This window comes from Cynocephalus volans, chromosome 15, assembly GCF_027409185.1.
Source record: "Cynocephalus volans isolate mCynVol1 chromosome 15, mCynVol1.pri, whole genome shotgun sequence".
In the NCBI taxonomy this organism is placed as follows: domain Eukaryota; kingdom Metazoa; phylum Chordata; class Mammalia; order Dermoptera; family Cynocephalidae; genus Cynocephalus; species Cynocephalus volans.
In genome coordinates, this window is record NC_084474.1 from 12,171,527 (window position 1) to 12,243,615 (window position 72,089).

The following is a 72,089-nucleotide window of genomic DNA, read 5'->3' on the forward strand; positions in this document are numbered from 1 at the left end:
GAATAGTTTTGGTCTGTGAAAGACCCTATTAAGAGATGAAAAGACAAGATACATACAGGGAGAAGATATTTGCAAACCACATATATGACGAAAGACTCATATCTAGAATCCTCAACACTCAACAGTAAAAACGCAATCCAGTTAGAAAATGGGCTAAAGACATAAAGAGAAGTCTCATCAAAGATTATACATAGATGGGAAATAAGCACGTAAAAACATGTTCAACATCATTAAGATCATTAATCATTAGGGAAATGCAAATTAAGGCCACATGGGATATTACTGCACACTTACAACCGTTAAGAAAAAGTAGTGATAATATCAAATGCTGGTGAAGATGCAGAGAATTGGAGTTCTCATATATTGCTCATGGAATAAAAATTGATAGAGCCACTCTGAAAAACAGTTTGGCAGTTTCTTAAAAAATTGAGCATATACTTACCACACAATCCAACAATTGCACTATTAAGTATCCCAGAGAAATAAAAACTTATGTCAACACAAAAACCTATACACAATTGTTTATAGGAGCTTTTTTCCATAGTAGCTAAAAATTAGAACTAACAAAACGTCGCTCAGTAAGCAAATGGTTAGGCAGACTGTGTACATCCACACCACAGAATAGCACTCAGCAATAGAAAGGAACCAACTATCAATACACAAAACTTAAATGTATTTCAAAGACATTATGCTGCTTTTTTTTAAAAGAAGCCAGTCTAAAAGATCATATAAGGTACAATTCCATCACAGAGATGGAAAACAAATGAGTGGCTGTCAGGTGTTAGGCTTGATGGGGGGAAGAGGTGGTTGTACTTATAAAGCAGTAGCATGACGGAGATCTTGAATGGAATGGAAGTGGATGGAATAGTTCAGTGTCTTGATCATGGTAGCTGTCACACTAATCTATGATGTGACAAAATAATATAACAGTATACACATACATTTTACCAGTGTCAAATTCCTGGCTTTGATATTGTACAATAATTATGGAAGATGAAACTATGAGGGGAAACGGGGTGTAGGGTACTTGCAACCTTGCTATGGCACCTTTGCAAATTCTCGTGAATCTACAATTATTTTAAAATAAAAAGTTTTTAAAAATTTAAGGACAAAGATATTTTTAAAAACTTAAAGCAAAACCAAACATATGAACTTAACTGTGTGGCACAACCGCATGTAGAGATATTATTTCAAGAAACTTTACAAACAGTAATTTAACTATCCTTATTCTTAGATGGATATATCCTAAAGAAAAAAAGATTACCCAAAGAAAATCTTCAACTGTTTCCAATAACTACATTGTTGCTGACAGTGTTATTATTTTTCTAAGACAGTTTTGTGTGTATTGTGAAACAAAAGCAAATGAGTAATTGAATTGATGTCACTGGGAATTGATATTTTAGGCATGGGAGAAGTAAGATAGACATTTAAGATCCACAAGTTTGAATAAAAACCCGTAGTTCTAAATCTGAGTTGGAAATATCAGTATAAACTCGAGATATATTTTATCTTTGACATTATGTCCTATAAAAAGGCATAGAAACAATGGGCGTGACAGTAGCAGTGATCATCTGTTAGGATGCAGACTGTGCTTTCTAAACATCTTTTGCCCACACTAAAAAACAAGGTTCCTTATAGAAGTGGAACATGTTAATATACCTGGTAAATGCACACACAAAAACACATAAACACGCAAACACACACACACAGTCATGTGTCACTTAACAATGGGGATGTGTTCTGAGAAATGCATCAGCAGTTTTGCCACCGTGTGAACATCACAGAGTGTACTTGCCCAAACCCAGATGGTGTAGACTACCACACACCTAGGCTGTATGGTACAGCCTATTGCTCTGACCACCGTCGTATACGTGGTTCATTATTGACCAGAACATGGTTACGTGCCACATGACTGTGTATGTGTGTGTGTGTCTGTGTATGTATATATGGTAAGTATAGATATACATGATAAATCTGGAATATCTTCACACCAGAGGCAAGAAATCTATCAAGGACTATTGGGGTCATGTCAAAAGGACTCAGAAGTGGCTCTGAGTGGCAAAAATAGGACAATTTAAGCCTTGACGATAATGTTGATGGTGGTGGTGGTGGTGGTGGTGGTGATGATGATGATGATAATGATGACGACGATGACTGCAAAGAATTGAAACACATCAAAAATCTGCAAATCTATGAATTGGTAATAATACTAGTAAAAATTCATTCCTCATCTTTGGTGAATACTAAGAAAGCAATTCATTTTTCTAAACTGGTAAGTAAAAAGAAGGAATTTAACATTTCTCTTGCATTTTCTTTATAATTTTACCTCAGAGTAATCAAATAATTAGTCAAATATAGTTTTTCATTATAGAATTACCATAGCTGTTAATAAAGAACAATAGAATTAAAATATCACCATTTTGGGCCGAGCCCGTGGCGCACTCGGTAGAGTGCTGCGCTAGGAGCGCGGCGACGCTCCCGCCGCGGGTTCGGATCCTATATAGGAATGACCGGTGCACTCACTGGCTGAGTGCCGGTCACGGAAAAAAAAAAAAAAAAAAATCACCATTTTGCACCCCTTATAAAGAAATAATGAAACCTGGTAATTAATGATTGTCAGTGGGCATTGCAATAAAAGAGACAACCAGATGAAACCACATACCACCACCTCGGAAGTATTCTTCAGGGTGGAAATCTGAGTAATTATAAGTACAGGGGACTAACAACTATCTTTACTTCGGGATGTAATCAGCAAAATTCACACTGATGGAATTGTTACAGGACAAACTCATTGATTAGCAACAAAAGAATTGGAGGGGAAAAGTGAGGAAGTAGAATGTGTAGAATCAGGAAACTTGTGAAACACGTGAACCAGTTACAATGCACAGACTTTTTTGGATTCAGATTCGAACAATCTACAGAAATTATTTATATTTGAACAACAACTGAATACTTGATGTTATAGAGTATTATAAAATTACTGTTGATTTTTGTATGACAATGCTATTAAGGTTATGAATTTTTAAAGTGCCCTCTCTTTTGGAGATACACCTTTACTTGTTTGTGGATGAAATGATACAATTTCTGAGATTTACCTCAAACGATTGCAGAGGAATGAAGGGTACAGCGTAGAAGAGGTATAGAAGAAACAGGATTGACCACAAATTACTGATTGCTAAAGCTCAGTTCTGGGTACATAAGGACTTATTATGCTATTTTTCCTACTCTTACATTCATTTTTAAATTTTCTATGCTAAAACCATTAAAAATAAGTTGCGTCCATTTTAAACTATCTGCTAATAATAGTACACATAATACCCAGTTACAGCAAAAATCAGGAAGGTGAGTTTGACACAACAGGTTTGGAAAACTTCTACAGACAAAGTCATAATGGAACTGTTTATTCGTTACTTTTGACCACTAAGGCAGTTTGGAAACAGAATTTGTCTTGGCGCTGATTTGTATTTACAGAGCAACTTTCTTCCACAGACCTCATCTCATTAGTCTTCCTCACATTCCCACAGGGCAGGTGGGCTATCTCATCCCCATCCACAATGATATATAAAATTTCAGGTTCTACCAAGTCACTGCTTTAAAATGCAACCAGTGACTGTGTGATCCAAACTCATCAAGAACCTGGGGAGCATGGAAGGTGGTGACTGGTGAGTCTCAGCCCCCAACTAGAGGCTTGGGAAATGACAACAGTGATCTGGCAGGACCACCATGGCAACATGGAAAAAGATAGCAAGTGAGAGCAGTGCGCCTTCTTTTTGCATCTGTTGACATCTTCCAGAACTCAGGTCATGCTCCAGGGTGTTTAGTTCACCTTGACTCTGAACAGAACTAACAGTTCTTCCTAATTCCATTCATTACTTTTCAGCTCAACTGACCCCTTGGCCCACCACCACCAATTTTTCAAACACAACAACATCACCCCCACCTTTGCACACTGTCTTAGTGTTTCCAAAGATGCATCTGTTTCTCTAGGAGCTCAAGTTTTCTCCAGATGCAGGCAAATTTACTGCAGGACACAATACTGATAAAACCTTGGAGCTCACCTGAGGACACATTTTGACAATATTAATATATTATAAACACCTTACTCATGTACAGCATTCATAATTTTCAACGTACTTGTCTCATTGAATAAATTGATCAAATACTATTATTACTATGATTATGGCATATGCACACACAAATGTATTTATATATAGTGACACTATTAAATTCTTAATAATATAAACCAGAAACTTGCCATCTCTTCTACTATGTAGAAGAGTCTAAACCACCAACTCACATTGAGTCATTCATTCATCCACCACATCATTGATTAAGCATGTACTTGAGGCAAAAGGAAACACCAGTGCATAGACCCACAAAGTCCCTGCTCTCCTATATCACGTACTCTGGTAATAAGAATAGACAATTACGTTAAACTCCATATTGGCAAAACACAGTTTGATAACTTAATGAGTATGAACCTTAATTCACAAATTAAAGTGTGCAAGAAATATTACACAAACTTTTTCATTTCAATAAATGCACTTAGTTTCTATATTGAGGCCACATTCCCATCAAACAGGCAAAAGAAATTAACCTCAGTCATGTGGGGTGTTTCCTCCCATCCTTCTGTAGGCTCATGTCAGAGTTGGGGCAATGAGGTGCCAGGCCATTGCAGGGGCCACCTCAGTTCACCTGGGTTCATCCACCCACTAAGTCACTACTGGAATGCACACTGTCCTGTTTATATGCCCCGAAAGATCAATTCCATCTCAGCTGCTGCAGCCTTGGGACACTGAAATCTGTCATTCTATCTGCAGTCTTGCCCGGACATGCTGCTCCAACAGACTGTTCCAAGCACCTGGTCTAAGCCCACTGCTCCAGGACCCACAGTCCAGGGCTCACTTCCTCTCTTCTCACCTCATCTGAGCCTAAAACAATCTCTCAAGTCTAGGCAAACCTTCACGTTTTGTCTAAGCCACTTAGTCTTTACCATGGAACTCTCTCCAATGTCCTTTACTTCCTTTGCAATCACTCCACACTCACATCAAGAGTTTGATGGATCTTGGATGCGACTGGCGCCACTGTGCACACAATAAGCCCAAAATAGCCACCAGCCTTGTCTTCCACTCCAGCACCAAACCCCTCCCGCTTCCCTTTACAAGAATCCTCATGACTTCTGAAAAACAGAAACCCTTATGCTGCTGCAAGGGCGCAGATCTCCACCCTGGTCTCATAGCTTCTGCTTTAGCATAATGCCCCTCCTTGATTGTATCAGCCAACATTTGGAACCCTATATAAGCTCTCTGACCCCCCACATCTGGTGCTCTCCTCCATTTTGAGGGCAGCCCCAGGTTGCCCTCCACTTTGAGCACAGCCCGACAGATTCTTTTCCTTTAATAAAGCTTGATCAGTATCGGCATCTCCGCTCACTTTCCTTCAATTTAAGGTTTTGCACAATAAATGACAGAGGGCCTTGCAGGTTACTTCTGATTTTCAAACTGTTCCACATAACTTCCCTCAGGCAACAAAGTACAGAATCATCTGCCTGCTTAACTCCAGAGAAAGGAATTAAGAAAATAATAGGAGAAAAAAATAATATGCAAAAACAGTGTCCTTACAGACTCTTCTACTAAGAAATCTTTGCCTCCCTGCTAAGAAACACTACTTCTAATGCAGGTCTATTCCCAGTTAAAGGACTTTGAATCTGATGTTTTAGCATAAGAATCACCATGCCCTTATTTAAAATTTTGATGTGTTCTTCATCGTGGATTTCCTTTCATTGATTTTTTTTTAAAATACTGCATTAAAATAGGATTTATCTAGATGACTTAGTTTTAGGTACTGTGTCCCCAGTTGTCCAAAGCAATGATCAGTCTTTTGTGTCCTGTGGAAATGGAAGTAGTTCAAAGTCATAAGCAGTCAGCTGTGGATGACAATTTTTTTCACTCCCGATGAATAGCTGACTCTCCAATTAACTTTATCCAGAAAATGCTTTTTTTCCAACTAAGCTAACAGGACTTTCCAACAAGCAGTAAGATGTTACTGTCCATCAGCTACCACACAGACACTCAAGGTTCTTGTTACTTGAAATTTACATTTTAAAAGGCTCTTGGTGGGGAAGGGGGAACCATTCAAAAAGCATTTAAACCATCAAATGTGTTGAAGCCCAAGAGTTCACTGCATTTTAATTATTCAGGAAACTGTTTTGCATATTAAAAACTTTTAAAATTTAAAAAATAAACAAGGAAAGAGAATGAGCAACATTCTGCCTAAATAGTTGAAACTTAAAAAACACACTTTAAGAGAAGACATTTTTTAAAACTGTATACTTCAAAGAAGAAAAAAATCTTAATGAATCAAGCTTTTTTTCTCCAAGAGACTTTGGGAAGAACACTCAAAAAACCACAAATCCCTCTTTCAGGGATATAAATATTCTTAGCAGCAATCACATGTGGCTACACAAATAAAATGAGGTTCAGAAATATAAGAAATAAGACTGTTTGAGGAATGATATCACCAAGATGGCGGAATAGATGATTCCTAACATCATACCTTCCCAAAGTAACCAATTTCCAACTACTAAAAAGCGAACACTGCCAACCTGGAACTACTGGAGCTGGAGGAGGAGAAGAAACCTGCAGAGCTCATGAAGGAACAAGAGGCCAAGCAAGAGGGTATAGGGACGGTGCCTATTATTCTCAGCCAACCCTGTACAAAGGTGGGGACTAGCTGTTTCACACAGATCAAAGCCAGAAAAAGCCACAGCAGCACTCTTCACATAAACCTGCCTGGAGTCTTTGGGGAGAGCAGGGCTTCAGAGGACACCATTCCAACCTGCAGTCCACCAGCAGGATTCCTCTGGGCCCTCACAGAAGCAAGCAGCCACAAATGACTGGAGCTGCCAAGGGGCTGGTGAGTTATCAAGAGGGAGGTGTGCATGGCCTGCCCCACAGGAAGTGGTTGGAAGGCAAGGGAAAGGCTGCTCACCAAGGGAAACACTGGGCACAGCGTGAGCTGGTGCTCTGAGTGTAAATCTGTCGGGACAATAGAACTTCAGGGGGAACAATCTGCAAGAAAGACTGTCCTAGGCCATAATTTTCACAAAGCCAAGACCTGGAAGTGGTTAATGATCTGCACAAAAAGCCTTCTATAGAGAATCAGCAGCAAATAGCAGTCTCTTCAAATGCCTAGACATCATCATAATGACACAGAGATCAAGAAAGAACAGAGAAATATGTCACTGCTAAATGACATGAAGGACCAGCAATGGATACAGAGAATCAGCAGATCTATGAAATGTCCCCAGTAATCAAAATGCAGTGAACTCTTGGGCTTCAACACATTTGATGGGCTAAATGCTTTTTGAATAATTTCCCCCCTTGAGACTTTTAAAATGTAAATTTTAAGTAACAAGAACCCTAAGTGTCTGCACAGGAGCTGGTGGGTACTAGCATCTTTACTGCTTATTGCAAAGTCCTATTAGCCTGGTTGGGGAGCAAACAGAGAATTCAGAATAACCCTCTTAAGGATGTTCAGGGAGTCACAAGAAAATACAGATAGAAGATGAAATGATATCTGGAAAATAATTCAGGAGCAGAATGAGAAATTGGACCAAAGAACAGAATCAATTAAAACAATAAAAATTCTAGAAATAAAAAATACATTCTCTGAATTGAAAAACTTAACTGAAAGCTCCAACAGTAGACTAAATCAGAGGAAAAAATCAGTGAGCTCAAAGATAAAAAACATGAAATTATCCAATCAGAGGAGCCAATCAGAAAAAAGAATAAGAAGAAATGAAACAGAAATACAGCAATTATGGGACTGCCTCAAGTGAAATAACCTTCACATAATTGGCTTATCCAAAGGAAAGGAAAAAGGAAGAGATATAGAAAGCATAGTCAGTAAAATAACAGCAACAAATTTTCCAACTGTGACAAAGATGACAAACATCCATGTACAGGAAGCTCAGAGATCACCAAATCAAATTCAGTTCACGGAAGAACACACCAAAGCATATCATGATCAAATTTTCAAAAACCAAAGACAAAGAGAGAATACTGAAAGCAGCAAGAGAAAAGAAACACATAACACTCAAGAGAGCCCCAATACATCTCTCAGAGGATTTCTCAGTATGAACCCTATGGGACAGAAGAGAATGGGATGATATATTCAGAGTGCTGAAGGAAAAAGAATTCTGTATCCAGCAAAACTAACCATCAAATATGAAGGAGAAATAAAGTCTTTCACAGACAAACAAAAGCTAAGGGAATTCATCAACACTAGATCTGTCTTACATGAAGTCCTAAAGGGAGTTTCTCAGTCTCAAAGAAGATGATGCTAAGAAACAGCAAGAAAACAATTGAAGGTACATAGCTCATCAGTAAAGTAAGTTCACAGACAACTTCAGAATTCTCACTGTCATAAGGGAAGTGAATAAAGCACTTACATCCTTAGGATGAAGACTAAAGGACAAGCCTAACAAGACACTAATATATACAACCATATAAAAGAAAGGCAATGTTAAAAGATGTATCTTCAAACAACAAATTGTGAAAAAGGGCAGGGGGAATGATGCCAAAGCAGACAGTTGGCTTAGGCTTTTTTCTTTTTTCTTAGATATCAAAGTTATGTTGTTATTAGTCTAAAATAATGTATCATAATTATAACATTTTTTTGTAAGCCTCATGGTAAGCATAACAGAAAAACTTATAAGAGACATACTAAAAATAAATAGCGAGAAAACAAAATGTAATGCTAGAGAAAACTGCTCAACCACAAGGGAGGACAGTAAGACAGAGAAAAAGGATCCACAAAACAACGAGGAAAAAATAGCAAAATGGAAGTAATGTCTCCCTATATATAAATAACAACCCTAAGTGTAAATGGATTAAATGCTCCAATTAAAAAACAGAGTGGCTAAATGGATTATAAAACAAGAACCGACAATATGCTGCCTATAAGAAACTCACTTAACTGATAAAGACACACACTGCTGAAAGTGAAGGGATGGAAGAAGAGATTTCATGCAAATGGAAATCAAAAAAAGAACAAGAGTAGCTGTACTTATATCAGATAAAACAGACTGCAAGCCAAGTAAAATTTTTAAAAAATAAGGAATGTCACTGTAGAATAATAAAAGAATCAACTCAACAAGAGGAAATAACAATTCAAAATATATACACACCCAACTTCAGAACACCCAGTTATATATAAAGCAATTACTATTGGACCTAACAGGAGAGATGAATCGAACCAATAATAGTTGGAGATTTGCATACCCAACTTTCACCAAACAACAAATAATTCAGGCAGAAAATTAACCAGAAAACATCAGAATTAATATCTACAAAAAGCTGACTTAACCTACTGGATAGTTATAGAACATTTCATCCAACAGCTGCAGAATATATTCTTCTCAGCAGCACATGGAACATTCTCTAGAACAGACTGTATGTTAGGACCCAAAATAAGTCTCAAAAATTTTGAAAAAATTGAAATCAAGTCAACTACCTTATCTGACCACAATTCAATAAAACTAAAAATCAGCAACAAAAGGGACCCTAGAAAACATAAAAATACATGGAAATTAAACAATATGCTTCTAAATAATGAATGGGTCAATGAAGAAATTGAGAAGAAAATTTAAAAATGCCTGGAAACAAATGAAAATGAAAACACAACATACCAGAACCTATGGGATTCAGCACAGCAGTTCTAACAGGGAACTTCATAGCAATAAATGCCTACATCAAAAACAAAATAAAGATTCCAAATAAAGAGCCTAACATTATATTTCAACAATCTGAAAAAACAAGAACAAACCAAACCGAGAACCAGCAGGACAGAAATAACAAAGATCAGAGCAGAAATAAATAAATTAGAGGTTTAAAAACAAAGCAAAAGATTAAAACAAAGAGTTGGTTTTTTGAACAGGTAAACAAATTCAATAAACCTTTACTTAGACTAACAAAGAAAAAAAGAAAGAAGACTCAAATTTTAAAAATCATAAATGAAAATGGAGACACTACAACTGATACTACAGAAATACAAAGGACCTTAAGGGACTACTACAAACAGCTATATACGAACAAACTGGAAAACCCAGAAGAAACAGATAAATTCCTGGACACACACAACTTACTGAAGCTGAATCATGAAGAACTAGAAAACCTAAACAGACCAGTAATGAGTAACAAGATTGAAGCAGTAATAAAAACTCTTCCAACAAAGAAAACCCCAGAACCAGAGGGCTTCACTACAGAATTCTACCGAACATTTAAAGAACTAATACCGATTCTTCCCAAACCTTTCCAAAAATTGAAGAGGAGGGAATGCTTCAAACTCATTCTATGAGGCCTCATACAAAGCCAGAAAAAGACACAACAACAAAAAAACTACACACCAATATCTCTAATGAACACAGACATGAAGATCCTGAACAAAATACCAGCAAACAGAATCCAGCAACACATCTAAAAGATCATACACCACAATCAAGAGGGATTCATCGCAGTGATGCAAGGATGGTTCAACATACACAAATCTATATACATGATACATCACATCAACAGAATGAACGTGAAAAAACCATATGATCACTTCAATAGATGCAGAAAAAGCATTAGACAAAATCCAACACTCTTTCATGATAAAAACTCAACAAATTAGGTATAGAAGAAATACAGCTCAACATGATAAAGGCCATATACCATAAACCCACAGTTAATATCAAACTGAAGGGATAAAAATTGGAGGCTTTTCCTCTAAGACCTGGAACAAAACAAGGATGCCCACTTTCCCCACTCTTCTTCAATGTAGTACTACAAGTTCTATCCTGTGCAATAAGGCAAGAATAATTAATAAAGGGCATTCGAATTGAAAAGGGGGAAGTCAAGCTCTTTGCAGATGACATATTCCTATAATAGAAAACCCAAAAGACTCCACCAAAAAATTACTAGAACTAATAAATGAATTCAGTAAAGTGGCAGGATACAAAACTAACACACAAAAACCAACAGCATTTCCTATATGCCAACAACAAAATAGCAGAAAAAGAAATCAAGAAAGTAATCCTATTCACAATAGCTCCCAAAAAAAAAAAAAAATCAAAATACTTGGGAGTAAATTTAATGAGGGCGTGGAAGACCTCTACAATGAAAACTATGAAACATTAGTGAAAATAATTAAAGAGGACACTAATGAAGGAAAGATATCCCACACTCATGTGTCAGAAGGATTAACATCATCAAAATGTCCTTATTACCCCAAGAAATCTACACATTCAACACAATCCCTATCAAAATACCAATGACATTATTCACAGAAATTTTAAGAAAAGATCTTCAGATTTATATGGAACCACAAAAGACCCTGTATAGGTAAATCAATCTTGAACAAAAAGAATAAAGTTAGAGGCATCACACTTCCTGACTTCAAAATAGACTATGAAACTATCATAACTAAAACAGCATGATACTGGCATAAAAACAAATTGACCAATGGAATAGAATAGAGAGCCTCAAAATAAACCCACACACATAGTTAGCTGATTTTTGACAAAGGTGCCAAAAATATGCAATGGGGAAAGGACAAATTGTGCTGGGAAAACCAGATATCCCACAGGCAGAAGATTGAAACTAGACACTTAACTCTCACCATACAAAAAAACATCAACTCAAAATGGATCAAAGACCTAAATTTAAGATCCAAAACTATGAAACTACTGAAGAAAACATAGGGGAAACACTGCATGAAATGGGAGTGGGCAGGGCTTTTTTTGGCTTAGACTACAAAGGCACAGACAGCTAAAGCAAAAATATATAATTGGACTACATCGAAGTAAAAAGCTTCTGCACAGCAAGGGACTGTCAACAAAATGAAGAGACAACCTACCAAATGGGAGAAAGTGTTTGCAAACTACACATCAGACAAGGGGCTAATATCCAGAAGATATGAGGAGATCAAACAACCCTTCTGCAAAAAAACCAAAAAACCCAATTTAAAAATAGGCAAAGGACCTGAACAGACATCTCTCAACAGAAGACATACAATCGGCTAACAGGCACATGAAAAAATGCTCAACATCACTAATCATCAGGGGAATGCAAATTATATACACAACAAGATATCACCTCACTCCAGTTAGAATGGCTACTATCAACTAGACAAAAAGTAACAAGTGCTGGTGAGGATGTGGAGAAAAATGAAACCCTTCTGTATTGCTTGTGGGAGTGTAAATTGGTATAGACATTGTGGAATACAGTATGGAGGCTCCTTAGAGAACTGAAAATACATCTACCCTATGACTCACCTATCTCAGTACCAGGTATACACCCAAAGGAAATGAAATTAATATGTCGAAAAGAAACAGGACTGTGTTTAAGTACAGAGGTGAGGTGATCCACCACAACACTGTGATCTCACCTATTTTAAATGCATTCCTTGCCTTGTCCCAGAATGGATTTAACATCACCTAAAATGACATATAAAATCCAGCCGGATAATCAAATCAAAACGGGAGACAAAAAGAAAAGAAAAACAGTGTCCCTGACATAATATGGCACCAGAAAGAAAGCTAAACTATGCCCCCAGAATAACTAATCATGAACAAAATCATGTCTATTATGCTCTGGCTTCACCACTGAAAGGGAAATTTAGAAAGACGCTTATGCGATGTCTGTTACTAAATCCTCACAATAGAAATGGAAACCCAGAGAAAGGCATGCAGGTTCCCCAGCCGGGTAGATGTCGTCTTCTTTCCCTCTAGCCCCGCACCCCACCTGCTTTTGTTGCTTCAACCTGAGACCTCCTGTCTCCCTTTCCCTCTGGGTGAATCCCCCAGTGGACAACCCCTGAGGAGGAACAAGAGGATAGAGACCTACGGGCAACGTACTGCTAAGTATTGACAGAAGCTGGTTAATAATCAGTGAAGACACAAATATGCCAAACCCCAGTTGCTCACTGTCACTGTGCTGTTCACTGGCTGACAGGGAAGCAACACGGATGAGCAAGACGTGGGCGCAAGCACCAGGCATATCCTCCCTCTGCTGCTAATTCCTATCACATCAAAAGACAAAGATTTCTAAATCTTTACAGATCTACTGGTGATTTTTAAGGGCTGTAAAATTTTTCTTCTATATCTGTTTATGGAAGCAATAACCAGCTAGAAAAAATAGTCCCACTGTTGCCATGCTGATCATAAATTATCAAGCTGTTCCACCAGAAATCTCATTCACTTGAAAACTAAAGTCCCCAAGTGACAATAAGCTGAGAAAACGGTAATATCAGTTAGATAAAGAGGAAGCTGTCGTCTAAGACACAGCAAGGCACGTGGACAAGGAGTGAGGGCCTGGATTGACCTCACATGGAGGTACGGGTCGGGGGACACACTCACAGGAACCTAGTGCTAGAGATCAGATAACTTCTATGTCTGAAAAACATATCTGCTGCTTAAAAAAGAAAAAACATATGCCTTTAACAAAGTGATGAAAAGAAAAACACATGCCAGGAAGACAATGAAGTTTGTCTTCCACAGAATTGACCTGCTTCGTCAAGTGGTGTTACCTCAAAAAGTGACTTAGCTGTGTGTAATACTGATCTAAACACTTACTGGCTCCAAAACGAGAGGCAGGTGCTATCATTTAGTTGGTCATCGTGGACCACGTGAACAGTGCTCCCTGGAGGTCTCCTCCAGAGTGCGGCCAGTTCCCTCCTGGATGTTGGTATCAGGTGACTCCCACTTCCTCGGCCGTCAACGAGTGCTGTGACCGAGGTGACAATGTCAGCGTTGCCATATGGCAGGACAGTGGCCACCTCCCACCCATCGAGTCAAGTGAGCAGCAGCGAAGGTCATCTGCAGCGAGAGAATTCTGAAACAGAACAGAGAGAGAAGCAGGTAGAGATGGAGAGCGCACCATGACTCCCAACACCTCCCAGTTCCTGATCTGGTCTTTCCTGAGGCCCAGCTGGGTTCTTGCCCTCAGGTCTGTAAGTCATCCCCATATTCTTATAGTCAGTTCCCTTTTTCATTTACAGTAAGTGACACTTAGAATAAAATCAGCTTAAATAACCAATTCCAGCCACCCAGAGATAAGGAAAGTCCTTCAGCCCTTGCCAACTATCTCTCGTGAAAATGTCACCATCTCTTCTTCCTTCTCCCTTTGTCCTTAGAGAAGTTCCAAGGACAATGGCATTTTCTATTGCCTGGATTCAAGTCTGATGCTGTCTGCCCGACAGAACAACAGAACATATGACATTTCCCCTGGTGTCAGGCTGGCTGCCTGGTTTAAGCTTTGTTAGTGGCTGGCTGCCCACACCGACTCACTAATATTTCTCAGTTAAAAAAAAATCCCTTTTGTTTTTATTTGAGCATTTACTATGTGCCACAAACTGTTCCAAGTACTTTATAATCATTAATTTATTCATTTAATTAGTCCTCATAAACGCACTATTGGAAAGGTACTGTAATATACCCATTTTACAGCCAGGGAAAGCGAGGAAGTGAGTGGTGAAGCCATTTTCCCAACCTCACATCTCAAGTAAGTAGTGGAACAAGCATTTGATTCCAGCAGTCTGGTTCCAGAGCCCAAGCCCACAACCACCAGCCAACACAGCCTCCCTGGTAGACTCAAGTCCACGTGTGCACTGCAAGGCCACTGGCAACACTATCCAGGACAGGCTACATTTTGAAGTGTTCCTGGCTTTTGGAGTGGAACTGCTTACACACACACACAATACCCACACACAAATATACAAAGTGACACACACACACACACACATGCAAACATGCAATACACACATAAACACACACACACACAATATACACAGAAACATACAAAGACATACACACACAAAATACACATATAAATATACAAACACACACAAATATACAAAGACATACACACACACACACACACTTGCAAACAGCCAAACATACAAAGACAAACAAGCACAAACACACAATACACATATATACAAACACATACATACATGCAAACACACACACACCTCTCGACTCATGGCCAAAATTGCACTGAAAGATTACATACACTTGAGGAAGCTGTTAAAGCTCAGACTGAAGACAAAGACGATCACAATCTGGGACAAAGTATGACACAAAACCACAGCATCAGCGGAAAGCACAATAGTCCCAGGCTTTTTACCTCAACCACCTATAGTTGAACCACTTTCTACAGCACTAATGAATAGGCTAGACCATGAAGGATTGATAGGACTTTCAGGGTTTTTTGTTCTACTTTGCTTTTTGTGTTTAACAAAGGACCAAGTCTACCTGTGGTGGTTAATTTCAGGTGTCAACTTGACTAGATTAAGGAATACCTAGAAACCTGGTAAAGCATTATTAGTGGGTGTGTTTGTGAGGGTGTTTCCAGAGGAGATTAGCATGTGGGCCTGAGTGGACTGGGTGGGAAAGAGCCATCCTCAATGTGGGCGGGAACCATCTAATCCACTGGAGGCCCAGAGAGAACAAAACTGGAGTCTCACTCTATTTCCACTGGAGCTGGGATACACTCTTCTCTCCTGACTGTGGCATCTGAGCTCGAGATTCTTTAGCCTTTGGGTTCTGGGATTTACACCACTGGCACTCCCAGCTCTCAGGGTTTTGGCTTCAGACTGAGAACCACACCGTCATCTTCCCTGATTCTGAGGCTCTGGACTCAGACTGAGCCACGCTACCAGCATTCAGTTTGCAGACGGCCTATCTTGGGACTCCTCAGCCTTCATAAGTGCATGAGCCAATTCTCCTAATAAATCCCCTTCATGTTTATATACATGTCCTACTGGTTCAGTCTCTCTGGAGAAACCTGACTAATACACTACTCCAGAAAAGCCTCTGGCTTCCAGATCACAATTGCCAGTATTAAACTTCATGTCCACAGGAGATAAAGGTAGCCTCTAGTAACTGCACGTGTGGGTGCACGTATGTGAATGTGCCCACAAAAGCAGTGCATCTAACTACAACTCACAAGTTAGTGTAGTAGGTTTCAGATACACCAGGTGTATGGAAATTGTAGGCTCATACAGAAAAAACATGGTTCGCAACAAGAAATGTAAAATATGTTGGAGGAAAATTGAGCTCTTGACAGAGAAGTGAAACATGTTCTGCTTAAAATTATTAGAAACAAATGGCTTCCCATCTAATGTTGCCCTCTCTGAAGAGAAATGCCTCCAATTTCTCTTTTATGATAAAGCTGTTGACATGCTAATTTTCATATCTTGTACAATCTTGAAAACAAGAACAAAATATTTACCATTCACAAAATTATCTAATCTTCTTGGCTTTATATACAGAGAGTTAAAGATATAAATACAAGTCGTTACTCATCTTCTACTCTATTGTTTCTAACTTACAAATATTAAAGTATTTAAGAGACAACAAAGCAATACTGTAGGAAGAGTTTGGACTGAGAGTACAGAAATTTGGACTTTGGTTTTCACTCCAACATTTAAAATTGTTGTGAATTAGAAAGTAATTTTTACCACCTGTGCCTCAGTTTCCCATGTATGGAGTAAAAGCCCTGGATTCAATCATCTCAAACATTTCCCAGCACTGGAAGTCAGTGATTCTCTCCCAAGATGTTAACTTGAACTTTCTTGTGAGCGAGAAAGGCCATGGGGCTTGGAGCTCCAGACTGGCTGTGAATTCTAACCCTCCTGCCCACCAGCTTTGTTACCTTGAGCTCCTCAGCCTTCATTTCTGGCTCTATAAATGTGGATAACAACGTACACAATGAATAGATGCTGCGAGTCAAGGCGCGGAAGATGGTGAAGCATCTATGGCAACGCCGGGCCACTGGTTGTCACCAAGCAAAAGTGAAGAAAGTGTGATAAGCAGTGTTTCAAAAGATACGTTCTGCAGTGAAGGGGGGCAGGGGGAGTGGTGGCACATGGAATGAAGGCCGGAGGGCTGGGTGAGGGACAGCAGAGTGGCAAAGGAAGAGGTCGGGAGCAGCACAGAGTGGAATCAGCAACCTGACCCAGACTTGGCTGAGCTCACTTCAGAACTGTACTAACATTTGTTATTATCTAAGACATCTGAGGAGTGGAGAATTTGAATACCTCATTCAGTAGAACCCATAATAAAAAGCTGTTCTAGACAATCTGGAAACCCCCACACCACAAGCTGCTGCCCTGTGTCGAGACACTTGGCACACTGCTCTCCAGAGCTGGTTCCCTGGGCTGGCCTGCAGAACACTGCGCTGCAGGAGCAACGTGCATCTGTTCAACATGCAGAATCCCAGGGGCCACCCAGACCTCCCAGTTCAGCCTTTCTAGGGTGGGCTCGGGACTGTGCATTTTAAATAAGTTTCCTAAGTGATTCTTGTGCGCAGTCTACTTTGGGAACCAGTGCAGGACAGGATTCATGAGCCCTGCAAAGATTTCCAGTAGGCCTTGCTGCCCTCACTGCCTGGACCTTTGCATACAGTAGCAGCCAAGGATGTCCCCAGAGTAACTTGCTTCACCATCTTTTCCTAAGCATACTATGTCACTAAAGTTTCCTATCTCTGAGGTTTTACCTGTGAGCTTGTCCGAGAATTTAAAGTTTTCTAGACCTTTAAAGTCAAGTTTGCCCTTTTTCTCCCAGATTAATGAATGTGAGCATTTAAGAGTAAAATAGTTAACAGAAAATCCAAAAACACTTAACAACAGGGAAATTTTTCTTTAAATTAATTCAAAATGCATGAAAACAGAGATTCCTACAACTCTGCTGTCTTCTGCACATTGTGTGGGTTTTACAGATCACCACACACAGAATTTTCGGTGGATACCCAAAGAGATACTCATAGATCATAGCCCATATTTCCATCTCTGTGATCACGACTGAAAGTTGATGTTGCCCAGCAGATGGCACAGGAAGCACCAGTCTCCAGAGAATGGTGCATAATCTCTGTCTGAGAAGAGGCTGACAGCAACCACTCTCAATGGCTAACTGAGATTTACGAGCACTCACCATTTGCCTGTTCTCTGAATGCTGATGCCGGAAGATGTGCATCAGCGATGATGTGCAGCTGTTGTGTTTCCTAGACGGCTGAAGAAAGGTCAAAATATTTATGGCAGAAAAAATAGCTCTGGAATGGAGCCAACTTTGAAATTACAAATTGTCCTCTGACGCTCTTTCCCTTTAGGCAGATGAACACTCCTAGAGTTTGGAGACAGATATGATTTCACCTGGATTCTTTTTCTAAGCCCCAGTCAATAATATTTTGTAGCCTTCAAAGGGCCTTGGGAAAATTATTCAAATTATCTATCAAGTGATTTCCCCAAAGAGTGAATGGGAGTTCATTCTGGAAGAACCACAGAAGGGAGTTTCCCAAAATTTAAGGTGGGCTTAGAAGATAAGTTACTGAAAAACAGTACCTGACACTTTTCTAATCATTCACAGTAGACAAATAATAACAGGTTGCAAAACCATCCAGATGAGAGGTTGATGTGTTTATCTTCCATACAGTACTTGCATGCATCAAATTCACACAGTCTTCTTATGTGTAGAAAGGATCTGAACTAGTCACCTTCCCACTATATTTTACATCTCATCAATGTAATTTTCTCTACAAGTTGTAAGATGAAAAACCGGCCCAGATCACCAAGTCATTTCAAGTTCACCAATCCCAAAACTCCAGATAAATGCTTCTTAGAGAAGAATAAAACTCTGGTTAATTTTTGATGAGAAATACGTTATTAGAAATCATCATCGTAATTGTTTTAAATCTATCTTAAAGGCTTAAAGATCCTCATTCATTATGTAATTCCATACTTTATCCTAATTTTATAGAAGAAAAAAATAAATAAAACATTAATTTTCAGGTATAAAGTGATTTCAAATCAATTCTCAATATCCAACTAACAGGATATAGATAACGCTTAGAAAAGCCAAAATAGCAGATAACTTTTTAAAATCTATTTACCTTTGTATTTCATTAGGATTATTTTTTTTAATCAGTACATATAATGCATAAAATATAATAAAACTATTTAGGTTATATCTTAAGTCCCTTATCAGCTAGTTAGTAAGAGAACATGAATAAATGGAGAAGGAAAAAAGTTTTCTTAACTTGGAAGGAAATGACATTAGATGCTCTTCATTTTATTATCCAAAACTGAGTATGAAGAGCTATTGCAGACTTTTGGAGAGACTGCCTACTAAACCACAACCCAACAGCTATTAGGAAACATTCTGGCACCAGTTCCAGAATTACCACATATATTTACGTGTGTATATATAAACAAGAGTACTTTAGAAAGTCATGGAAAGATTCCTGTATCTTTTAATTCTATTTCTCCACTTATTTTTTGAAATACCCTCATGTGCATCTGTGTGTATGCTAACATTTCTAAAGCAAATGTATTTCACAGGGCCTAGTTTCCAAAGCCCTGTAGTTTCAGGTTTAACCTAACTTTTTAAAATTACATATACAAATGTTAAGCTTGCAAAAGACAGGAAACTTTCCCCAGTTTAAAGTCTCTGTTGTGAATATAGAATTGTAACACAGCAAAGTTGCTGGCTCAAGGACAGACAAGTTACTTGATTGTTATGTAAACATACTAAGGAAACTGCTGTAGAGAAAAAAAATGTTTGCTAAGAACAAGCTTTTGTTGGTGGATCAACTTAACCTTTTGCAAAGTGCATTACGGAATGTCACTTTGTTATTTCACTGATGTTACCAACCTCTATTGTTAAACTATGCTTAGCCATAACTCCACTTATGTTCCTTTTCTGTACCTTCCTGGTCTGGAGAATAAATACAGAGAAAGAATCCCAGTTTGTGGTTAATTTCCCGAATGGAAGGAATGTCTCTCTTTTGAGGGTTCCGGGAGGTTAACCCCTTCGGGGTGTCTCACTGCTCAGAAGAGATGGGCTTTGAGTAATCCTTTGCACCTCCGTCACCCAGGAGAGAGAGGTGACAAATCCGTGTGAGGAGAGAGAGAAAGAACTGTTGCTTTGCCTCCCATGGTTTCGTCACCCCTTTTCCCCTGGGTGATGGAGCCCCTGTTGTTTATCTTACAACAGAGATTTTATAGCCTGGGGAAAATTTCCTGTCCTTTGCAAGGTCAATATTTGAAACTGCAAGGCTTTGGAAAACCAGGCCCTGTGAAGTACGTTTGCTTTATGCTTACTCCACATCACTTTTCTCTGTTTCTTTCTTTGGTGCCCCTTTGCCTCCCTTACCCATAAGTGCTCACATTCCCCAGAATTTCATCCTAGGGGCTCTTCTCTCTCTTCTCCACTGTCTAATGCTCCTGGATTTGTCTAGACAGTTCCGTGTGTTAGAATGACAGTTGACAGTTAGAATGTAACTGTCAGCAAGACACATGTACCCTAACTGCCTAGAGCAGTATGAGGCACAAAGGAGGAGCTTAGTATTTGTTAACTAAATAATAACTCAAATACTTATCTCTCCATCTCAGACCTCTCTCAATGGATGGAGACCATACATCCTATCTCTCCATCCTTATCTCTCCATCTCAGACCTCTCTCAATGGATGGAGACCATACATCCTACCTCTTGCAGGCTTCTCAGCCCAGGGGACCACAGCCACAAGGGGCAGCGGCTTCGTGAGCCTGCATTAAGACCTCTCAGCTTCCCTCAGTCTCAGCTGCAGCTTCAGTGACCAGTTCCCTGCACACCGACGGCATCCCCCTCCCCGTTTCCAGTCCAAGCTGCAGAGTCCCTCTGCTTTTCTACTCCAAGATTTCTCCAAAGCCTTCAAAGCAAGCCTGGGGGAGCCCATGCCCCCAGGAAAAACTCTCAGTTCTAGGGTAAATGCCTTAACCTGGAACCTCTGGAGGGCTAATTCTGACAGGATACCAGGAGGATTGGACTTTAGTTGCCCTCAACAATAAAGCTTGATAATGAAGACTTTATTGAACTTAAAGCCTTCCCTGCCTCAGTCTCCCTGCCCCTCATGCCTTCTTTCCAGGATGGGTTCCTGAGTTAAACTGAAGTAGATCCAGAAAGCAGAACTCCACTTGGGCTTCTAGAACCGGACCACTCTCTAGTCAGAGGGCAACAAGGCCCCTGACACCAGCAGTAAGTGAGTCTGTCCCACTGTGTTTGACAACTCTCAGCATCCTGCAGCACCACAGTGACTGGGAGTCTCACCTGACAGAATTGGTGGGGAGGAGCAGGTGGAAAGGGAACCATTGGTCGAGGCAGCTGCTGTAACACTTGAGTGCTATGGGGTGATTGGATATGTCATGGAATTGACTATCTTTTGCTACCTGCTTGAAGGTTGGGATTCCGGAGACGCAACCTCAGAAATTAAGTTGACACCAAATAACTCAGTAATCAAAATAAAAAACATTTTAATACACTCTAATTCCTCAATTTCAAATTTTGAAATTTTGTTCATTCTGTTTATATTCATTTCAAATTTTAGAACATTGCATAGAAATATTATTTACCTTGGTTACTGAGTTTTTTGGCTCCCACAAAAATTCTATACCTGAGGTGAGGCTCCTCTATTGCCTTACCCTGACCCCAGCCCTGCCTAGCCTAGAGCCCTGAAGAAAGGCTCGAGTCCACCAACTGTCAGTCACAGCACTCTGTGACAGCTACAAGGCCCCATGGCACCATCCAAAGAGGCCTTTGCACCCTACAGTCCAAGGGTGGATCTTACTGAAAAGTGGACTTAAGATTTGGCCACAGGGTGGCAGAACTGCAAAAGAGAATAAACAAGCAGCATCCTATCTTAAAGTCGAGGACCTGATAAAGAAGGGATGGAACCTTCTTGGCATGGGGATAGGTATCTAAGGATCTTGAAGCCTCAGTTTCCCTGAAGCCTCCAGGTCAGCTGAGGCCACCCTTTTCCTTTGCTAGAGAAGAGCCCAGAGAACAGCCTCTCCTGCCGAGGGACACACAAAGACCTCACATGCAGCAGCTGTAAAATGATGCTTGCCTACCTCCTGTTCTCCTCACTACCTCCAAAATAATAATGAGGGTCAGCTCTCAGCATCATAACCTGAGCAAACAGGAAATAGACAATGCACCAAGAAGTGCCAAATCTCACTAAATTCCTACTTGGAGGATGAGGAGAGAAAGTAAGGCCTCTGGTCTTGTGGGTGTTAGAGGGATGGGGGGAATGAGGCTGCACAGAGAGAGTCAATTCACACAGGAGTGTTCTCTGTGGGTTCAGGATTTAATATTCTGGCAAAGGTGGCTGGAGCTCGTCTTATGGAGCTGGTGGCATGGCTCCTTGAATCCCAGACCTTATGATGACCTACAATGAACGAGATGGAGATGCCAGAGCTGCCTTGGCAAAGTATTGGGAAAGGGTGTGAAGGTTCAAGAAAGAGAGCATGTTAGAATAGCTTTGTCATATGAGATCATCAAAGCATCAAAACTTGGCTCTGTGCTTTCCAATATTTGACCACTAGAGGTTACAAAATTATTTAAATTTTATTATATGAAAATTAACCTCAATTACTCTGATGTGACTAAATAGAAATGAAAGAATAATATTTTTGTTTTACTTGGAAACACTCTGTAAATCTGATATTTGTGGCTGGCCAGGTCCAATTATTGGAACGAGCTTAATGTGCCAATGGAGAGGCCGTTTGTGCACATTTTAAAAAATATTACTCCACATGACCCAAAAAAGGAGTTTTTTAAGAAAGTAAGATATGATTTCATTCTCCCTTTAATGTGAATGTCTGTATGCTTCTCAAAATCTGAAAATCAGAAGTTTTCTTTCTGTAAAATTATTATGTACAACTGCCCAGGTTACTTTTATTATAAATGACTAATGAATATTTTAGGAATTGGTTTACTTAGATGGGTTTCCTGTTAAACTCTGTAGAACCTATTATGCCCTCAACAAGGAATCTAATAAAACAATACCTAAATTCTACACTGCTTTTTCCAATATATTTCAACTTTTAGTGGACCCACCCCCAGCTCTGTCCCCTCAGAAGCTCAGACAACACTCCCTTCACTTAGTGAGGGGAGGCCCGCCCTTGAGAAGCTCAGTGTCTTCCATAGTCCAGATTGTCATGAGTGGGTTAACTAGTGTCAGAGGGAATGGTAGGAGTCCCAATTTAGAAAGGCCAGGAGACAGCATTTAATGTGGCGAAGGTAGACATAATTACTGTAACAGGTGTTGAGGCCAGAGTTGCAAACAAGACACTTTGATCTGCAGGGATCTGTGCAAAGCTAATAGACCCCAGAGGTTCTAGATGTAACATGGATGGACAGCTGACCAGGGTATTAGTCGACTTGTACAGCCAGGAAAAAGCTGGTGAGCAGCAGGCTGGTGTCAACTGCTGCAACAGAAAATCATGATCCCTCACCAAGACTCTAGACACGAGCCATTTCCCAGGCCCTGACCATCAATCGAAGGAGAGGCTGAAGCTCCTAAGAGCCCTGCCGAGCCACCACAAGTACATGCAGTGAGAATTTCCCAAGCATTCTCCAAAGGGATCAGGGGCTATTTATCAGAGTTACCATACTGGGAGGAAAGGTAACGTGCAGATCTTTTAAAGCTTTTGGATTAGGTTTAAGTGTTTAGGGTACACCAATTCCAAAGCACGCATAGTGACATGCCAGATAGGCCCAAGTACATCTCAGAGTGGATTTAACAGTCTATGGACCCACCTAGGGATCATGTCTCTGGCCCTCAAGTGCATAATTAAGATGGACATATTTAGCACCTGGCAGAACCTTCACAATGCTTTTCTGGCAGGCAGAGTAAACTATTACAATAGCAAGTGCCAAGCAGAGGCCAGTGAAACTACTCCTCTCGGCCAAGATAGTAAATCAGAAGCAGTGCTATGTACTTTTCAACTCACAACAGCACTGCCCCTGCAAAAGCCACAAAAAGTGAGGTGGAGGATGGCATGTATCTCAGCGCATTTGTGCTGCTGTAAGAAAATGCCTGAGACCGGGTAACTTATAAAGACCAGAAATTTATTTCTCATAGTTCAGGAGGCTGGAAGTCCAAGATCAAGATGCCAGCAGTTCTGGTGTCTGGCAAGGGCCCAGACTCTACTTCCAGGATGGCACCCTGTGCATGTTGCTACATTCTCCAGAGGGTACAAACCCTGTGTCCTCACATGGTTGAAGAACAGAAGGGTGAAAGGGGCCTAGCTAGTTCCTTCCAGGCCTTTTGTAAGACATCATTCCCCTCCCTCATGGCCTAATCACCTCCTAAAGGCCCCACTTCTTAATACAGGTTGAGTATTCCTAATCCAAAAAACCAAAATCTGAGATGCTCCAAAATCTGAAACTTGTTGAGCACCAACATGATGCTGAAAGGAAATGCTCTTTGGTGCATTTCAAATTTCAGATTTTTGAATTAGGATGCTGAACTGATAAGTGTATTGCAAATGTTCCAAAATCTGAAAAAATCCAAAATCTAAAAACTGCAATCCCCATCAAAATCCAAACGACATTTTTCTCTGAAATGGAAAAAAAAACTATCCTAACATTTATATGGAATAACAAAAGACCATGAATAGCCAAAGTAATTCTGTTCTGAACAAAAAAAGTAAAGCTGGAGATATAACACTACCTGACTTTGAACTATACTACAAAGCTATAATAACCAAAACAGCATGATACTGCCATAAAAACAGACACATGGATCAATGGAATAGAATAGAGAGTCCAGAAATGAACCCATATACCTACAGCCATCTGATCTTTGACAAAGGCACCAAGTCCACACATGAGGAAGAGACTGCCTCTTCAGCAAATGGTGCTGGGAAAACTGGATATTCATATGCAGGAGAATGAAACTAGACCCATACCTCTCAGCATATACCAAAATCAACTCAAAATGGATTAAAGAGTTAAATATACACCCTCAAACAATAAAATTCCTTAAAGAAAACATAGGGGGAATACTCCAGGAAGTAAGATCAGGTACAGACTTCATGAATATGACCCCAAATGCACAGGCAGCTAAAGGAAAAATAAACAAATGGGATTCTATCAAACTAAAAAGCTTCAGCACAGCAAAAGAAACAATCAACAGAGTGAAAAGACAACCAACAGAGTGGGAGAAAATATTTGCAAAATATACATCTGACAAAGGATTAATATCCAGAATATACATGGAACTCAAAAAACTTTACACCAAAAAAACAAGTAACCAAATTAAAAAATGGGCAAAGGAGCTGAATAGGCATTTCTCAAAGGAAGACATACAAATGGCCAACAGACACATGAAAAAATGCTCAACATCACTCAGCATTCAGGAAATGCAAATCAAAACCACACTGAGATACCATCTCACTCCAGTTAGGATGGCTAATATCCAAAAGACTGAGAATGATTAATGCTGGCGAGGTTGCAGAGAAAATGGAACCTTCAAACACTCCTGGTGGGACTGCAAATGGTGCAGCCTTTATGGAAAATGGTATGGAGGTTCCTCAAACAATTACAGATAGATCTGTCATATGACTCAGCTATTCCACTGCTGGGAATATACACAGAGGAATGGAAATCATCATGTCGAAGGGATACCTGTACTCCAATGTTTATTGCAGCACTGTTTATAATAGCCAAGAGCTGGAACCAGCCCAAACGTCCATCATTAGATGAGTGGATAAATAAAAAGTGGTATATATACACAACGGAATACTTCTCTCCTATAAAAAAAGAATGAAATACTACCATTCACAGCAACATGGATGGACTTAGAAAAAATTATATTAAGTGAAATAAGTCAGGCACAGAAAGAGAAATACCACGTTCTCACTTATTTGTGGGAGCTAAAAACAAATAAATAAATAAATACACAAACAAATGCGGGGCAGGGAAGAAGACACAACAATCACAACAATTCTTTGAATTTGTTAAGACAAGTGAACAGATATGGCGTTGATGGGGGGGAGGAGGGGGAGGGAGGCAGGAAAGAGGAATTGGTAAAGAGACACGAAAATCAACTACATTGTATATTGATAAATTTTTTTTAAAAATCCAGAAACACTTCTGGTCCCTAGCATTTTGAATACAGAATACTCAGCCTGTACTGCTGCACTAGAGATTGTCTCATCATGAACTGTGAGGGAACAGAAACATTCAAAACTTATCCACACACCACCACGAATTAACCAACAGCCCTTGTCACTGCTGCTGGGCCAGATGTGGTGCATTTTCTTGAACAAATCACAAGGCTCTGGCAGTTGGTACACAACTATTGTTGGGACATATACATTCTTTCCAATTCTCATCACTAAAGAAGACCAAAGGCCATTGGCATTTATGAGAATAAGACCAGGACACACCCACTCTCTTGCCTCAGGTCAGATGAGCTCTCCTGGTGCTCCCTAAAATAGTTCATAGGGACCTGGATCACCTGAGAGTCCCATAGCTTCCCAGGGTCCACACACTGGTTTTATCATACTTTACTATACCTGGTGCACAGGAGCAGCAAAGACTATAAGTGCAATGATAATAAACATGCATTCCAGGGCCGAGCCCGTGGCGCACTCGGGACAGTGCGGCGCTGGGAGCGCGGCGACGCTCCCGCCGCGGTTGGGATCCTATATGGGAATGGCCGGTGCACTCACTGGCTGAGTGCCGGCCACGAAAAAGACAAAAAAAAATAAAAATAAAAAATAACATGCATTCCATAGCAGGAGCAATAAACCCTGAAAAGAGTGATGGGCATGCTACATCAGCGACTCTTTCAGGGGTCCAGCGGTCTGGGAGGAAGTTCAAAAACAAATCACTCCATCCCCCGCCACCAACACCACCACTGAGAAAGAGGCATGGCACTTGATTTCAAGTTTGGAGGTAGCCTATACTGCACTTGAGAATTCAACTTCAGTGTCTGTGTCAGAAGCTGCCAGGGCATGCAAGAGTTCTGCAGCAGGTCCAGGCTCCAAGGCAACATTCCAAAGCAAGCCATGACCTGGCAGATCAAAAAGGGCTTGAGGCCTCCATGGTAGGTTAGGAGCACGTGGAATCTCTGGCAAGCCCCAGTAGGAGAATTGCAGCACAGACTGCTAGGTATCTGGAATGAGGCTGTGCAGAAGACTAACTCACCCTTTGAAAATGAGCTCTGTGCCTCACTGGGCCCTTGTAAAGAGTGAGCACCTACTCACACATCCAGCTGGAACTGCCCATCATGGCTAGGTATTGCTGATCCACAATGTTTCATCTGTCTACTGCTGTGTAACAAACTCCCCCAAAAGTAAGTAACTTAAAAGAACAATTTTATTTCTTCACAATTTTGTGGGTCAGAGTACTTGATTGTTTTACACAGAGGCTCAGGGTTCCCAAAAGTACAAAAGTGGAAGCTATTAGGCCTGCTAAAAACTCTAATGATCCACGTTGCCAATAAACGTCCCCCTCCCCATGTACCTAAAAGTTTTGTTCCATTACAAAATTAGTCTCAGTCTCAAGGTCCATAACCTTATCATCTAAATCAGGCCCAGGTGCAGAGGAGCTTCTCTGGGAGCAGCTCCTGTTGATTGGAAGACCTGTGAAGTGAACTCAAGAAACAAGGTATCCACCCCATATCCACCCAAAATACATTGGCAAGGCCAGGAGAGGAAAACGACAACAAATATTCTCAAACCAAAAGAAAGAAAATGGAGGACACAGAGCGGTGCCTGGTCTATATCCATCTAAACCCAGCTGGGCACACTATCCTTGACCAGAGCCTAGTTCTGGAAGTATGAGCATGAGCTCATGTAAGGACTGCAGGGCACACGTGTGGGTCTTCGTGTCTCTCATCAATGCCCATCAGAGAGCATGTGCCTCCGGAGAAGACAATGAGGTAGACAGAATAACTCATCCAGATGCTGGCTTCTGCCCTCGCCCACCCAACGCTTGGCCCACAGTGCGTGGCCTCCACTCATTTAAGCTGATCCAGATACCCAGTCCACCAGCAGTAGAGTCCGTGAGCAGACCAGCCAGCTGCTATTAGGTTAAGGATGCTGTCTGTCGTCTACCCTGGAGGGAGCAGCACTCCACCCTCGCAACGCTGACTCCAGGTACTGCTTAGCTTTCCCTGCATGCTGTAGTGCTGCCAGCACCTTTACTTGAAGACTTATAAGTGCAATATGGGATCCTGCACAATGGGACTAAAGACTAAGGGACTAAACTTATAGCGAAGGACATATAACAAAGATCACATGACGCATCGCTCTCTGGCACTCGACTGGACCTACCTCCTCACTTTCATTTATCTTCTATACGCCTGCAGTATTTTTTCCTAAAAAAAATCTGATACTTCACTTCCCAGACTAAAACCCTTTGACGATTCCCTGAAGCCTGCAGGATACAGACCCAGCCGCTCAGGACAAGGGCACATTTATAATCTCATACCAGCCCCTTCTCTAGCCCCATCTCCTGCTGCTCCCCTCACCTTCCACAGAAAGTCATGCTGAACTCGCCCTGTTTTCGGAAAGTGAATCTGCTACTCCTTCTGGAATATCCTTGGTTTAACTCTCCTCTCAGAGCCCTCCCCAACTCTTTAAGACCTGTACTAGCAGCCTATAGCTGTGTAACAAATTATCACAAATCTAGCAGCTTGCAAGTGCACCCATGTGTAGCTCCCAGTGTCCATGGAACAGGAGTCCAGCTATGTCTTAGCTGCAACCTCTGCATTGGGGTCCCTCGCAGGCTGCAATCAAGGTGTCTGCTGGGGCTGCAGGCTCACCCCAAGGCCCAGCCAGGGAAGGATCTGCTCCAAGCTGTGTAGATTCAGTTCCTCATAGGCTGTTGGAAGAGGGGCTCTCCAACAGCCTGGCAATCAGCTAGAAGCCACCCTCAACTCCCAGCATTTGGGCCTCTCCATAGGGCATCTCACAGCATGGCAGCTCACTTCATAACCCAGCAAGGCAGAGTCTGCTAGCAAGATGAACGTCACACTCTTATGTGACATGATCACAGAAGTGACATCCATCTCCTTCACCATACTCTATTGGTTAGAGCAAGTCACAGTCTCGCCCACACTGAAGGGGAGGGTTTCACAGGGGCATCAACACCAGGAGCCGGGGTTACCAGCCACAGCACCTAATTCCACCACCACTGGGGTTTCCTGAGCCCACTCTGTCCTATGTTTCCACAGCAGCCCATGTCTCAGATGCAGCCCTGTCACGAGCTATCACAGCACGCCCCGTAAAATCCCTCGGCATGGCATCTTCTGCTCACCGTGGACTTCCTCCACAGCAGCTCTTCATGCTGGCATCCCCAGGGCTGCCACAGTGCTCCACACACAAGGGAGGTTACAACCACCCCCTCCCGGTCATGGCTTCTCATTCCAGAGCAGGAGGAGATGGGAGGTTTGCAAAGTCAGATTTCTATAAATTTACTCTCTTTACAGCTTTCTGCTTCTCATAAGGAAATGCTTGTAGATTTGACAACCCAATCAAACAGTTATTCTGTTTAAAACTGAAATCAAGGCTCAGTTTTATCAGTACCTGGTATCTGCCTAGGGTAACTTACACGCTAAAACAATGTTAGCCATTGTTGCTACTGATGTTTTTAGCCAAGAGAAAAAAAAGTATTGAGTTGACGTGCACAACACTTCAAATCCTCGAGAACTCCCTGTAGAAGCAGCATATTGCCTCCAGTCCACACGCGAGGAAACAGAGGCTCAGTTGAAGTGGGTTGCTCTTCATAGAACCAGAACTCATGTTTTGGTCTGGCTGCCGTCCTCATTCCCCCCACCACTCACATGCAGCCCTGGACAGGGAGGGAGCTCCCAGTTGGCTCTTATTCCACAGCCAGACAGACACACAGGCTCACAGCTTTCAGCTCCAGAAGGTTCTCCCTGGGAGCTGCGGCCCCCCATCTGGGGGGCAGGGGGTGATCTCAGGCCAAGCAGCGTAGGGCAGAAAGGACACAGCAAGCAGAAGCCAGGAGAACTGTCACCTGATCAGAGCTCTGAGGACTTATGAGGACCCAGAAGATTCTCTGATATACTAGCCACTAGATCAATTTTAAAACTCTCACCAAAAGAAAATCCATTTGAAAGTGTGTGTTAGCTTCATTCATGACTCCTCGGCAATTTTCCCATTTTGCCTCAAAGGCATCTCTTTCCTCAGAGATGCCCTAATATGTGCAAAATCTCAGCAACTACTGATGTACTCCATTCAGAACCCTCCTCTGGGCAACCCCAAATCTAACAGTCAACTCTGCTTCATCTGAGTCCAGCAGGGGAGGCAGCACGTGGGGCCTCATCTCCTTCAGGGGATACGACTGCCGGCTCTTGGTGAGGCCCTGCTGGGTGGGATCATCCTGGGAACAGAGCATGAAAGGAAGCCCACGACAGTAACGTGATTGACCCAGCCTCTGTGGGTATTACCACAGATCTGTCCGTAAGTTATCCACATAGAACTGAGTGGTTCACCATGGAAGGAAAATCTTGTTTCATGCAAAATGCCCTCAGGTGCATTCATCTGTTAATTAATTTTTTTTTTTAAAGCATTTACTGTATGCCTACTTTGTCCTTGGCTCTCTTCTGATCACAGTCTTAGGTCTTCTTCAGGTTCTCTCCCTAATAAAGTGGTGTGACTTACTAGAAAGTGCCGCAAACCACTCTTCACAGTCCCCACTAACAAGCTGCATGACTCTAAATTGCTTATTTCATTCCTCCTGGCCTCAGTGAAATGAGAGGCTGGAGAGAGAACAGATGGTCCCAGGAGCTGCCTGAGAGCAACGGAATTGAATAATCTGTTTAATCAGCTCATTTTACCATTGTTAAATATGACTATTACCAACCTGCAGTGGATTAACTCCCTCCAGGCAGGTACTTGAAAAAACAAGCTTGAGAAAAAAGCCAGCTTATGCTTTCTTCAGAAATGCCATGTCATTAGGATAACTGCAATCGCTCTCTCTCAAGAATTAATAAAACAGATTTGTATGAACTCAAAGAGAGGGTTGGGTTTGACAGACTCTGGACTCAAACTCTCTCCAGAGCACCAGGCACAGTACAGTGCCAAGCCCATCCCACAGAGGGGACTCCATGAGGCAGGTGGGGCAGCATGAGAGATCACCTGGCATAGCCCTCAGCACCTGCATGACATTCACAAAACTTCGTCCCATGAGAGACCCTGGCATCACCTACATGAGTAAGTCGCTGTTTTGCTCTCTAGGGAGAGCCCAGAGTCATAGAGAGAACCCCAAGCTCCCACTGAGCTGGGAGGAGACCTACATCCTGAATCTTCAAACCCCAGAAACTACAGCTCTGGAAATGTTCATGTAAAAAAAGAGGAGGCTCCCAAGACTCAACCCTGCAAGGCCTGGCGAGCCTGGTACGTGGTGCATGAAGAACTACTGACTGGCTACCACTGACACCAAGAGGCATTGAACTCATCCACAGCCAAGGCCGCCCACCCGCAGCAGCTGGAGCACGGAGGAGGCCCAGAGGGTCAGGAGGGATGTCCCTAGGCCCATGAGGACTTGAGTTTTTGAGAGCAGCAGGAGAGAGTCTCAGTATCACAGCAAGAAGCCTCTCAGGCCTCTCACCCAAAAGATGAGGGAAATCGCCACAGCCCCAGCTCTGGGGGGCACCTAGGGACCTGGCCAGGCTTCCTGGCTTTGTCACTTACTAACTGCAGACGTTAAGAAAGTGCTTTAAGTCTGTGCCTCGGCTTCCGCATCTCTAAAATGGGAATCATAACGATGTGACTGTTGAGAGAGTTAAATAACTGAATACATGTAAAGTGCTTGGAACAGAGTCTGGAACATAGACGGTGCTCAATGGCTACTCACTGGTGCTTGGTGGAGCTGTCCAGGGGAACCTCCAAGAAGGATTCATCTCTGGGCACTGCTGAGAATAGCAGAAACAGATAGTGTCCACTCCATGCAGTGATTTCATCTTACCCCATTCCTACGAAAAAAGTCAGCCATCAGGAATGTGCCCCAAACTCCCTTGGGGGAGTTAAAATTGCTCCTAGCCATTAATTCTAAAATTTCAGATAAAGAAACAGAACCAACATCCATATACCCAGGCCCAATGCCAAAACCAGTCTTAGAACCCAGGGAATCTGTGATCCAAAGTTCTCTGACTAAGCAAGAGTTTCACACACTTGTGTCTAGCCGTGGGTCTTGATATCGTATTTACTAAGCCAAATGACTAATCAGTTGTAGTGGGGGACTGAAGCTTGAATTGAGTCCCCCACGTTTTATGTATTAGAAACTTGGCCCCCATTGTGACTGCTAAGGGGGTGGGAAATCCTATTATGGTAATTGAAAGGTAGAGCCTTCAAGAGGTGATTAGATTATAGCACTGTGCAGTAGTGAATGGATTAAAAGTGGTGGTCAGGGGCGTGGTTCTGAGGGCTTTAAAAGAAGGGAGAGGAGAGTCTGTCTCTCTTCTCTCTCTGCTTCCACCATCTTGCAATGGGACACCCCTGGGTCACTGTTGCCACCACCAAGGCCTTCAATAAATATGGTCCCTAGACTTTGGATTTCCTAGTCTCCAAAACTGTAAGCAATAAATTTCAGTTTCTTACAAATCACCCAGTTCCATGTATTTTGTTATAAGCAACAGAAACAGACTAATACATCAGTTTATTTCCTTAATAACATAGTGAACAATCAAGAAATATTTATTAACCAGATCAAATAAACGAAATCAATGAATATTCAGTGGTTTTGCTAGATATTTGGAGGGAATGAAATTTAAGAACATAGAAATAATATAGATTCTCTCTGAAAAATAAAATTAAAAAACAACCAGAGGTTATATGTGGAAAGACCCTTGAGGCTCATAATTTAATCTACCTCTTCCCTCCACATTAGTTTTTAATTTATTTTAAAGATATAATCATGTTCAAAACCACATAAACATAGTTGGCCTTTGGACTGAGATGCAAGTTGGTGTGTGGGCACACACAGCAGGGACATACTAGGCACAGAAGCTACAGGTTTGTTGAACTCCAGAAATGGAAACAGGCAGAGGCAGCCAGGCATCAGTCTCTGCAGAGGCAGCCAGAACCAGAAGAGTTCCCTGCATGACAGGGCCAGAGCCAGTTCCTCCCAAGAAACCAAGGGCTGACACAAGAACCCAGCCCTATGAAAGGACAACAGAATACCCACAGTAATTGCTATTTACGGCTGTGCCTGAACAAGCTGTTTTCTGGGATGGCAAGAAGGTACAGAGAGCCAAGCCCCTGGAAGATGGGCCAAACCCACTTCCCAATCCATGCTCTCTCCCATGTCACCCCCAGACAAGGACCCCAGAGCTACCAGTGCAAGGGCCGGTTCTAGAAGAGGCTCCCAGGGGATGAGAGGAAGCAAGCACATGACAGCTTCTTAGGGACAGCATGGTAAATGAACAAAATTTCCCACTCACGATGTCTGCAAATCAAAACTCCAAAGCACAGGAGAGAAAGTTTGATAAGAAAGACAGCCAATAAAGGTCAAGGGTTTGGTTCCCCATACTGGCCAGCCACCAAAAAAAAAAAAGAAAAAAGGAAAAGAAAGACCAGCTAATAAATCAACAGTCAAAATTTAAATTTACTGCTGACAAAATAAGTATAACAACCCAAAAATGACTTTAAATAGGTATATTTAATATTATCAAGTAAGTAATATTAACAAACATGAATAAAATGTATGTTCTCAATGGCTAGAAGAGAGGAGCTCAAACTCAAATGTTCTCATCACAAAGAAATGCTAAATTTTTATTAGCATGATGAATTTGCTAGCTACCCTGATTTGATCATTATAAATTATATAAGTATATTAAAATATAACTCTGTACCCCATAAATATGTACAATCAATACGTTCAATTAAAAAATAAATTCCTGCAGAGGAGGACTAACAGGTACAAAACTATGCTATCTACACTAAGTGAATCATTGTGCAGTATATACATATATGCACTGAAACAATACACTGTACCCAACAAATGTGTACAAGTTAAAATAAATAAATGTTAAAATAAATGAACGTTAAAATAAATAAATAGTAAATAAATATATGTCAAAAAAGATTAAAATAAGATTAAAAGAACTGATGGATATGAAAAATATCAAATTAGAAATTCTGGAAATAAAAATTAGAATCATTAAAATGAGTAAATAGCTCAATAGGTAAGAATATCTAGACTGGAGTCAATAAAATACAGAGATAAAATTTATACAAAAGCAACATACAATCCAGTGCTAGATTAAGTGATACTGACTAGAAAGATTATCAGAACCCAGATAAGAGCTTTCTGTGGGTTAAAGTAGTTTCCAGTAGAAGTTACTTGAACCAGTTCCGGTGCCCCTACAAGAAAGCCACCTATAACTGAATGAATTGCAGGTGTATGTTCCAGAATGCTAGAATGTTGCCCATCCCCACCCCCCCAAACCCCCCCCCATGGTTTTGCAACAAAATCCTCTAAGTTCAAAAAGCAATAAAAATAATTTTAAAAACTTTAAAAAATAAGACGTACAGAGGATGGGGAGATATTGGAACCCTCACGCACTGCTGGCAGAATGTAAAACGATGCAGCTGCTGTGGAAAACAGAATGGCAGTTCCTCAAAAAAATTAAACACAGAATTACCATGTGACCCCAGCAATCCCGCTTTTGGCCATAAACCCAAAAGAATTTTAAGCAGGGACTTAAGCAGATATTTATATGCCAATGTTCACAGCAGCATTATTCACAATAGCCTAAAGGTGGAAATAACCCAAATGTCCATCAACAGATGAATGGATAAACAAAATGTTGTATATACATACAACAGAATTTTCCTTCAAAAGGAAGGAAATTCTGACACATGATAAACATGGATGAACCTTGAACACATTATGTTAAGTGAAAAAACACAAACACACACACACACAAAAGGACAAATACTTCACTTACATAAGGTACACAGAGTAGTCAAATTCATGGAGACAGAAAGCAGAACAGCGGTTCGCAGAGGCTGGGGGGAGACAGGAATCGGGAGTTATTGTTTAGTGGGTATAGAGTTTCATTTCAGGAGGATGAAAAAGTTCTAGAGATGGAAGGTGGTGATGGTTTCACAACAATGTGAATGTACTTCATGCCACTGAACTATACACATAAAAATGGTTAAAACAGTAAATTTTATGTTATGTATATTTTCCACAATTACAGAAAAAAAGAGAAAGAAAACAGAAGATACACACTAAAGATTGCTGGACCACAAATAATCATACTAAGCCAGCTCCCTCACTCACCTCAGCAGTCTTACATTCACAGACCTGTCTTGCACTTCACTCTGAGCCAGCATCAGTGAGAAGTTTGCTGTTACAATAAATGTCAAAGGAGGCCACACATGAAAAGGGCTCTGCTATAGTGTGGAATCTTAACAGCTATAAGGCAACAGGCAGAATCTTAAAATCCAATATGATGTTAAACATTGTATAGATTTTTATTACATATACGTGTACATATTTATACCCCATCTCTTGTACATACATATTCTAAAATAAAATATAATATTTTTGAGCAGAAATATAAAAATAGATGTGTTAGATACCATATGTAAAAGATCATTTTTAAAAATTCCAGCCAGAGCAACTGTAGCACACTGAGCAGGATTGTCTGAGAGCTCACCCTAGACCACAGCCAGGGGGGACCGGGACTCTCCTTTCTTCCAGACAGAGGGCACTGCAGTCAAGCTTAGATTCCTGCATGCTATGGACTGGACACTGGTGCCCCCCAAAATTCGTATGCTGAAACCCTAACCCTTGTGTGTTGGTGTTGGAGGTGGGGCCCTTGGGAAGTGACTAGGTCATGAGGGTGGAACCCTGCTAACGGGATTAGTGCCCTTACAAGAGGCCAGAGTGCTATTCTGTCCAGCTGCCTAGCTGTCTCAGCTGTCTCCACCACCTGAGGATACAATGAGAAGGCGGCCATCTGTGAACCGGGAAGAGGCCCTCACTAGAACCCAACCCCACTGGCACCCTGACTGCTGACTTCTGACCTCCAGAACTGTGAGAAATAAATGTTGTTTGAATACCACCCAGTCTACAGCATTCTGTTACAGCAGCCAGAACTGGCCATAGCACCACAGAACCAGTGGTCTCCTCTGGCCAGCAGGAGGGTCTGCTCATGCCAGGGACCTCAAGGATCCTGGACTCTGGAGAGCTAGTAATCCTGACAGCCCTGCAAGTAGCAGTGCCCCAGCCTGTCAGTGGTGAGACACGCATAACTCACACTTGCCACATAAATAGATAGAATAAAAGAGCAAAGCCCCTCCACTGACACAAAAACCCAGTCTGGAATGCCTCCCTTAGCCAATATATCAGATACCCATGGAAGCAAGTTAAGTATTTCCTAAACAATTTTCAGACTCACTGTCATATGACCCACTGAATCGGTTATAAATTATAGACATGAACTTTGGCTAATTTAGAAAAAATTTCTCAAAAGATATTAAGATAGTCAAAGCATCTCTTGGGTCCTGGAAAACCAGCAGCTGGAGTCACACAGCCAAGCACAAAGTCCAAAATTATGCCATGAGCAGGCCCCTAGGGAGATCTCCTGGCTGCTGTGCCTTCTGGCTGCCATCCTTAAAACAAGGCTCTGGACCCTCCACTAGAGCCCCCATGCCTATCCCTGCTGCCACCCTCACCAGGGAGAGGTCCTGCAGCTCGTTTCTTTGGGACACCAGCTCCTGAGCCAAAGGCCGGCCCAGGTGCTTCTGATGGAGCAAACATAGGTCACTGTGATGGTTCATTCATGTGTTAGCTTTGCTAGGCTATAGTACCCAGTTATTTGGTCAAACGCCACTCTAGATGTTGCTCTGAAGGTATTTCTTAGGTGTGATTAACATTTAAATTAGTAGAGTTTGAGGAAAGCAGATTATCCTCTATAATGTCATGAGCCTCATCCAAACAGTTAAAGGCCTTAAAAGCAAAGAGTAAGGTTCTATGAATAGGAAGAAATTCTGCCTCCATACTGCAACAGAAAGTCTGCCAGATTTTCCAGCTTTCATCCTCTAGACTGCAACCTCAACTCTTACCAGAATTTATAGCCTGCTTATGGATTTCACATTTGTACTTGCCAGCGCCTATAATCACGTGAGCCAATTCCTTGAAACCTCTCTCTCTCTCTCTCTCATCTCTATCTCTCTATCTTTGTCTATATCTTTATCTATCTGTATGACCTGTTGGTTCTGTTTCTCTGGAGAACCGTGTCTAACATAGTCACTTACCTGCATGTAGGTGCAAGGAGAGTCGGCTGCTCTCAGGTGAGGAAGCCAGCCTCTCACCAATATTCTGAAGAGAGGAATCCTAGGCAGCTGGACAGAATAGCAAATAAACTAATGGTCTTTTACTTTGTAAGGTTTGCAGCTACTGCTATTAACAAAGTTTCTGGAGTGTCCAAATTGAAGAATTCCATCTGCCTGGAAGAGTGGATTTGAGGCTGTAGGACTCGCTCAGCTGGTGAGAGCCTGGGCCTGGCCAGCAGCACACATGACACTGGTCCATTGCTGTGCAGGAATCTCCAGACTCAGTGACTCTTGTGAAGGAGGTCTGGTTTCCCTATGAAATGGCCTCCAAAAGAAAGTCAACTTTTAGGCTGTTGAAGGTAAAAACAAAAATGGGGCTTTTAATAATCTAATTTTGGGGCTGGATAAGGGCTCAATTATGTTGTTTAGATATTAAAAGGGAAAGTGATTCCCAAGGGCCAGAGAGTTCAAGGACAGAGATACCAAGGTACACGGAATGATCAAGTTTTTAGGGAGAAGGTTAATAATGGTAGTAATTAAATGATGATAACCAGCTCTTAAGAATAAAAGACTAAAGTCTAAACATATTTTCAGTTGAGTGAATGAGAAATGAGATTTTTTTAAATTGAATTTTCTCTAAAGTGATAATACTATGCCAAAATTCACTGCAATAACAAAATTCCCGTAAGTTATTGCTTTATTAAAGTATAATGTATATCCCTGAAGAACTCTACAAAGAGATTACAACTAAAATCCCTATTTAGCTCTCATTTTCATTTAGCATTAATGACTAAAGCAATGAGATATATACACTATAACTTGAAAAGATTATGATTAGTACTTCTCAGTTGTTTTATTAGCATGTCGAGATGTTATGTGCAAATACAAAATTAATTGGCTTTTTGTCTTATCTTTTCTCAACTCAGAATCACCCAAGGCCCAGGGCCTTGGACTTGGAGAGGATTATTTAAATGACGGGTACTTCACGCACTGTCCTTTGAAAGTGGGAGGCACAGTGGTTTCTAAAACACAAAAAAGAGAGAGAGAAAAAGAAGCGATTACAGGAAACTGCGCATTTCTGGAGGGCATCATGAATGCCTGAGTAAACAGATAAATGTCCACTGCATTGTTCCCATGCAATCATTGAAAACCTCCATGTGGCTGTTAGAAATGTAATAGATCTTCATCTGGAAAGGCCTTTGAGATGAGGACATACAAAGGTACCAGGGCACGAGTGATCTCACATTTCAAATGAGAGATGACACTACACAGCTCTTCCCGTTTGCTGCTGAGCACTTCTTCACATTGTCTCCAAGGCTCCTGGCTGCCTTGCTTCTCTGGCTTGATCCCTACCCTGTAAACAGGTGTACATAGTCAGGATCCCTTTGTCCACAACCTTGCTTAAAATAGCCCTCCAAAACCAGCTCTTCAGATCACCAAGACCCCTTCCTCAACATAGATATTTCTTAATATCCCACTTCCTCATTGTGACAGCCAACACTGAAGACAGAAGCACAAGGGGCCCCCAGACCACATAGTGCCTTGGGAGTGTCTAGATGGCTTCCATGTGCCACCTCCTGATCTGCCCCATGATCTATAGATCATGGTTTAACTTCAGCTCCTACTCACTTGCTAAGAGCTCACACTAGGACTGCCTGCACCAGCTGTAAGCTACTAGTGAGTGGTCTCTATTTATACAGGCTTTTTACATAAGAGGGTTTAACCCAGCTTTGACATGATTCCTTTAACTCTTAGATACTGAAAGAAACATGGAGCTGGATATCACCTACAAGGTCATCTCCGTGAGTGTATTTTGAGCTTTTTAAACCTGTGATTCCTTTAATGAACATAAATATTTCACACACACTTCCTCTTACCTCTCCTGGTTAGAAATCACTGTATGTTGCTGGAATAATGTAGTTCTGAAAACTAAAAGGACAACTGAAAGCACCCAATTGGCTGGCCTATGAATGCCCACTTGTATCCTAGGTTCCCTGTATCCCACACCCCCTCAGAATGCCAGTTTGCAGATGGCCACCTGCAGAGGAAGAGTGAGGGACAATTGCTTGCACGGTAAGGGAAAAGGGCAAAGAGTGTCACATTTTAAATGCCATCTCATCCATGCTGTGCCTTCCTTGTAAGTTTGGAACCACTTCACAGATGTAATTGGCAATGTTCATTGAGTCTTCTGAGTGGCCGGCAAAAACAAAATCCTAACCCCAAATTATGCTGGCATAAGTCTTACGAGCAGCCTCTCCTGTTCTTGGTTATATGGTTCCCAAATTCAATCGTCTCTTGGTGGATTTTCATTTCTTTTTTTGCCCTTCTCAAGATACCGCCTACATAGAAAAACAGGCATTCAAACACAGTTCCAAAGAAGCCTGAGTTAGTCTCACTGGATGCCCAAACATAAGCGCTTGCAAAGCACACCTGCTTCTTAGCTAGAGTTGAAGCCACAGATCTTCCAATTTTCTTTTCTATCATGAGGAAGGTAAACAAAGTAGAGGACTGATTACATCACATGTATGAGTAAATGCCACTACAGGAAACACTTACATTTCATCTGTATTGAGCTAGTCCACGTTGGCAAAGTTGGAAAGAAGGTAAAATAAATAAGACAGATTTGGAAAAATTGAGAGCACAAAGCCTTTGACATTAAAAAAAAAGACCTCACTAGTTTACAATGTGGAAAAATGTATTACTGATTTTTTACATAAGCATGGCCATCCCTGAGCAAACAGCTTAATTTAAATGTTTCAATAAGCTAGGAAATGCTGGAAAGGAAACAGGAAGGATTTTAATGCATTCTAATAGGTTCATTTTAAACCTAATAAGCAATTAAATGGTGCCATTTTGTGGATGAGTGCTTTCCAGTAGAAATATAATATAGCCACATGTCATTTTAAGTTTTCTAGTAGCCACATTAAAAAAAGGAAAAAGAAACATGAAATTATTTTAATAATATTTTTAAATTAATCCTATATAATAGAAATATCATTTCAATATGAACAAAATTATAAGATATTTTTCACTTTTTTTCCACAGTGCATCTTTGGAATTGGTACATACTCTACATTTATAACACATCTCAGTTGGAACCAGCCATAACTCCATCACTCCATAGCCACATGCAGCCAGAGACTACCTATGGGACAGTGAAGTTCTAGGTGATTAAAACATTCAGTAAGATAATATAGACTCCATAAGTGCTCAGTTCTTAACTACAGCTGTTAACTACCTTAATTACAGAGATATGTTGCTTTTGTTAAAAACAGACAAAAATAATTCCTGAAACTGCTATTTTCCAAACTATAATATGCATCTGCTTTGAGAATATTCAGTTCTATCAGATGAATAAACTTGTAGCTTGTCAAACACAGGCAAAACATTTTAAATAGACAAGAAGATAGGAAGCAAAAAGTTTGTTGAACCAAAACAGATCTCACAGAATATGTTAAGCATAAGATAAATAGTAAGTAGACCCTGTGTGTTAAATGTAGGAAGGACCAAGATATATCCAATGTTCATGAGGCACTTGGGTGCTAAATATGCATAATATAATAAATATATGAGGCACATCTATATTCAGGATACACTAAATATACATGAGTGCTTGATACATATTTGCAAGGTCATCATTTGGTGACAGGTGACATGAACATTGAGTACCAAAGATTCAGAGAGCAGTCCTTCCATCTCTCCTCATCCTAAGTCTGTTAACTTGCCTTTCTCTTTTCTCTTGCTTCTCACTGTATGATTTCAACTGATTGGATAAACCATGTGATTTGAGCATTTTAATTGAGTCTGAGCCCTCTGTTCTGTGACCTTGGGCCAGCCTGACTGGTAGGTAGCTGGGTGATTTCCCACATGCCACAAGTGGTACTCACCCAGCCAACAGAGGCTGGGAATGAACACACACCATCACCTTTAATTTCTACTACTCAATAAGAAAATGGTAAGGAATCGATTTGGGATTATGGTGTCACTGCCACTGACTCGAGAAATAAATTAGTCGTCTTCATGAAGTATACTGATCAAATATTGTGGGCACTGAGTAAGTCTGAAGATTTACAACAATTTGAAAGCCCATACACAAATGAATCCCAGCCAACATTCAATTAAAAATTGGGGACAGCCTATATGAACAACAAATCTTGTGTCTTCTTGTCCTCTTATCTCATCTTCTTCCTAAACCTTCGCCTGGCAGGATGTACATGGCCTGTGCATGTGGAAGGTGGTATACAGCATTGGCATCTTTACTTTTGTTGGCAAGCACTGTGATCCTGAGAAAAATCCCTAACCTTCCTAAGCCTCAGTTCTTAGGTGTGAAATGAAAGCAAAGATAGTAAGTACCTCACAGAATCGTTGTACAGGTTAAATAACAACATATGTGTACATTTGTGGTACTTCAGTAAGCGCATTCCTATATAACACACAATTAGGCAATTAACATGTTATCTCCATTTATTGAAGTCTTACTTAATGTATTTCAATAAAGTTTTAAAACTTTACCAATAAAAAGTAAATCAGAAAAGACGGCTTCTTCAGCATGCTCACTCGAATCATACAAATTTAAGAGATACGTGACTGTGTATCAAGGGAAGATTTTTTAAAAACAGAATCCATACACTGTTGGAGGAAGTATAAATTGGTACAACTATTTTGGAAATAATTTGGCAATTTTTTTAAGTTGAACATAAACATACCCTACAACACAGAAGTCCTATTTCTAAGTTTATACCCTACAGCAGTGGTTCTCAAAGTGTGTTCCATGGGACTATGGGGATACCTAGAGACACTGTCGAGTGGTCTTCCAGGTCAAAACTAGGACATTATTTGCCTTTTACACTGTGTTGACATTTGCACTGATGGTACAAAAGCAGCAATGGGTAAACTGCTGGCACCTGGCACAAATCAAGGCAGTGGTGCCAAACCACACTAGGAGTCATTGTAGTCATCATCAAGTGCTCACAGCTTTTTTAAAAAGCCAGCTTCAGGCCGACCCTGTGGCTCACTCAGGAGAGTGCGGCGCTGGGAACACAGCAGCGCTGGGAGCGCCGAGGCCATGGGTTCGGATCCTATATAGGAATGACCAGTGCGCTCACTGGCTGAGCGTGGTGTGGGTGACACCACGCCAAGGGTTACAATCCCCTTACTGGTCACACACACACACAAAAGCCAGCTTCACTTAAACATTTCACTGCATGAATGAAGTAGTAAAAACTACTAATTTTACAAATCTCAGGCCTTGAATACTATTTTTAATATTCTGTGTGGCTAAATGGGAAGTGTATAACACTTATGCTGTGCACAATGGTTGTCTCGAGGGGAAGTCTTTGTGCAACTGTTTGAGCTGTGAACTGAACAATCATGTTTTCATGGAACACCAATTTTACTTAACAACTGGCATTCAAAAATCACACAGTGCACCGATCACCTAAAAAAAAGTTTTAAAAAAAGGTCAATATTTGTTATAACTGATAAAATTTGAGCTTTGAAGCAAAAATTAGAACTATACAAAATGTGCATCTACAATCATGAGGCTCATGGCTCCCCAAGACTTAAAGACTTTTCTAATGAGATTGGAGGTGACATTAATTAACGTGCTTTTTTTTTTTTTGGTATTGTTAATGAGATATGTCAACATTTGGAAGATCTACATAGCTCAGTGAACTATATTTTCCAATTGACCAAATCACAAGATTTATTCAAAGTACAATGGATTTTAATGTAATAAAATAATGAATACAAAATGAGATAGAAGGTGCTCAGTTTCCCTGGGCTTGGGTTTCAGGCCACTCCCCTAGGTCTCAAACCCTTAGGACTCAAGCCCCTCCTCTGGGACCTGAGCTACTGTTGCTTGTTGCACCTATTTTCAGCACCAACACATGGAGTTTGAGAGCTCAGGAGGCAGACTTATGTAATTGCAGTGGCGGAGCATTCTGAGTAAAAGAAAGTTTATCCTTGAATGACCTTCCACTAGAGACGCTAGAGAGCACTAAATGTATTTTGAGTAATTTCCAGGGTATATATTGGAATTTGACCAATCAGCATACTCCAAAGAGACCAAATGAGCATGCATGAGGCTATGTTACATAACCAGTAACATAATCGGGAACCATCCCCCTAAGCTAAATATCATTAGATAGCATGAATATGTATCGACAGCCAAACTATAAAGGTAGAACCCAGGAAGAAGGCGAGGCTGCTGCTGTCTGTGAAGCCAGCCTGCACTTTGCCTGTGAGGTGTGTATTTCTTACATTTTGTGTTAAACCTACATTAAGGGGGCTGCTGCTCACTCTACAGAGCCAGACAGCATTTCCCTGTGAAGTATTTCTTATTCTTTACATTAAAGCAGTTTTTGCTTTCTACTCCAACTCTGCTCTTGATTCTTTCCTGTGGCAAAGTCAAGAACCTGGTAGAGGACGGGGTAGGTTGAGGTTGGCTCCCTGACCTCCTCAGACTCTCTCCTCCAGTGACAAAAAGTTCACTGAAATGTTTCAGATCCCTCATTACAATGAACCTTCAAGAAACAACCTTTTTTCTAGTTTTGGTATAGTGTCAAGAAATACCGAAAATCCTCTAAAAAGGTTATTAAGACATTTCTCCCTTTTCTGACTACATATCTATATGAAGCTAGACTTTCTTCTTATATTTCAAAGCAACAAATTACAGCAGATGAAACGCAGAAATTGACATGAGAATCCAGCTGCCTTCTATTAAGACATTCAAAAGATTTACAAAAATGTAAAACAATGCCACTCTTCTATTTTTTGTTTTTAAAAAAGTTATCTTTATTAAAGTGTTATTTATGTTAACATGTAATAGGTGTATTGTTATTTTAAATAAATACATATTTTAAAATCACTCACAGTTAATTTTTGATATGGTAAATATCAATAGGTGTAACCCACATTAAAAAAGCCCTTTTGTCAACAACTTTTAAGAGCACCAAAGGGTCCTGAGATCAAAAATTTGAGAACTATTGTTCTCAAACTGTTGTTGCCCTAGGCACAGGAGTTCTATTCGTATGTCCACGGCCACACTGGCCATAGGAGCAAGAAAATGGAGCCAAACCTAATAACCTTCAACGGGACAAGGGATAAGTATATTCTGTCTACTTGTTCCATGAATTACTATAGAGTTGAGGTTGCAAAAGAAGGAATTCAGCTACAACCATCAACATGGATAAATTTTTTGGAAAATGATGTTGATATTTTGAAAAACATGTTCCAGTAGAATACTTAAAGTGTGATTCTATTTATTAAAATTTAAAAGTACGCAAAACTGAGTAATATATTGATTTGGAATAAGCCTGAAGTAAATCATAAAGAAAAGCAAAAAATGATGAACACAAAATTCAGGACACTGGTTACCTGGAAGATGAGGGAGGTATAGGAATTAGAGAGAGGCCGGGGAGCCTTGAAGGGCCTGGTAATGAGCATTTCCTTAAACAGGTGGGGCAAGAGAGAGGTGTCCAGGTGTCGGTGTTTGGTGATGATAATGACAATATTATTTATATCTTTACACCAGACCCCACGCTGGTGGGGGAGGGGGTCGCACGGGCTTCACGGAATGCCTGCAATTGGCTGCGGGGGAGGCAGACAGAACACAGCAAACTCCAAGCACATGGTGAGCACGCACCCTCGGGTGGCTCCGGGTGGAGGCCGCCTCCGTGCTTCTGAGGAAGCAGATCGGAGAACAGCCTCGAGCACCCGGCCTCTGCAAGGGCGGAGCGCGCGGGCCTGGACAGCGGTGCAGAATCGATGCGGAGCAGACACGAAATGGGCGGCGTGCAGCATCTATTTGAGTTGCGGCCACAACAGTTCCAGGGTTGAAAACGGTTTCCACAAACTCATCAAATGACCCTATATGTCAGCTTCTTCCAGGCAAATTCCAGGCACTTCTAGGCCCAGGGCCACAACTGCGCGCCACCTGCCTTCCCTCCCTCCCGCTCACACCTCGGCCTGGGTAAGGAAAGGGGATGCGCAGAGAAGGTGCAGCTGAGGCAGCCCCCTGCTAGGGTGACAGGGTGACAGGGCGACGGCGCACCCGCGGGGCTGCCTGTGTGTCTGGCTCTCTCCCTCTCCCTTGTCATTCGTCGGCGGTTCCAAGGGAGCTGCTTTTACTGAGCTGGACAGAGTAAAGCAGAATTCAAAAGGAAAAAGAGGAAGTGTTCAGTGAGTGTTGCTTAGCAGCACAGACTCAAAAGAAGCTGATACAATTAGAACAAATTACCATAGGAGGAGGCGGAGGATCATTCCCCTGAGGTCATTGAGACAAATTTCGGGTTTGAAATGGGTTAGAAGCAGCTGGGCTTGAAAGCAGGGAACGGAATGAAATGGCTGATGGAAACACAGCCCTGGATTCTGGGGCCCTGTGGAAAAAGAACAAGCTTTATCTCCCAGTAAACTCAGATTTTCAGCCCAGGGCTCTCACATTTCTTCCATGCTGGAAGTGTCAGCTGTTATTGATGACGGTTATACTTCACACAATCCAAAAACCAGCAGGTCCACCAGGCTCTAATGGATGGGATTTGTTTAACACTTCTACAGTTCATTGTGTGTCCAGCTGTATTCCACGGACATACAGATATTAACTCAGTGTTCCTAATGACAGCCCTATGAGGTAGGTACTCTTGTTATCACCATTTTACAGAAGCTGAAACACTGGCACAGAGAGCTTAAGTCATTCTGTGATCCAAGGTCACAGAGCTAGTGAGTGAGGGGCAGAGCCAGGACCTGTGCCCAGGCTCTCACCATGCCACTCCAGCAAAACACAAAAAGCGTGACAGTGCACAGTGAGAGGGAAGGAGAGCCGGAAGGGACAAGTGGGCAGAACCAGTGGAGTATGCGTTGGTACAAACACAAATCCGGGGCACCCACAGGGCCATGAGTCACTGGACACTGGGATGCCTTGGGATGCCCACAACCTCACGTCACTCTCGTGAATGCTTCTGCATGTGCCTCGGAGGGGTTCCAGTGAGGAAACCCTTGCACAAAACAAGCAAAGCATATCTAGCCAAGTCTCACTTGGCTGCCCGGAAGGACTGATCCTGAGCATACAGAGTTGTTGCCTCCCAGCTGTTGTGAACTGTGTGGGACCCTTGGCCCCATCCTGGCCCTTTGAGCACAGCCATCCCACTCACCCACCTCCCCACCAGTGCCCCATCCCATGTGTGCTTTCTCTCCTCTCTGATTCTCAGCCTCTTGGCTTCACAAGCTGAATTTTCTGTACATGTCTTCCTGGCCCTTTATTTTGGAGGTCTACTTAGACTCCTTTCCTTGGTTTTTGTGATCTCTGTTTGTTGTTCCCCCTGCACACACACACCCAACTTTACCCAATCCCTTGATTACTGTGGTACCTGGAACTGGGCAGGACATTCCCTGTCCTCACCACCAACTCTCCCCACTGCTGGCCTGGGGTCCTCCACGCCTGCTCAAAGACACCAGAGATGCTCCATAAATACTCCACGGTGCCAAGAACAGATGTACTGAGCTCAATTTTATTTTGATATTAGAAATTATTAACAAAATATGTGTGCTTACCTATAATCTGTCTTTATGGGTTGTTTGCTTATTTGTGAAACTGATAACCCAGGAGTTATAAGACCATTAGCCAAGAATCTCAACCACAGTGAGTGATTCAGCTGAGAGCCTGCCATCTTTACCACCACTTTTGTCTGTCTTCATGTCTTTCACATGAAAATCTAAAGGGAGAAAAGACATGATTCAACCACACCATGTTCTTTCGTCTGTTTGCCCGTTTTACACCTGTGCTGCTAGTAGTGTTCCTGCCTCCACTGTGAGGACTGACTTGACAATTCAAAATATGTTTATCTTCAATGCACCTTTGAAAATTGTAAGAAAGTGCTGCTTTCCACTCTTTCAATTTGTCCAGATGTGCACATAAAAGCAACAAGGGCACAAAGTGTTATTTTCATTGTCTCTTTCACTGAAAAGAAGAGCAAAGACTTCACCTGTGGGTCAGGGTTCTAGAAAATATAAACTTGCTATTGGAAATGGCATTTCACGACATCCACCCACAAATCAGTAACCGAAACAAGGCCATGATATTCAACTCCAGAAACCCAACTGCATTAATGGAAAATGTAAAAAGAATCCATCTCTCTTTTGTTCACCTAAATTAGTGTAGCAATGATAATTGCTGAGTGGTATTCAAAAAGTAGCTATTGGCAGGTAATAACCAGGAAAACAAGCACTCAGCTTGAAAATTTAGGTCATGAGAAAGTATAGACTATTACAGACCATGAGTGCTTCAAAATTATGGCTCCCAAATTTGATTCTAACCTGAACTATAGAGCATACTTGTAGAGTGCCATCCAATCTTGGGAAGCCTCTCTCTTAGAAGATGATCCAACAGAACTTGTTTCTGGTTACTGGAAGAAGTAACCGAGCGCCAACTATGAGTCAAGATCTAGTATAAGCTGCTGGCTATAAAACACATGCTCTCATCTCATCTTCATAACAAAGCTGTCAAATAGGCATTATTACACCATTTTATGGTGGAAAACCATAGCCCCAAAAAGTATTTCACCCTACAAACAACAGCTTCAGTAAAAATTACCATCCTTTATCAGGAAACATCCCACCAGCCCATCTCCCGGCTTGCCACACACCCTCTGACCGTGTACGCTGTTGAAGAAATCGAGCAACTCATTTCCTACCTCTTTGCTGCTTAAAAAAGAGGCTGAGTAAGTCCAAAAGTGCCCCGTATTTTCTGCTGCTCAACCTCCCTGACTTCAGCAGCTGAACAGTGTCTGTTCTTCTAGAGAGCCCAGGGCCTGTGGGCTGCAGAGGGCACAGCCCGCCCTTCACCTTCCCGTGCTACAGCACGCCCTTCTCTGTGGAAACCTGAGGCATGGACTCTCTTTAATTAGTTGGCTTCCCTCTGACCACAGAATTAATTCTCATTACAGAAAAACTGGATAATATATAAATGTATAAATACAAATTTAAAATCACCCCTGATCCAACCCATTGGGGATAAATGTAGTTGAACATGATCATCCATTCCTCACTAGGGTTTGTTTACTGTACACTATTCCATTCCTGTGTAAGTTGTTCCCACACACATTGAGCATCTACTATTTACCAGGCACTGTGGGAGGAGCTGGGTGACAGGCAGTGAGTCAGACATCCTCTGCTCTCAAGGAGCTCACAGCCTGGGAAATACCCTCCAAAGCAAACATCCCACAATAAAAACATTATAAGCTGTCATCAAGTTACTGAAGGAAAAGCAGAGATTGCTGTGAACAGGAATAACAAGGGAATGCCAGTCACACTGGGAGTCAGGGAGGAAGTAAGTAGACTTCGAGGCTCCAGTACTCAGGGGGGTGATAAGCAGGGGTCCAAAGGAGAGGAGTCAGCGGCAACAGCACTTGGGGAGGAGCCCAGCCAGCAAGAAGGTGGCGCTCCCCAGCCTTGGGACTGGACCCTGGGGGAGCAGGCACCATGCAGTGGCAGGCAGGGAGTGACATGCCAGACCCAGACTGGAAAGGTCCCAGGGTCATCACACCAGGGACATGGACCCTAGCAGGAGGAGGTGGGGCGTGCCCATCAAAAGAAGCCACTAATCCAAGAAGCATCTTGTAGTTAAAATTGCGGGAATGCAGAAGCATATAAAGAGGGAAGTATGAGCTCCAATACTCTTATTTGGCCTTAGAAAAAAATCACCATTAAAACCAAAGGCCACAAGTTCCAAAAGCAGTCAAGGAGGAGCTTCCTAACTTTGAGGATGCAGAGCTCTGATCTACCCGTTACGGCCTGCTTTAAAGAAAAGAGGTAGCCCCAGAGAACATGAGAAGACAGAGGCACTGAAGATGCTAAAAAACATCAAATGAGCCAAGTCTGGTGAAAATTCTCCACAGTCACGTTTATTTTGTATTTTTCATCATGAACTAGAGTAACTTGTTTACAATAAATACCACTGTGAGACTTACAGTCTAATCACAATGGTTAACTGTTATAAAACCTTTGGTCTTGTAACTATAACATCTGTTCTACTTGTTTGTGAGAAATTTTACTTATTATATAGGGGTTATCAAAATTTAAAGTTACCTATCAAATATGTGTTAGTTAATTCGATTTTGACTTTACTGGCCTTGTTTTAATTGACCCAAATCACAGTATAAACATTTTATAGATTCTCTTAAAGTTGTGAAAATGTATTGGTAAGGTATCTTTCTTCCTAACATAGGTTATATAAGTAACAGTAAATTGTGACTATATCAGATCCAAATTTTAAATATAATGCAAAATCTAGACATGTTTTCTCACTAATATATAAGAATAGCTATAATGAATCTCTGTGAGCATCATTTGTAATTTCCTTAACATATACACCTATAAATAGAGTGTTTTTAACAATCTTGAAACTTATTGCTATAATAAGTTTATAATAAATACCCACCCCTCCCATTGCCGTCGGAATCCTCAAAATAGAACTGTATAGGAAAGAAGGGTTCTGATGCTGATGCTCCACAGGCCTTGTCCTCAAATGTTCCAGATAGTCCAACACCAAACCCCACAGGCCCCACACCTCACATTATTCTCCATGGTGGATATGGAGAACTTTGTCAACTTTTGCAAATACATGCTTGTTTACTGGGAGCAGTAGCTGATCCATGGCTTGGAAGGAGCCACACTCTCTGCAGAGATGTTCCATCATCTCTTGCCCAGTGTCACTGCAAATGGACAGGCAGAGCACCCCTTAACTGAGAAGGGCTGTCATCTGTCCCACCAACTTACCTCTTCCCAGTCCCCCTCAGTGAGAGAGATCCACAGACCTCTGCTCCCCACACACATGTGGGAAAGACATGAGCAGCACAGGGTGGTCCGTGGCAGATCCAGGATGAGCTGCCCAGGTTCTCCTTGGGAGATGGCCTGCAGCCCAGCTGTGGAGAGGGAGGTCAGCAGAGGACATCCAGCTCACCCTCCTTTAGGGCCTGGCTCAGCTGCAGGGAGCTGGCTCAGCTGCAGGGAGCTGCGGACAACGTCACCACCCTTCCCAGGACAGGCTGGGCAAGGCGAGTGACAAAGGACCAGCCACACTGGGGCCCAAGCTCTCTGGGGCCTCCTTCCTCTGCCTTTCACAGCTGCTGATCCATTATAAATATCCTATACCCCAAACTGTGTCTTGGTGACTACTTCCAGGCAATCCAAGCTGCAACAGTGAAAATTTACCCAAACTTGAGAATTACTCTCAGGTTATTCGTAACTAAAAGAGAGAAAGAAAGAGAGGAAGAGGAAAAGAAAGAAAAGAAATGGAAAGAGAGGGAAGGGAGGGAGGGAGGAAGGAAGGAGAGAGAAACAGAGAGTTCCTGGTCCTAATTCTTTAATAAAAGGAAACTACAACTTCACAGAGCATGTAACCAATCCAGGTGACCTAGTTCATGACAGTCAGGCCTGACCCCAAAACCAGGTTCTTCCTGCCTTGAGAGTGTGGTGCAGACCAACTAGCACGCATTAGAACGTGTGACATGTGGCAGGTACTCGAATGCAGTGTCCTTCACCTGCAGCTTGCTGAGTGACCTGGGCAATCGTCTCTCCTCTTCAGGCCTCGGTTTATCTTTCAAGTAAAGACACAGAGAAATTGTTCCCATTACTCTGATGTGATACTGTATGATTCTAATGTCGATTTTTTTAGTACATTCTATCCTAAAGGGTCTTTTGTGTTCTGGAAATTTGGGTAGTAAAATTTCTACCTGGTTCATCACCAAGACTAGTGGTTAGCATCATGGACATGAAATCCTTGCTTCAAAAAGTCCACAATTCCCCAGAAATGGTACATAAATTTGTGTGTGTTTTCTTTGCATTTATCTGGGAAGAGGATACATAAAATCTATGCTTCTTTCAAAGGAGTCTATGACACCACAAAACACTGAGAAGCCCTGATTCAGATCCACAAACTCTGTGTCTTTATTAAGTGGGACAATTTGCCTGAAAGAGATGTGGCAGTTAAACAACAGATTTAGGCAGCAAAGATGAAGAGACAGACTTAAGGGCCGAGCCCGTGGCGCACTCGGGAGAGTGCGGCGTTGGGAGCACAGCGACGCTCCCGCCGCGGGTTCGGATCCTATATAGGAATGGCTGGTGCACTCACTGGCTGAGTGCCGGTCACGAAAAAGACAAAAAAAAAAAAAAAAAAAAAAAAGAGAGACAGACTTAATAACAAAGATTCCACAAGTTGGAAAGTAACAAGGGAAAATAGCATCAGTCTAGTTAAGGCACCTAAGATGGAACCCAGAGTCCACCTCAGCTTGAGCTTCAGGCACGTCTAAGCCAGGAACACTTCCAACATTTGCTAACCTTGTACACTCAGCCACGTTACCCGTGCTCCCAGCCGCATTATGCATGCTCCCAGCCGCATGACTCAATACTCCCAGCCACGTTACCCAGTGCTCCCAGCCGTGTTACTCAGTGCTCCCAGCCGTGTTACCCGTGCTCCCAGCCGCGTTACTCAGTGCTCCCAGCCGCGTTACCCGTGCTCCCAGTCGCGTTCCTCACTGCTCCCAGCCGCGTTACGCACTGCTCCCAGCCGCGTTACGCACTGCTCCCAGCCGCGTTAACCGTGCTCCCAACCGCGTCACTCAGTGCTCCCAGCCGCATCACTCAGTGCTCCCAGCTGCGTCACTCAGTGCTCCCGGCCGCGTTAACCGTGCTCCCGGCCGCGTTACTCACTGCTCCCAGCCGCGTCATCCGTGCTCCCGGCCGCGTTACACACTGCTCCCAGCCGCGTCACTCAGTGCTCCCAGCCGCATCACTCAGTGCTCCCAGCCGCGTCACTCAGTGCTCCCAGCCGCGTCACTCAGTGCTCCCAGCCGCGTTACTCAGTGCTCCTAGCCACGTTACCTGTGCTCCCAGCCGCGTTACTCTGTGTTCCCAGCAGCGTTACTCGTGCTCCCAGCTGGATACGCAGGAACTCAGCACATACTCGTGCACCCAGTGGCATACTCAGGAACTCAGCGCATACTGCTGCTCTCAGCCACGTTACTCGTGCTCTGAGCCACATCACTTTTGCACTCAGATACATTACTTTCCCATTTAGCTAATCACAGCAGCCAAGCTTCGACCAATCATGGGCTGCCAACTGGTCACACCATGCCCAAATAAGGCAAAGACAAAGCTGTAACCAATCAGACTGTTTCTGTAGGGCACTTCCTTTCCTCTGACTATGTATACGCCCTGCACATGTGATGGGATGGAGCATCCTGAACTATTTTTGGTCCAAACTGCTGCCCAATTCTAGACTCATTTACCGAGTTCTGGAATAAACATTCTTAGTTTCGTATCTCAGCCACGTGATGGTTTACTTTGGTTGATGGAAAAGTCACAGAGGAGGGGAAGAGTTGAGACACAGCTGCAGCCAAGAGCAGTCCCTACTGCACACCCATCGAGAGAAAGAAGAGCCCCCAGTTCTGGCACACAGACACACACAGAAAGAGAAGACTTGGAAGGAAAAAATAGACCCCTCTATAGATTTGCGGATCAGGGTGCAGAGAGATCTGAGCTTTGAGGTGTGGCTGAGACTGAGGCAGCGGTGAGGTTCCTGGAGGCCAGGCGTGTGTGGTGCAGCAGGGGCAACAGCAGTAGGAAGGGGGCTAGTGGCCCAGGCAGAGGAGCCTGGAACAGTGTGCCACATTCCCTCAAATCCAAAGCAGCAAGAAAGCATCTAAACTTCCCACAAACACCTCCCTGACCCCTAAGAGGGAAGGTTTATCTATTCAGCAAATTATTTTTGAGGCATGTTTCATGCCAAGCAATAAAGAAAAAAATGAGCACCAAAAATGGGACTCCACCATGAGTGACAGCAAGAGCTAGCAGGCTGAGGTGGCCTTATTGTGAGGACACAGAGTGGCTGTGAGATACTGATCAGAGACAGGAAGGAATGAAGGCTCATCTCAGCAGACGCCAGCACAGATAGACTGAGGTGACCAACGGCTGGGGCCAGCACCACAGCACTGTCCAGCACCGCAACTCCCAGGAGAAAGAGAAGAGGCAGCTCCACACTGACCCAGAAAGGCCAAAATTAACTGACTCTACCTGAATTCAATGTTCTGCTGTCAGTAGAACTGAGTCAAATTATTTGAAAAATACAGGATTTGCACCCTAAATGTGTGGCCTGCAGGTGGCCAGATTGGTGCAGACCTTCTTCACTTCTTCATACCATCTCCACAGAGTGAAACAATCAGTCACCCACATCAAAGATTCTCACTGTGCAAGAGAAAGATGAGTGCTGGAAATGTCAAATGATTTGCCCAAGGTACATTAAAAGGCACAACAAGAACCTTTCATTAAAAAATAACTGTATAATGCATGCTGTCTACTAGGCAATTCATACTCTTACTGGGGCATACTAATTATACTCTAGCTCATTATTCAGAGGCCTATCCTACACCATGCTTCCCCAAGTGTTATTAACATGACCACAAACCTAACAGCCCCGTTCAATCTACAGACTGTGATTCGATTTTCTTATCAAATTGTCTGGCATTTACCAGACATTCAATCAATGTTTTAAGAAATGAGTCAATGAATTTCATTCAATATTTTCTTTACTATAATTATCCTATTTTCAGACTTTTATTCCATACACAGTATGGATATCTGGGTGTCAAACTACAGTGCAAAATGGTTGATTTCCAAATGAGTAGCTTGAAAAACACCAGCTGACAATCACAAGGGCGCCACTACTCGGATCACAGTAACAACCCGCTTATCATGGCTGTGCCCATTGTAATCAAAATCTAAGGTAAGTGCTATTACTATCCCCCAAGTTATGGGAGAGAAAATAATCATCCCACAAAGTGAGGTAACCTGCCCAGGGTCACACAGTCTGTGAGCTGTCAAGCTGAGACTTGGTCTTGAGCCAGTCTATTTCTGAAGGCCCCACTACAGGCTGCCGTCTCAATTAAATTGAGTTTCTGAAATTACACTGTGGTCAAGCCCACTCTGACTTTAAGCTATTCTGATGGTATGGGCTATCCACCCTACAATTTTGAGGTCCCTTGCAGCAGGCCTTCTGACTCAGAGTCGTGGCCCTATTCCTAGTGAGGAGAAACTACAACCTCCAGGGGACCCAGTTCTGTTGAGTATTTCCAGCTTTAAGCCATCTATGTTGAGTTTCTGCATCCTTGACGGTTATAAACATAAATCGACTATATAATGTAAAAAGGATCAGCAACTAGTTTTTTTTAATTGTAGTATAATACACATAACATAAAATGTACCATCTTGAACTAAACATCTAAAGCGTACAGTTTGGTTTTTATTTTTAAATGTAGATAAGCTGCTTCAATGCCTATTACCTTGAGCAAGCTGACTCCTCATAGCAGAGAGAAGCTCAGACCCACTTCTAGTTTGCAGTCCTGAGGAAGAGCAGGAAGAAAGTGTCCCACAGAGATGTCAATGTAGCCAGGTCCATGCTGAGTTCAGGAGGATCTGGGGACGCCCCTGCATCGTCCAGCATTGACGGAGCACAGCAGACAGCAATATGGTCCCCAGAGGTGGGAGAAGAGCTGATGCTGCCTGCAATGCAGCTTCCCCTGTGAGTTCATCCAGCAAGCCTAAAAGATGTCACCAATGGATGGGAGGCTGAGGGGACAGTGACAGCCCCCTGCATGCCATTCTTTCCACAGATTCCATTCACTACTTTTTTTATGTACTTGCAGAGTAAGCTCAACTTAAAGTTACTTTGTCTGTTAAGGTTTTATTGAGGAATTTGTGCCATCTTTCCTTGAGGTTATTATAAAGTTAAGAATGAACTCTATAAGCAATGTCATAACATAAATTATAAACCACATAAGTTAGAGCTGAAAATAGGGTGAAGGTTTTCCATAATTAAGAATATGCTCTTGGCAAGTGGGGCAAGATGGTGGACTATGGATGTCCAGGGCATATTCCTACCACAGAAAAGGACTGGAACAACTAGCAGACAGATAAATATTCACAGAAGCACCAGTGGGAAAGTGTGGAAGTGCAGGAGGAGATTGGTGAGATCACTGTGGAGCACAAAAACCCATGATGGTGGCATAGAGAGGAGAGAGGCACATGGCCTCAGCCACCATGTACCTGACACCAGGATTGGTGCAGAAAGAATTTTCCTTTGCAGCAAAAAGGTAGGAAGAGGACCCACACCAACCCCCATCCTCACCACAAAGACCCACACATCTTTGGCAGGACATGCCCAGAGCCAAGTGCAGGGAGTTCCCTAGAAAACACACACTGCATCACTCTAGAATAGTAGCACAAACAGTGCACTCTCCACCCGCCACCCTGGGGACCCAAGCCAGTACAGGACAGTGCCATCTTGAAAGCAGAGTTGTTATGTGAGCACACTTGCACTGAGACTAGTAGCCATGGTGCTTTCCCAGCCTTAAGGCTCTGCTTTCTACCCAGCCCACTCACAGGAGAGGCTATAAGGCCCTGATCCCAGCAGCATGAAGCCTGGGCTAACAGCAACTGTGACTATGTTCTGCAGTCTGGGAAGCCAACCCTAGTCCTGCTAAACTGATGCACCCCCATGTCCTTTGCCAGAGAGCAGACTGGCAGACCCTCCTCAGGCAGACCACACCCCATACCTCCCCCTACCCCCAGACTCACCAGCTGACTGAGTTGTGTGTGTCTGAGCTCCCAAGCTGGAAAAACAGCTCATGGTTCTCTCTCCTAATGAATACGCCCTCAGGCTGGTGGAAATAAAGTGTATTGACCCCTCCCAGAGAAGTTTCCAGGTGATTCCTTCCTGAACAGTCCTGCCCAGCAGCCTTGCCAACAGTTCCAGAGGTGGCTGCACCAGCCCGTACACTGCAGGCTTGCCTAGAGGCCCACTGCCCAGAAACAGCCAGATGGATCACTTCACTGCAGGCCTAACTAGCAGCCCACCCACTGCTTAGGAGCAGCTGGATGGGTCACTTCTGTGAAGCCCTGTGTAGCAGCACTGCTCTCTGCCCAGAAGCAGTTGGACAGGTCACTTAACTGCAGGCCTGGTTATTGGCCCCACCCACCACACAAGAAGTGGATAGATGGGCCCCCTCACTGCAGCCCCCCCTGCCGGCCTTGCCTACTTCCTGAGAGCAGCTCAGCAGCTCTGCTCTTGGCATTCCAGCTCTCAAATCACAGAGGAAAACATGACCTTGTGGCCACTGCCATTACCATCACCCAGCACTAGAGCACTGCTGCCATTCTCACTACACAGAAGTCTATCCCACTCCCTGCCAATGTTCAGCCCAGGCAACACCAGCTTCATCTCAACCAGATGCAGGTGTTCCTGCATTTTGCCAGATAAGAGGAAAGAGAAAAAAAAGAGAAGCAAGGATCCAGAAGAAGCCTCTGCCTGTGGGAAAGAGGAAAGTGAAATCCCACCCAGGTCATCTATTCAAGCTGAGGATCTTCAGTACCCACTAGTGTACCTACCAGGGTCACAAGACACTAGCCAGGGTGCCAGCAAGTCCTACCAGAGTCACTCAACTCATCCAAGGAGTGTCAGGGTACCCAGGTGCTTCTCCCAAGAATTCAAGATCTCACCTATATCCTCAACACCCAATACAGTATCACTCACTTCAGCAAGGAACCACTGAGTGCCCCAGGGCTTAGGCTACTGAAGCACTCACAGACAACTCTGACATTGAATACAGCTGAACTGACCACACAGAGACTACACTACTGCATCTACCAGAAGCCAAAACTAATGGTCAATACGAAACACATCTAGAGGAGGGAGTCTCCTCAAAACCCATGCAGAGTAATAGAAGCAACTGCTCCACCAGGTGACCAGACATCAATGTAGGGAAACTAGAAATACAAAAAAAAGAAAAGAAAAGAAAGAAAGAGAAAAAGAAAAGAAAACAAGACACCACCAAAGGAATGCAATAATTCTCAAGTACCAAAACCCAAAAAGCAGGAAAACTTTGAAATGACTAAAAAGAAATTCAGAGCAACAATCTTAAGGAAATTCAATGAGATACAAGAAGACACAGATAGATGATAAAACAAAATGAAAAAAAAACTATCCAGGATATCAAGAAAGAAATTTACAAGAAAATAGATATCTTAAAAAAGAATGTAGCAGAGTTCCTGGAACTTAAAGAGTCATTCAATGAAACAAAAATACACCAAGAGCTTAAGCAGCAAGCTAGGGCAAGAAGAAGAAAGAACTTCTCATCTCAAAGACAGCTTTTTAAAAATAACCCAAATGGGGGGAAAAATTAAAAAATCAAGAAAATCTGCAATAGTATTGGAAAAATTTAAGCTCACAAACATCCGAATCATGGGTGTTCTGGAAGGGGGGATAAAGGAAAAGGTATTTTCTGTAGATTGGATCCCCCCCTTCCATCCTCACTGAGGTTTAATCCCCATAGTAACTGTTGAGGGTGGGAAATCCTATTACGGAAATTGAAAAATAGGGCCTTGAACAGGTGATTAGATTGTAGGACCATGCTGTAGTGAATGGATTACTAATGGTGGTCAGGGGTGTAGTTCTGAAGGCTTTAAAAAGAGAGGGAATAAGGAGGCTACTCACTGTGCTCTCTCTGCTCTGTCATTTCACAATGTGATACCCTGCCATCACTGAAGTCACCACCAAAGAAAGCTTTCACTAGATGTGTTCCCTGGACTTTGGACTTCCAGCCTCTAAAACTCTAAGAAAAAAATTTCATTTTCTTTATAAATTCCCCAGTTCCGTGTATTTTGTTACAAGCAACAGAAACAAACTAACACAGCATTGAAAATGTATCTAACAAGACAATAGCAGAAAACAAACAAGATAATGGGAGAGATACAAACTTTAAGATCCAAGAGGAACAAAGATCCCCAAACACATTCAATCCAAAAAGCTCCAACTGTCAAAAGTCAAGCACAAAGAAAGAATCCTAAAAACAGCAAGAGAAAAGCATCCAGTCACCTATAAGGGAGTCCCCATCAGACTAATAGCAGATTTCTCAGTAGAAACCTCACAGGTCAGAAGAGAATGGGGTGATATATTCAAAGTACTAAAAGAAAAAAAAAAAAAAACCTGCCAGCCAAGAATACTATATCCACCAAGGCTGTCTTTCAGAAATGAAGGAGAAATAGTGTATTCCCTCCCCCCCAAAAAAAAACAGAAAAAAAAAAATGTGAGAGTTCACCACCACATGACTATCCCTGCAAGAAATCCTCTAGGGAGGCCTGGAATATAAAAAATGATAATCACCATCATGAATGCACAAGAAAGAACAAAACCCACTGGCAAAGCAGATATGCAAATGAGAAAGAGAAACAAACTATATCTCACCACCTCAAAAAATCAACAAACACTGAAGACAAACAATAAAACAGGGAAGAAGAAACAAAAGATATTTAAAACAATCATACGAAAATCAATTAAATGCCAGGAGTAAGACAATACCTTTCAATAACAATCCTAAATGTAAATGGATTAAATTTCCCACTCAAAAGACATAGACTGACTGAATGGATTAAAAACTAGACCCAATATCCAATATATGCTGCCTACAAGAGACTCACCTCACCTGTAAAGACTCACACAGAGTAATAATGAAGAGATGGAAAAAGATATACCATGCAAATAGAAACCAAAACCAAGCAGGAATAGTTATTCTTATATTGGATAAAAGAGGCTTTAAACCAAAAACTATAAAAAGAGACAAAGAAGGTCATTATAGAATGATAAAGGGATCTACCCAGAAAGAAGATATAACAATCATAAATTCATACACACCCAATATCAGAGAACCAAGAAATATAAAGCAAACACTATTAGACCTAAAGAGAGAGATAGACCCCATACAATAATATTTGGAGACCTGACCACCCTTCCCTCACCACTGGACAGATCACCTATGCAACAAATAAATGAAGAAACACAGGATTTAAACTTCACATTAGACCAACTGGATTTGGCAGATATCTACAAAACATTTCATCCAACAACTACAGAATATACATTCTTCTCATCAGCTCATGAAAACAATCTCTCGGATAGACCACACGTTAGGTCACATCAAGTATCAAGAAATTTTTAAAAATTTAAATCATTTCAAGTATCTTTTCAGACCACAATGTATTAAAACCAGAAATCAATAACAAGTGAAACTCTGGAAACTATACAAGTACATGGAAATTAAACAACACGCTCCTGAATGAATGGGGTCAAAGGAGAAATTGAACAGGAAATCAAAAAATTCAATGAAACTAATGAAAATAAAGACACATCATACCACAACCTGTGGGATACTGCAAAAGCAGTACTGAAAGGGAAGTTTATTGCAATAAATGTTTCCATCAAAAGAATAAAAACATTTCAAACAAACAACCTAACTTTACACCTCAAAGAACTAGAAAAACAAGAACATTACAATCCCAAAAGTAGTAGACAGAAAGAAATAATAAAGATCAGAACAGAACTAAATGGAATAGAGACCCAAAAAAGATACAAGAAATCAAGAAACAAGAAGTCAGTTTTTGTAAAGATAAACAAAATAGACAAGCCATTAGCTAGGCTAACTAAAAAAAGAAGAAAGTAGACCCAAATAATAAAAATCAAAAATGAAAAAGGAGACATTACAACCAGTACCACAGAAATACAAATACTCATAACAGACTATTATGAACAACTATACATCAACAGATTTGAAAATCTGGAGGAAATGGATAAATTTCTGGCCATATACAAACTACCAAGACTAAAACAAGAAGAAATAGAAAACCTGAACAAACCAGTAACAAGCAATGAGACTGAAGCAGTAATCAGCACTCTTCCAACAAAGAAAAGCTCAGGACCAGATAGATGCTTTATTACTAAATTCCACCAGAGCTTTAAAAAAGAATTAATGCCAATTCTCCTCAAACTATTTCAGAAAACTGAAACAGAGGCCATTTTCCCAAACTCATTCTATGAGGCCAGCATCACTCTGATACCAAAACCAAACAAAGACAACAAAAAAAGAAAACTACCAGCCAATATCCTTGAAGAACACAGACGAAAAACTCCTTCGTAAAATATTAGCAAACAGAATACAGCATCATATAAAAAAAAATTACACATCATGATCAAGTCAGATGTGAAAGATTTCTACAATGAGAGCTAGAAATCAATGCTGAAAGAAATTAAAGACCAAACAAAACACTGAAAAGACATCTCATGTTTATTGATTGGAAGAATTAACCTTGTGAAAATGTCCATACTTTTGAAGCACTCTAGATTCAATGCAATACCCATCAAAATACCAATGACATCCTTCACAGAAATATTTTGAAAAGACCAAATATTCATATGATATAACAAAAGACTCCGAATGGCCAAAGCAATCCTGAGCAAAAAAATAAAAAATAAAGCCAGAGGCATTACATTACCTGCCTTCAAATTATACTACAAAGCAACCATAATCAAAACAGGATGGTACTGGCATAAAAATAGACACTCAGACAAATGGAACAGAATAGAGAACCCAGAAAATAATCAATATTCTTAAAGCCAAATGATCTTCAACAAAGCACCAAGAACATAAACAGGGGGAAAGGACAGCCTCTTCAATACATTGTGCTGGGAAAACTGGGTATCCGTGTGACGAAGAATGAGACTAGACCCATACCTTTCACCATATACCAAAGTCAACTGAAAATGGACTAAAGATTTAAATATAAGACCTATAACTATAAAACTCCTAGAAGAAAACATACGGTAAACACTTCAGGATGTAAGACTGGGCAATGGCTTCATGAATACAACTGCAAAAGCACAGGCAACAAAAGAAAAGGTAAACAAGTGGGATTATACCAAACTACAAATCTTCTGCACTGCAAAGGAAACAATCAACAGAGTGAACAGACAACCTACAGGATGGGAGAAAATATTTGCAAAACATCTGACAAGGGATTAATATCCAGAATATTCAAGGAACTCAAACAACTAAATGGTAAATAGCAATAAAAATAACCCTACTAAAAAAGGGGCAAAGGAGCTGAATGGGCATTTCTCAAAAGAAGATATACAAATGGCCAAAAGCTATATAAGAAAATGCTCAACATCACTAAACATCAGGGAATTGTAAATCAAAGCAACTTTGAGATATCATCTCATCACAGTTAGACTGGCTATCATCAAAAACACAGAGAATTACAAATGCTGACAAGAAAGCAGAGAAAGGGGAACCCTTCTGCACTTTTGGTGGGACAGTAAATTAGTACAGCTATTATGATGGTTAACAGTACGGAGTTTCCTTAAATAACTACAGATAAAACTGCCATATGATCTAGCAATCCCACTACTGGGTATATATCCAAAGGGATGGAAATCATCATGTCAAAGGGATACCTGCACTCCTATGTGTATGCAGCTGTATTTATACTAGCCAAAATACAGAGCCAACCTCAATGTCCATCAACAGATTATTGCATAAGGAAAGTGTGGTATATATACACAATGTAATATTACTCAGCCATAAAAAAGAATGAAATTCTGCCATTTGCAGTAACATAGATGAGCTTGGAGAAAATTGTGTTAAGTAATAGAAGCCAAGCACAGAAAGAGAAACACTGCATATCCTCATTCATAAATGGGATTTAAAAAAGAAACAAACAAGTGTGCACAGAGCAGGGAGACGTCCAGCAGGGGAGGCAAAAGATCCGCAGAGACCATACGCCTTGGGGTCTGCCACCATGCAATCCAGAAGGTAGGCTTTACCGCCGCCACCCGGCTCCATCCCTAGCCCGGCCCAGTGTGCATGGAGCAGGTAAAGGTCAAGCAGGGGAGGTGGAAGCTCCACAGAGACCACACGCCCTGTGGGGCCGCTGCCACGCAATCCAGCAGGTAGGCTTCAGAGCCCAGCTCCATCCCCAGCCCAGCCCAGTGTGCATGGAGCGGGGAGACGTCCAGCAGGGGAGGTGGAAGCTCCATAGAGACCACACACTCTGTGATGCCAACACATGACCCAACAGCCCAGCCCAGTGAGCTCAAAGCAGGGAGTTGTCCAGCAGGGGAGGTGGAAGCTCTGCAGAGGCCACACACCCTGAGGTGCTGCCACCTCACGATCCAGCAGGCCGACCCACTGCACACAGAGCAGGGAGACATCCATCAGGAAAGGCGGAAGCTCCGCAGAGACCACACACCCTGTGGTACCACCCCGTGACACAGCTGCCCAACCGAGTGCACGCTGACAACAGAGGTGGCTCCCCAGAGAGGACCAGGACCCAAGGCAACCACACACACAAGGCACTAGTGGCCAACTGAGCAGACACTGAGGTAGCTACACCAAACTGGCAACCCCAGCAACATCGTAGTCAGACAATAGTGTCAAAACTGTGGGCTGTGAAACCCCCTGCCACAATGACTAAACATCAAAGAAAAGATACCAGAAATATGAAAAATCAAGAAAGTACACCACCAAAGGGTAATAACTCTCAAGCTCTAGGTCCTATAGAACAAGAAGACCTTGAAAAGTCTGATAACGAATTTCGAGTGATAATTCTAAGGAAACTGAATGAGATAGAAGAAAAGTTAGCTAGACAACATGATGAAAGGAGGAAAAGTATACAGGACCTGAAAGAAGAAATGTACAAGGAAATCAATGCCCTGAAAAAGAATGTAGCAGAGCTTCCCAAACTGAAGAATTCATTCAGTGAAATAAAAAACACAACAGCGAATTTAACCAGCAGGCTTCCAGAAGTAGAAGAGAGAACTTCTGACCTTGAAGATGGGCTGTTTGAAATAACACAGGCAGACAAAAAAAAGAAAAAAGAATCAAAGACATTGAAGAAAATCTGAGAGAGACATCAGACAGCCTTAAGCGCTCAAATATCCAAGTCATGGGTATTCCAGAAGGTGAGGGAAAAGGAGATTGCATTGAAAATATATTCAACAAAATAGTGGCAGAAAATTTCCCAGGTATAGGAAAAGTCACAGATCTTCAGATTCAGGAGGTTCAAGGATCCGCAAACATATTCAACCCAAAAAGGTCTTCTCCAAGACATGCTATAGTCAAATTGGCCAAACTCAAAGACAAAGAGAGAATCTTAAAAGCTGCAAAAGATAAGCATCAAATCACATATAAGGGAGCCCCAATCAGACTAACATCAGACTTTCCATCACAAACCCTAAAAGCCAGAAAGGAATGGGATGAAACATTCAAAATACTAAAAGAAAGAGACTGCCAGCCAAGAATACTGTACCTTCCGAAACGAAGGGCAAATAGCATATTTCTCAGTCAAAAACAAAAAAAACTGCGGGAGTTCACCACCACATGACCACCCTTACAAGAAATTCTCAAGGGAGTACTGGGTTTGGAACCTGAAAAATATCTACCAATGCCATAAAAACGCAAGAAAAATCAAAACCCACTAGGATAATTAAAATGGCATTCATGAGGAGAAAACAAACAAACAAAAAGGCTATCTACTACCCAAGGAACGAACAAATACAGAAAACAAACAGTACATCAGAAAGAAAGGAACAAAAGACACCTAAGACATCCGAACAATAATCAATAAAATGTTAGGAATAAATCAACACTTTTCAATAACAACTCAATGTAAAAGGCTTAAATTCCCCAATCAAAAGACACAGACTTGCTGACTGGATTAAAAAGTAGGACCCAACTATATGCTGCCTTCAAGAGATGCACATGACCCATATACTCACATAGATTAAGAGTGAAAGGATGGAAATGATTTACCATGCAAACAGAAAAGAAAAATGAGCTGGAGTAGCTGTTCTTATATCTGACAAAGTAGACTTTAAACTAAAAACCATAAAAAGAGAAAAAGAGGGACACTACTTAATGATAAAAGGATTGATCCATCAAGAAGATATAACAACCATAAATATATACGCACCCAATGTTGGAGCAACCAGATTTATAAAAAAAACTCTATTAGACCTAAAGAAGGAAATAGACACTAATACCATAATAGCAGGGGACCTAAACACCCACTGTCAATACTGGACAGATCATCTAGGCAAAGAATCAGCAGAGAAACACAAGATCTAAACAAGACTCTAGCCAATTGGACTTGGCAGATGTCTAAGGAACATTCCATCCAACAACCTCAGAATATTCATTCTTCTCATCAGCACAAGGATCATTCTCCAGGATAGATCACATATTAGGTCACAAATCAAGTCTCAATAAATTCAAAAAAATTGGAATTACCCCATGTATTTTCTCAGACCACAATGGATTAAAATTAGAAATCAATAAAAACGAAATTCTGGAAACTATACAAACACATGGAAATTAAACAGCATTCTACTTAATGACATACGGGTCCAAGAAGAAATCAAGCAGGAAATCAAAAAATTTATTGAAACTAATGAAAATAATGATACATCATACCAAAACCTGTGGGATACTGCAAAAGCAGTACTAAGGGGGAAATTTATTGCATTAAATGCTTACTTCAGAAGAATGGAAAGATGGCAAGTGAACAACCTAACACTTCACCTTAAAGAACTAGAAAAACAAGAACAATCCGGAACCTAAAGTTGGTAGACAGGAGGAAATCATTAAGATCAGAGCAGAACTTAATGAAATTGAAACCCAAAATATAATATAAAAGATCAATGAATCGAAAAGTTGGTTTTTTGAAAAGATAAATAAAATTGACAAACCATTAGCATGGCTAACAAAAAAAAAGAAGAGAGAAGATCCAAATAACAAAAATTAGAAATGAAAAAGGTGATATTACAACTGATATATCTGAAATACAAGGAATCATTCGAGACTACTATAAACAACTATATGCCAACAAATTTGAAAATCTGTAGGAAACAGATAAATTTCTGGACACACACAAGCTCCCAAAACTGAGCCAAGAAGACGTAGAAAATCTGAACAGACCAATAGCAATAAAGGAGATTGAAGCTGTTATCAGAAGGCTCTCAACAAAGAAAAGCCCAGGACCAGATGGATTCACAGCAGAATTTTACCGAACATTCAAAGAGGAATTGACACCGATTCTTTACAAACTACTTCAAAACATTGAAACAAACGCAAATCTCCCAAACTCATTCTATGAAGCAAACATCATCCTGATACCAAAACCAGGTAAAGATACAACCAAAAAAGAAAACTACAGGCTGATATCCTTGATGAATATAGATGCAAAAATCCTCACTAAAATACTAGCAAACAGAATACAGCAACACATACGTAAAATTATTCACCACGAACAAGTAGGATTCATCCCAGGGATTCAAGGTTAGTTCAACATATGCAAATCAATAAATGTGATACACATATTAATAAAATCAAACACAAGGACCATATGGTCATCTCTACAGATGCTTAAAAGCATTTGATAAAATTCAACACTCATTCATGACAAAGACCCTCTATAAGTTAGGTATAGATGGAAATTATCTCAACATAATTAAAGCCACATATGATAAACCCACTGCCAATATCCTGAATGGGGAAAAGCTGAAAGCCTTTCCTTTAAAAACAGGAACTAGACAAGGATGCCCACTCTCACCATTCCTGTTCAATACGGTGTTGGAAGTACTAGCCAGAGCAATCAGAGAAGAGAAGGATATAAAGGGCATCCAGATTGGAAAAGATGAAGTCAAACTGTCCCTGTTTGCAGATGACATGATCCTATATATCGAACAGCCTAAAGCCTCTACAAAAAAACTCTTGGAGTTGATAAAGGATTTCAGCACAGTAGCAGGATACAAAATCAACACGCAAAAATCAGTAGCATTTCGATTCTCCAACAGTGAACATGCAGAAAGAGAGATCAAGAAAGCTTGCCCATTTACAAGCCACCAAAAAAATAAAATACTTAGGAACTGAGTTAACCAAGGAGGTGAAAAATCTCTATAATGAGAACTACAAACCACTGCTGAGAGAAATTAGAGAGGATACAAGAAGATGGAAAGATATCTCATGCTCTTGGATTGGAAGAATCAACATTGTGAAAATGTCCATACTACCCAAAGTGATATACAAATTCAATGCAATCCCCATCAAAATTCCAATGACATTTTTCTCATAAATGGAAAGAACTATCCAGACACTTATATGGAATAACAAAAGACCACACATAGCCAAAGCAATGCTGAGCACAAAAAATAAAGCTGGAGGCATAACACTACCTGACTTTAAACTATACTACAAAGCTATAATAACCAAAACAGTATGGTACTGGCAGAAGAACAGACACACTGATCAATGGAATAGAATAGAGAATCCAGAAATCAACCCACACACCTACAGCCATCTGATCTTTGACTAAGGCACCAAGCCTATACACTGGGGAAGGGACTGCCTCTTCAGGAAATGGAGCTGGGATAACTGGATATCCATATGCAGGAGAATGAAACTACACCCATACCTTTCACCATACACAAAAGTGAACTCAAAATGGATTAAAGAATTAAATATACACCCTGAAACAATAAAACTTCTTAAAGAAAACATAGGAGAAACACTTCAGGAAGTAGGACTGGACACAGACTTCATGAATATGACCCCAAAAGCACAGGCAACCAAAAGAAAAATAAATAGGATGATATCAAACTAAAAAGCTTCTGCACAGCAAAAGAAACAATTAACAGAGTTAAAAGACAACCAACAGAGTGGGAGAAAATATTTGCAAAATATACATCTGATAAAGGATTAATATCCAGAATATACAAGGAACTCAAACAACTTTGCAAGAAAAAACAAGCAACCCAATTAAAAAATGGGCAAAAGAGCTAAGGAGGCATTACTCAAAAGAAGATATACGAATGGCCAACAGACATATGAAAAAATGCTCAACATCACTCAGCATTTGGGAAATGCAAATCAAAACCACAGTGAGATACCATCTCACTCCAGTTAGGATGGCTAATATCCAAAAGACTATGAATGATAAATGCTGGCGAGGTTGTGGAGAAAAAGGAACTCTCATACATTGTTGGTGGGACTGCAAAATGGTGCAGCCTCTATGGAAAATGGTATGGAGGTTCCTCAAACAATTGCAGATAGATCTACCATATGACCCAGCTATCCCACTGCTGGGAATATACCCAGAGGAATGGAAATCATCAAGTCGAAGGTATACCTGTTCCCCAATGTTCATCGCAGCACTCTTTACAATAGCCAAGAGTTGGAACCAGCCCAAATGTCCATCATCAGATGAGTGGATACGGAAAATGTGGTACATCTACACAATGGAATACTACTCAGCTATAAAAACGAATGAAATACTGCCATTTGCAATGACATGGATGGACCTAGAGAGAATTATATTAAGTGAAACAAGTCAGGCACAGAAAGAGAAATACCACATGTTCTCCCTTATTTGTGGGAGCTAAAAATAAATAAATAAATACAGAAAAAACCGGGGGGGGGGGGGGACACAACAATCACAATTCCTTGAAATTGATACGACAAGCAAACAGATATGAGGTTGTTGGGAGGGAGGGGGGACAGGGAGGAGGGAGGGACACAATAATCAACCACATTGTATATTGACAAAATAATAAATATAAAAATTAAAATTAAAAAGAAACAAACAAACAATCACAATAATATATTGAACTTTCAGAAGGAAAGAACACAACTGTGGTTGCTAGAGGTGGGAAAGGGGGAGGAGGAGGGATGTTAGCCAGAAATAGGTTAATGGACACAAAGAATGATTGTGTTTTGTAATGATGAATATGCTAATTATCCTGATTTGATCATCATATACTGTACACAAATATTGATATTCAACTCTGTACCCCACAAATATGTACAATCAATTGTTTCAATAAAAAAAGAAAAAATATATCTTTAAACCCCCCAAAAAATGTTTTTGATTTGTAAACTTTAGTAAAAGGCGAAAGATTTATACGATCTGAAGAGAAACCAGAGTATTGATTTGTAAACTTTAGAACTGAAAGAACTTATGTAATTGAAGATGGATTTGACTTGTAACACCCAAAGTATCAATCTTATGGAATCTTCCTTCTTGTGTCCTTTATATAATAATATTGTTTGTACATAACAGTAACATTTATATAAAGTCGTATTATCCAAATAAATCAATTTTTCTTTAAAAAAAAAAAGAATATATTCTTATCTAGTCTCATTACTCTCGCTGTAAAAAAAGATAAAAATAAGATGTGTCTCATAAACTCCATGAGGTCAGTGAGAATAGTGCATGTTGGAAACACATAGGATGAGACAAGTCAAGAGAAGTGTAACACTTAGCACATCCAGACAAAAGTACAACTTATTACGAGAGAATCCTAACAAACTCTGTTCTTTATTTGGAAGGTTAGGAACCAGAATCTTAGCTTTAAAATTCGGGAAAGAGCTACACAGTCCACACAGTCTGCATATAAATATAAAATAATCCCTCCATAGCTTCCTTGACAAAGGGCTTAATGAAGTAGCAACAGAATGTACTGAGAAGCAAGAATCCACACTCAAGGTTTTACATGCATTTATATTAAACAAAATGTAGAGCAGTGGTCTGCAAACATTTTGGCTTACATGTCCCCATATTAGTCCATTTGGGCTGCTATTAACAAAATACCTGAGGCTGAGTGATTTATAAACAACAGAAATTTATTTCTCACAGTTCTGGAAGCTGGGAAGTCCATGATCAAGACAGCAGGTTTGGTATCTGGATAGGTCTGCTCTCGGCTTCCATGATGGCACCTTGTTGCTGCATCCTCCAGAAGGAAGGAAGCTGAGTCCTCATGTGGTTGGAGGTGGAAGGGGCAAGAAGGACAAAGTCCCTCTGTCGAGCCCTTTTATAAGGGCACCTAATCCCATTCACAAGGGAGGAGCCCTCATGGCTTAATCACCTCTTAAAGGTCCTACCTCTTAATATTACTACATTACAACACCTGCATTTTGGAGAGGACACATGCAAATCCCCTAAAGGAACTTTGAAACACAGCTTTATTTTTTAACAGTCAGAAACATTATATCATTCTTCTATCCTCTCAAATTCATATTTACAGAATTTAACCCTATATATGGAACTCAAACAACTAAACATAAAACTTACATTTATGAACTTTTACTGGTCACTCTCTGCAAAAGAGATAGATAAATAACATAATTAATTTTTCTTAAATTTCCTATCACTGTTTTTTTGAGAGTGAAAAACAACTTCTGGATTGAGTTATTCACAGCATCAGTATTTTACAAATTTTAATAATTATTAAACATAAACAAGTACAATTTTTTATCAGCTGAATGGGGCTGGGTTGGGTTTTCTCATGTATCCATGCATGAAGATTATTGATTGCTAGCATGAGGCAGGGGTAAGCATTAATTATATATTTATTTTTTGTTCATCTAGCTCTAAGCGCTAAGAAATATTGTTTACATAAATAAGTATGTGGAAAAGGAGGAATTTGGTTATACCACTGTCACTAAATTCTTTTAGCTGCTTCTGATTTGTATGTCCCCCCAAAAGCACGTACTTACTTAGCAATAAAAAATTATTTTAAATGACCTACCAGCTGACAATTCACTTCAGTCCTGATTCAACCGGACTGAAAGCAAAGATTTGTACATCACTTGACTTTCAAAATGAGTCGTTACAAAGTCACTCTCTTTCTCAATGTGGGGAAAGTATCCCCCAAAAAAGGCTTTACTCATACTTATCAAATGACTGTTCATTGTGCTTGATTCTCTTTAACTTAGGAGCATGTATTAGTCCGTTTTGTGTTGCTATAACAGAAATACCTGAAACTGGATAATTTATAAAGAAAAGAGGTTTATTTGGCTTACGATTCTGAGACAGCTGCATCTGGCACCTGCCTCAGGCTACTTCTACTCATGGTGGAAAGTGGCAGCAGCCGGCGGGTACAAGCAGATCACACGGTGAGGGGAAGCAAGAGAGAGACAGGAGGTGCCACGGTCTATTAAACAACCAGCTCTCGTGGGAACTAACAGAGCGAGAACTCACTCATTACCCCCCCCACACACCTAGGGAGAGCATTAATCCATTCATGAGGGATCCATCCCCATGACTCAATCAGATTCCAACACTGCCGCATTGGGGATCAAATTTCCACCTGAATTTTGGAGGGGACAACACATCCAAACTCCATCAGAGCACCTAGTTTATAGAGCTAAAACCAGAGTGAAAAAAACCTATAAAATTAAATACTGAACATTTTAAGACTTTTTTACACTGACTAAAACATAAAGATTTGTACTAAATTTTAATATTTTTTTATTGTGTTCATCTTCCTCAAAAAGATAGGATGGATGCAAAGAAAAATTTAGGAATTACTATATAGAAATAAATTAACAATAGTTAATTTTAAGTGCTTAAATTTAGAATAATGCATTCGACAGAATTACAACAGCATGTCAAGACTTCAACTGTATCAAGATTTAACTATAATTAAATAGTTTTCTGAAGTTCAGGGCATTATATCCTAGATTGAATATGGGGGATGTTTTGTCTTTACTCATACACGAGAAAATTCTCTGCTTTTAAGAGTGTAATTTAATCTTCTCTGTGAACATTAACAATAAAAAGAAGTGCTACTGTGTCACTAGTAAGTAAAGAGCTTACATTTATTAGTAATTGTTATTAAGTGCAATATACTCACATCTCCAATAATCTGGCAAACATGAATGAAAATGTTTTTTATTCCTTTGAGTCTGAATAAAGGTTTGTGAAAATATAAAATAATTATGTATCTCTTCCATATGTGGCTTTTGTTGCAAACTTAAAACACTTATCTGCCAGAAGTAAACATGAATCTTTTTACTTCCTCCTCCTTGAAACCAGGCAAAATTGAAAACTGAAGCACAGTCGAAGAATGTGCCCACATGGGGCCTCTGCCTCATTCCTGAGTGTGCTGAAAATGCAGAGAGCTCCTCCGGGAGCAGAGGGTGCTTCCCAGTATGCTTCTCACAAAACTCAATATTTGATTCCATGGATACTTCAAATAAGGCATGGAGCTTTGTCTTGAGCTTGTATCCAGGTGGATAAATGCCGTGTCCTCAGTGCCTTCAATGCTTTTATTGATATTCTCCGAATTTTGCTCTCAGGGAATTCTCCCTGAAGGGGGATACACCGCTCAACAATGGTCAGGGCATGAAAGATGACATTGCAGAATAAAAGGTGGCATTCTCACACTGCCTCACTCTGCAGTATATCTAAATTCAGAGCAGCCCAATAGTGACCAAAATACTGTTTATAATGTCTTCTTCACTCTTAAGAGAAATATGGTTAAGACAGGGAATGCCAGATTCCAATATCTCAGACTGTTCTTTTGTTTTATGAAGTGGAAGAGAGGCCATCATTAGGGAAAGTGAGAAAGTAGAACAGCCATGACTTCCAAAGCATGACCCATGTGAAGGGTGCTGCCATAAAGGACATAGGTGGATACCGAGACTACTTTCTGCTTCCCTTTCACCAATTTGGTGATGCTCTTTCATTTGTTGCTGTGCCAGCTCAGTTTGGATCCCCCTTTGGGTTCCACAGTGCCCCCATCCCAGATGGTCTGGTCCGATCTTCTCTGCAATACCCATTTCTACTTGATGCATTTTTTCAAGGTGCTGTTTTTAAGAGCTGCATCTGTGCTGGGTGACCTCCAACTGTGCAAACCTCCAACTGTGCAAGCCTCCAACAGTGCAAGGCACCAACAGTGGGTCTTTCACCTGAGCACAGCAGCTCCTTCTCTCTTGCTGGGATCAGAGCCAAAACTGAAAATGGATCATCTGCCACAGAAAGCAGGGACAGTTAAGAATGACAAGGGCTGTGAAGTCTGGTTAGATAAGGACTGACAATAACTTGTTGAATTTAGCGACAAGGACATCATTGGTAAGTTACATGGTAGGAGTGCAACAGGAGTCAGGTGAGGACATAGAAAAAGCCCTGGGGAAAAGGTACACAGACCTCCAATTTCACTATTTCTTCTGCAAAACATCTCCCAGTTTCTCCAAACCAAAGTAATACATCATTCTGAAACATTTTTAATTTTTCTTATTCATCACATTTT